The sequence below is a fragment of the Mustela lutreola genome, chromosome 12, assembly GCF_030435805.1.
Source record: "Mustela lutreola isolate mMusLut2 chromosome 12, mMusLut2.pri, whole genome shotgun sequence".
NCBI lineage: Eukaryota > Metazoa > Chordata > Mammalia > Carnivora > Mustelidae > Mustela > Mustela lutreola.
This window is the reverse complement of record NC_081301.1, coordinates 7364985-7426846: the sequence shown is the minus strand read 5'-3', so window position 1 is coordinate 7426846 and position 61862 is coordinate 7364985. Positions and strand designations below refer to the sequence as shown.

Here is a 61862-nt window from a genome sequence, read left to right as displayed (position 1 = left end):
AGATTTAGCCGGTAAAATACGGGACGCTCAGTTATACTGGAATTTCAGATAAACAATGCATAATTATATTAAAAATCTGACATTACAGGGCACCTGGGTGGCTCAGTGGGTTAAAGCCTCTGCCTTCGGCTCAGGTCATGATCCCAGGGTCGTGGGATCGAGCCCCCACGTCGGGCTATCTGCTCTGCAGGGAGCCTGCTTCCTCCTCTCTCTCTCTGCCTGCCTCTTTGCCTACTTGTGATATCTGTCTGTCAAATAAATAAATAAAATCTTTAAAAAAAAAACACTTATAAAAAATAAAAATCTGACATTCCAATGTAACTGGGCGTTCTCTATTTTCTCTGGCGACCCTAGCCACCTGAGCCTCAGTTTTTCTCTATGAAGTGAGGATTAAAACAGCTCCTGCCAGGGGCCCCTGGGTGGCTCAGTGGGTTAAAGCCTCTGCCTTCGGCTCAGGTCATGATCCCCCGGTTCTGGGATCGAGCCCCGCTGCTTCCTCCTCTCTCTCTGTCTGCTTCTCTGCCTAGGAAACAGCTCCTGCCAGTGAGATAGAGTTAAGATTCCAACCCTGAGGGCACCTGGGTGGCTCTGTTCCTTATACCGCTGCCTTTGGCTCAGGTCATGATCCCAGCCTCCTGGGATCAAATCCCACATCAGGCTCTCTGCTCAGCAGGAAGCCTGCTTCTGCCTCCCCACCCCCGCCTGCCTCTCTGCCTACTTGTAATCTCTGTCAAATAAATAAATAAAATCTTTTTTTTTAAATTTTTTTAAAAGATTCCAACTCTGAGCTATCTCACTGCCACGTATTTTCACCTCTTTGCCTCCCCCTTCCCAAAGTGTCCTCCAAAACCCAACCAATTCAGTCTTGCACCCCTGTAGATGCTGAAATATATCCCATTTGAAGGCTCAGATGGGGTCCCCTGGGAAGTTCAAACTCAAGTGCCTTTCAGGGGCTGGAAAGGGTTGAAAGAACAGATACAGGGCCATACGGAGGAGTGTGCCTGCAGAAAAGTGGAGGGCATGCTTCTCATCTAAAGTGTTTTTTAGGGGCGCCTGGGTGGCTCAATGGGTTAAAGCCTCTGCCTTCAGCTCAGGTCATGATCCCAGGGCCTGGGATTGAGTCCCGCATCAGGCTTTCTGCTCAGCAGGGAGCCTGCTCCACCCCCCCCCCCACCCCGCCTGCTTCTCTGCCCACTTGGGATCTCTATCAAATAAATAAATAAAATCTTTTTTAAAAAAAATAAAGTGTTTTATGTAAAATGCTCTATGGGCCAGAAAGCTCATTCTACTACCTCCATCACACCCTCCTCTGCAGGACCTTCCCCTGGGATCCAGGCTAGGTTTCTGCTCCGACCCCAGTTCAAATTCCATTTGCCTTTTTCTCAGAGCCTCTAGTGTGGGCGCAATGCCAAGGTACCCATGTTTGGGTATCTGTACCCAGATGAGCAACTTCCCAAGGCTACCTGTTCTGCTCCAGTGCAAAGCCAAGTCGGCCATGCCTCTCCCTGTCCTATGGGGGGAAGGTGACACTCTATGGCAGCCCTGTCCTTGAGCTTCCTTTGAGTACAGGCCCACCTTGTCCCTCCCCCGCAGCCTGGGAACAGCTAGAAGGTAGTGGTCCAAGTTCAATCTCTCTCTTTGTACTCTCCTATTCACTCAAGGCCAGGCACACAGTGGGTCCCCAAAGCCAGAGTTCTCCTGCATCCCCCCCCCAAGTCATCATCCCTCAAGGGTCTCTCTTTGTAGCCCCAACCCTAAGGGGACAAAGGTGAGAAATTCCCTAAGGATTCATTCATCACCCACAATGGCTGGTGAAGTGACCATTCTTTCCCCAAATAGGCAACTCTCTCCTTGTTAGGATCACATGGAGACAAGGACATGCCCAAATGCCCTGGACTTGCAGAGCAGACGAGGATCACACATCCACAGTAGAACTGTCAGTGGGAAGTTCCGCAGGCTCAGATAAAGGTCTTCAGTTTGGTTTTGGCAAAAGACCACTCTCTTTACCATGACATACAAGGCCCTGTACGGTGGGAACTTCCATCTTCTTAACCACCTTCTACCTACCCTGGGCATGCTTCTGATCCCCAATCACATTGAGCTCATCCCTACCTCAGGACCTTTGCACTTGCTGTTTGCTCTACTCACATAGCCAGCTCCTTCCTGTCATTCAGCTCAAATGTTACCTCTTCAGAAAGGCCCATGCTAAGCACTCTATGTAACACTACATGCCCATCCCTCTAAGTCCCCTTATTGGTCTTTTTCATAGTACCGGTCACAGTCTGAAATCATCCTGTGTACTAACTGGTCCACACACCCACTAGACTCTCAGCTACATGGAGCAGAGTCTGGCCAGTCATGGTCTCGGGCATTTCTAGCAGCTGCACAACACCCAGCACACACTAGAGGCTAGATAATGTCTTTTGAATGACCAAGTGAAGAGAACCAGGAATCCTGGGTCCCCATGAGACCTTGGATAACTCACATTCCCCTCCAGCCTCAAGCTCTGGCTCAGGCCCTTGCCAGAGACCCCAGGTAGGTGAGGGGCTGAACCATCCTTATCTGTGAGTGCAGGACTTAAAGGCTCTGACTCAGTCCTGCCGGGTCCAGAGCCTGGGCCCACGTATGGCCAAACCCCCCGTTTCCTGCTGTGCAGCCCTACCGCTACTGTGCTTCCTCAACGCACCCACCTCCTGACTGATGGCCTCTAATGTGTCAACTTCCTGCTGAGCCAAAACAAGAAATTCTCTGTGACTTGGGCCAGTACGGAGAGCTTGAATAATCATCCAAGGTCACCCAGACCACTAGGGGTGAGGTCAATTGTATACATATTCCAGGAGCCCCCACGCCAGTGCCTGCCCGCTCCCTCCCCGCCCTCCATTTTGCCTCATTTTCTCTGAAGGCTAATGGACTGGCAATGTTTGGTATTAGCTGAATGGCTCTCCCAAGATCCGGTTCCTGTCCTGGGGGTCAGCTATTGACGCACAACATCCCCCCTACCCACCACATTGTCCCTCCTACTCCGAACTCCGGCCACAGTGAAATGTTTCTTTCTCTCAAGTATCAGGCTCTCTGTCACCCCAGACCTTTGCCGTGGTCTGCCATGGCAGACCCTCCCAGGGCTGCATCTGACTCTTCTGGTCTCAGTCAAGAAGATAGAGCCCCACCTTCATCCAGTTATTAGGGGGAGGCCCCTTCCCTCAGCATAGTGCCCCCAGGCTCCTTCATGAGGCTGGGTCACATCAGGCTGCTTCTGTCGCTCTCTCTCCCCAGGCTCTGTGAAGGTGGAATCTGCGAATCTTGCCCCACCCCCGGTTCCCATCACCCAGGAGAGGGCCTGTCACATGATAGGAGCTCAATAAATATTTAATGAGTTAATGAAGTCATTTTCATCCTTCCTATTGTACAGATTAAACCACTGAGGCACAGAGAGGTTTAGCACCTTGCCCTGGTCACAAACACTCAGGCCCCAGAGCAGCTCTAGAGGAAAGGCCTACTTGGGTATGGTGGGATTGGACCAGGGTCAGAGGCCAGACTGGAGTTTCCTGGAGGAAGGAGAAGGAATGATCAGAGGCCATGCACGTACTGAGTTTCTTTGCTCCTGCTAATTTCCATGCTGCCATACCCTTGGTCTGACCCCTACTCCCACTTCACAGATGAGAAAAATGACTCCCGGTATAGGGAAGAGCTTACTCAAGTTCAATGGTCGGCCTCAACACAGTGTCTTCTAGAGATGCCGGCCCCTCAATCCTCCCCCCTTCTCCCACCTGCATCCCTTGTGCAGGACCGAGGGGGAACACCCCAAAGGGAAACCAGTGAGCAGTAGGTAAGGAGGAGGGCTGGGTGCTTGGGCAGGTCTTTCCACTTACCCAATAGCAAGCCCCTTAAAGTCTCTGGGCCTCAATTTCCCCATCTGGACGACAAAGGCGCTTGGCTGGAGCCTTCAGCCTTGCCCCCTACCCCAAAGCAGGAGGCCAGGGCTGAGGGAGCTGGTGGGTAAGAATACAGGCTCCTGAGTCCAAAAGGCAGAGTCGAGTCCTGGTTCCAGCATTTATTGCTGAATGATCTTGCTCAGTCCCTTCGCCCCCTGAGCCTCCATTTCATGGTCTGTAAAAAGAGAATAACAGCTTTTTTTTTTTTTTTTTGAGGGTTAAATGAGCTAACGTAGGAGAGTCCCTGGCACAAGACCAACACGGCATCGCCACCAAGTGAGGCTGTGTTGTCATGGTATTAGTTAGGGGGATACTGCCCTCTGGAGGCCAAAGGCGGAACGGCAGGCGAGGGGAGCCCAACGCTGGTTCCTGGCATGCGCCCATTGTCCAGATGCGGAGAGCCGCGAGCGCGGGTCACTCGGTATGTGCCTCCACCCACTGGCAGAGGCGACGGGCGTAGCGAGCGGGGCTGACGGTAGAGAAGGTCCGGCCCGGGTAGCGCAGCGTCTTCCATAGGTGCTCCAGCCTCTTGCGGAGCCCATAGACCGTGGCCAGATCCACGAGGCCCAGGAAATAGCGTTGCTCGGGCCCGTCCAGGATGTGTAAGGCGTTGGGGGAGTCAGGCAGCAGCCGGCGGTTCTGGGATCCCGGCTCCTCCGGGCTTTGTACCCCTCGCACAGACCTGGCGGCCGACAGGAGAGTGAGGCTACTGCCTCCTCCAGGGGGCCCCAGCAGCCACGGGGCGCCCAGGCAGCATTCTGTGCTGTCCCTGCTCTTCCTCTGTTCATTCCCACAACTCCTGGGTGCCAGGCCTGTGACGTCAGATAAACTGGGAGGCTGAGTAAGGTGTAGACGACGGACTAGAGCTGTTCATTCCGTAGCCACTATCCACATGCGGCCACGAAGCCTTTAAATGTGGCCAGTCCCAACTGAGGTGCGCTGTTAAGTGTTAAATACATGCTGAATTCCCAAGACAGGATGAGAAAAAGAGTGTAAAACACCTCATAATGGTTTATATTGATTTGACGACGAAATGATAAAAATTGAGGGTGTGTTGAATAACAAATATATATATATATATATTTTTTAATTATCTTTACCTGTTTCTGTTTACTTTTCTAAAGAGGCTAAATTTTTAAAGAAAATTTAAAACCACATGTGTGACTCACATTACATTCTTTCTTTTCAAAATTTATTTATTTGAGAGAGAGAGCACGCACAGAGGGGAAGGAGAAGCAGACTCCCCACAGAGCAGGGAGCCCGCCCCCGCCCCCCCCCCCCGCCTCCCCCGCAGGGCTCCATCTCGGGATGCCAAGATCAAGATCCGCAGCGAAAGGCAGCCATCTAACCGGCTAAACCCCTCACCCCGCCCCTCGCATTGCATTTCTGTTGGGTGGTGGCGCTCTAGGACTTTTGGGTCACACAGACACTGGCTCCTCATTTACCTACCATATGACTTTGGCTAAGTCTGGTATTGGAGTGTTTCCTAAACTTCTGTTTGGGGTCGTCCAACCCTGGAGGTTTCAGGGAGGCAGAGCTGAAACTGTGTGAACAAGGTTCAGCCCCAGTTTATAGATGGTGTGAGGGGGCGGTTTGCCTTCTAAATGTATCCCAAATTGGAAGCCGCTTTTGGCTGGGCCCCAGTCCCAGCCAGAAGCAGGTTCAATTCCCTAATTTTGTCCTCTGGGAGGTGGAGGGGAGTTGGGGAAGTGTCGCTGAGACAAATAAGCCAATGAGAGACAAGCCCTGCCCAGACATCGACCAATCAGAACCCAGTGGTCTGGGTGCCTGGGCAAAACACGGATGCTCTTTGCGGTGCGCCTTGGGGATGGGGGGTGGGAGGCGAAAGTTTATCCTGAAAGAGGGGCTGGGAACTGGTAGGCGTGGGCCTGGGGCAGTGGGCACTTACCAGCCAGCATATTTCAATATGACAACAGCCATTATAAGCGAACTGGGGCTTACTGGCTGAAAGATGACCGAAATCTAAGCATCAGCTGGGGATAGAGGGAGCAAAGGAGAAGCTGACCTAGCTTGGATAGTCAGACCTTGGGGGGCAGCGGGGAGGGGAGCGTGTCTGAGACCCAAGGCAGGATTCCACCCTCTGGTCAGGATGTGTCCAGCCAATATGTGGGGAGCCCATAACCTGGATTCAGCCCACACCTCACCCATCTCCAAAGGGTGGGTTGGGGGGCTGGGTGAGAGGATGTCACTTTTCACTTTTCCACCCACCAGATGATTGGACTTCTTTCCTTAATGTGCCTTCCTTAACCCCTACTTTATTCTGTTCAGCCTTGGAGGACAGAAATCCAAGTAACTAACCAAATACTAACATGAATCCTCAGGAGCCATTCTGCCTCCTCACTTACCCTCTCTGAGCCTCAGTTTTCACATCTCTAAAATGGGAATGAGCCCACCTTAATGAGGTTCGTGGTCAGCATGCAAAGAGCAACAGATATTACTATAAAGCAGGGGACAACATGATGGTGGAGCTAATGGTGATGCCCTTAGGGTTCTAGAAGTGGAAAGACTGGTTTAAAGGTCAAGGGCTTTGTTGGGTGCCTGGGTGACTCAGCTGGTTAAGCATCTGACTGCAGTATAGGTCATGATCTCAGGGTCCTGAGACAGAGCTCCACGCTCAGCAGGGGCTGAGCCCACAGCCCCTCCCCCTGCTTGTGCTCTTTCTCTCTCAAATAAATAAATAAAACCTCTCATTTTATTAATAAAGGGGAAGGGCTCTTTCTAAAGTAGGAATTAAATAGGTCTGAAAACTGCTGTGAAACCTTCAGTGGCTCCACATCCCCTTCAGGATGGGGAGAATTCTTTACACCAAGAAAAGAATCCTTTTCTTGGGCAGATTCTTTACACCAGCACTGAAGCCCTTGTCCAGCTGGATCTCCCTGGCTCAGTCCTGTGCAGTCCACACATGCCCACCAGCCTTGCCAACCAGGCTTCTCCAGCCCTCTACTCTTCCTTCTCCACACACACGCACGCACTTTCCAGTCTCTAAGCCTTTGTGCGGTCTCCCCTCCCCCCATCACCCATCTCTCTCCTGCTCTCATCACCTCATTCTTGCCCTCGCCCCTGTAGGGGGGCCCACCTGACCGTGCGGAAGAGGAGGCTGCTGCCCGGGCCCCTCTCATCCTCGTGGAGATGCTGGAAGGCCATCAGGAGGCTGTAATCGAGCACGTTGAGCTCCCGGAGGAAGGCGGTGTCCAGTTCCATCTGGTGGAGGAGCCAGCTCCGCTGGGGCCCTGCGGGAGCATCAGTGCCCCCACCTGAGTGCTCCTCATGTGTCAGGCAAGGTGCTGAGGGCTCCACACATCTCTGACCCAAGAGGGCAGGTGTCATTAACTGTCCCATTTCACAGATGAGGTAACCCCTCCACGATTTGCCCTGGTTGTCTAGCTCATACAGCGTGGAGGCAGGATTTGAACCCTGCTCTGTCTGACTCTAGAATCCCAGCTCTAAACGGTTCAGGCAGAGGGCAGGGCCGGGGACACCCTTCTCACTTGACCCTGAATGGAGGAAAAGAAGGCACAGACTGTCTCCATGGCTCACCCAGGTCGATGGTCTTGCCTTGAAAGTTGAGGTCCTTCAGCACCAGGACAAGGGGGCTACCCTCGGGGGCTGGCTCCACCCATCGGCTCACCTCACAGCCCTTTATGTCATACCTGTGAGTGTGTGGGGTGACAGAAAGGGGGCAACAATTCAGCATTAGACAGACTGACACAGAGGGGGAACCAAGAAACAAGAGCTTCTGCTGGGTGGATGTTTGAACCCTCAGCACAAGCCATTCCATTATTGTCCCCACGTCAGAGATGAAGAAAAAGGCTCAGAGAGCTTCTTTGACTTGCCCAAGACCACACAGTAAGTATAGGGCAGAGCTGAGATTTGAACTCAGGCTTTTGGAAGCCCAGTCCAGGCTTTATCCCCGCCTGCGCCTGTCTCTCTGCACCTTGTCATCCCTGGAAGTGTCCCCGACAGGAGGTCCAAGCCTAGACTGCAGCCCCAGAAGGGCTTGTAGGAAGTCCTCCGAGGAGGCAGAGGGTTTGAATCTTTGCTCCTCCCGTAGTAGTGGTGTGGGCCTCCCCCTCCTCAGCTTCTCATCTACAAAACAGGGATGATAACCACCCCTGCCCCTCAGAGTTGTTCTGGGAATAAAGTAGGCAATAAATGCAGACTCCCCAAGTGCTCAAGGGACGCTGGTGGTGCCTATCTCTGTCTCCGACCCCCTGGGAGATCTCGGAGATGTGCCTCCCATCTTCTCCCTGGGCCCCAGCTTCGCATCAGCTAGTGAGAATGGGTGCTTCAGGTGGCACACCCCGCCTGGGGCCGGGGCCCTGTGAGGGGACTCGCCTCTCGGAGATGCGACCGGCGGGGTAGAAGACGCTCAGCATGATGATGAAGAATTCCTGGGGATGGGGGTAGGGAGTGAGGGACGACAGGATCTCACCCTCCAGCCGCCCCCTCTAGCCCGGCCCCCTCGCCTCGGCCTCACCCACCTTCTTTCCCCGTGCCACCCGCAGACTGTGCACTCCTGGAAGGGGAGAGGGTGCCAGGTCAGGGGCCCCCAACTCGACAACCCCTGGTCCATCCCGCCCTAGGCCCAACTCCGGGCCACGCCTCCTCCTCGAGGTCCCGCGTCTCCCGAGCCCTCCCCTCCAGGCCGCGCCCCCGGACCTCTGCCCTAGCTAGGGTGGATGTCCCGACTGGCCCCAGGCTCTAGGCAGGCCCAGAGAGGCGCGGTCCTCAGGCGCCACCCCATCCATATGCCCTCCCGCCCGCGGGACTGGGCGATCCGACCCCGCCCCCTTCGGGAGGCCCCGCCCCAGGGCTCGGCGTGCGCCCACCGAGCCCGCCTTTCCTCTCCCCCCACGTCTAGGACACGCCCCCCCCATGGAACTCTGCTCGCCGCCCGACCCACGCGACCAGCCGCCGGACCCGCCCGCCCAGGCTCCGGCTCAGGTCCCCAACGCCCCCCATCCTGGGAGCCGCCCCACTCCTTGGCCCCCTCCCCAGCTCGCTCTCGGTCTTCTGCGCTCCCCACCCTCCCCTTCCTCCGTCCCGCAGTCCCCGGTCCCGGGCCAGTCGTACCCAGCAACCGGGCAAGGAGCGAGTGTGGGTGCCTCTGCAGATGCTGCACGTAGCGGGGCAGGTGGGCGAGCAGCGCCCGCACCTCCCGACGCCGCTGGGTCTTCAGGAAGAAGCGCTGGTCGTGGCTGTGGGGCGGAGAAAGAGGTCACTGGTCAGGCAGGGCTGGAGCGGCCCCGTTGGGCCCTCTGCCGGAGTGCGGATCTGTCTCCCCTTGTCTGGGCTTGAGGCCTTCCCGCCGGCCCTCACCTCGCCCCGGTCACCCCCCCCCCCCGCCCTCACTCTCCTCCACCTGACCTCTAGCTGGCCCTGACCGTCCCTGACCTGGCCATTCCATTTCCTTTCCACCCATTCCCGTTCCCTCCACCCAGGGACACCACTCCCACCCCTTCCCCACCCCTGCTGCCAGCTCACGACAGGAAGAAGCTGGCCTTGCTCTTGGAGGTGCTGAGGAACTGCAGGTAGGGGCCGCCGGGGCCTAGGGCTGCCTGATAGTCCTCCTCGGCCAGGCCTAGGGAGTGGCGCAGCCAGGCGAAGGCGGGGCCAGCCAGGGTGCCCAGCTCGAAGCCCTGTAGGAGAGGAAGAGCAGCCCCAGCAGTGTCCACAGGGGCCCAGGTGTGTGCTGTAGGCCCTGGCGTGGGAGGATCAGGGTAACCACACTCTTTCTGCAAAGACCTGAGGCAAGCCAGCCCACCCATTACACGGATGGGGAAACTGAGGACAACAGAGAAGGAAGACCAGGACACACCCCACCCCATGCAGCAGTCTTGGGCTTCCTACCTCGTGGACCTGGGTCAGGACCTCAGAGAAATCCTCCTCAGTAGGCGGTCCCTACAGGGAGGGGTGGAGGGGCTCAGGTCAAGTCTTAGCCCCACACTGCCAGCTCCAGGATCTCCAAGAGTCCTGCCCCTGGCCTCACCCCCTTCCCTCAATGTGATTGCTCCAGCAAACAGAGACCAGAACTCAGAGCTTTGTCCATTCACCGAGAAGTACCTGTTGGCCAAGTAAAGCCATCCCAGTGAAAGGGGATGGCCTTAAAGCCAAGGGACCTGCCTGATTCAGTGTGAGAAGGGCAGGATCAGAGAAGGCTTCCCGGGGGAGGTGACCTCTAAGCTGAAATCTGAAAGGGGGTGGAGAGGAAGAGCATGATGTTCACAGCAGGGGGAACAGCATTGGTGGTCACCAGAAGGGCAGGAGAGCTCAAGTGGTTGAAATAATTAAGGGAGGGAGGGCGTGTGAATGCAGCTGGACAGTTGGCTCTTGGACTCGAGCCAGCAGGATCCTGAGGCCGTGCTGAGTACTGGGGAGCCATGGAAGATTGTTAGGCAGGTGACGAAATTTAGAAGACTGTCCCCCTTCCTCCCCCCACCCAGGCTCCTACACTCTTCTTGGACCTCTAGTTCCCTGTGCCAGGACTTGGCCTGTGGGATGCGGTCATGCTGTACACTGTGCACATGTGTGCACACACACAAAAACACACATGCTCGCCCTGGCCTGTCCAGCTGCTGAGACTGCAGTCAGGTGACCCTTTCTGCTGAGCCAGCCTGGCCCCAGCCCTGAGCTCCGGGAGGATGGGCCAGGCTGGCGGGATGGGGGTGGGGTCCTTTCTCAGCCGTGCACCCTAGCAAAGCCAGGAGGGCATCAGAGACCATGGAGTACAATATCCACCCCACATCCATTATACAGATGGGGGCACTGAGGCCCAAAGAAGCAGAGGACCATCTAGAGTCACACAACAACCACCTGGGTGAAGGGGTTCCTCACATCCCTAGTACAGACTGCTCTCTGGTCTCAGCCCCCACCCCAGCATGTCCCTCTCCCCCTGAACTGAGCCCCTGATTTCCTCCTCGTATAGCCCTCTCTGATCCCCGACCCTGCAGTATGGGCAGGACCTGGCCCCCAAGTGGTCTTGCCCTCAGTACCGGGGAGGAAGGGACACAGATGGGCCACTCACGGTGGGCGGGTGGTCCATGGAGACCTGGGTGGCAGCCCACAGCCCTGCTTGCATCATGCATGTCAGCTGGTGCAGCTCATGCCCCGGGCCAATCTCAAACAGGCCTCGGCGAGCCTGCTTGTCTCGGAGGCGCCAGAGGAGGCCACGGCGGCCAGACGTCGAGGTGGCTGCTCTGCATCCAGCCTCTGGGGAGGGGGCCAGGACCTGGTGGCAGAGGCACAAGGAGAAATGAGCACATGGAAGCATCCCAGAGGGGAAAGACCCAGGTTTGAGTCCCACCCGCAGTACCTGTGAGCCCTCCTATTATCGCTCTCTGCCTCAGTTTCCTCTGTTGTCAAACAGGGATAACGCTGCTACCCCCACCTCACTGGGTGTTGTGATGGGCCATGCAGTGCCTGGTGTGCAATCAGCACCCAGGAGATAATTATTATCAGTAGGTAGAGAATGCTTTCCGCAGCCAAACCTGTCTCTCACCAGCTGTATGATCTTAGGTAAGTCACCTAACCTTTCTGCATCTCCTTTTCTCATCTGTAAAATGACAACTCTAGTAACTCCTTCGTGGTGGCAGTTTGATATTTGCTCCAGGCACAGGAACCCTTGATAGTAGGAGCTGTGACGCCAGGGACTCGGTTTCACTCATCTATGCGGAGTTCCTCCTGGCTGAGCGGAGGGTCAGCTCGAAGCTGAGCTCACAGCCGCTGACCCATTAGTAGTGAGCACCCACCATGTGCCCAGCACTGGCCGAGAGCTTGACTAGCTAACAGCCCTAGGAAGGAGGAGCTTTTTCCCCCGCGATGAGAAAACCGAGGAAGTTCTCTGGGGACACCCGCCAGACTTCCCCCTCCATACCTGCGGCCCCGTGTGGGGCGTGTCCTGGTCCCCGCCCAGTGCTGGACCCCTCCAGGGCTTGGATGGGGGTGTGTCCGCGCTGCACGGGGAACGGAGGCCTGGGTCCTGTCCCACAACCCTTCCCTTTTCTGTCCTCTCTTGGGTCCGCACCTACCTCGTGGGGCCCCGGGCTCGGTGCGGCCATCACCCCGCAGCAGCTTCCCGGGCTCCGGCCGCGTCCCGGTCGCCGCGCTGCAGGAGCCAGTCCCCGCCCCTGCTTCCGGACCGACCAATAGCGCGGTGCCGGTCACGGCTGCACCCAATCCGCGCGGGAGGCGCCGGCCATCGCCTGCGGGTCCCGCCCCCGGGGCTGCAGCATCCTTCAGACCGCGGTCCAGGACGGGGTGGGGCCGCCGCGCGTCGCTTAGGGTCCCCCAGAGGGATGACCCCCCCGCAGTCCGTCTCCTCTAGTGGAGGGCTCGGGTCTCGGGGCGGGCTCGGGTCTCGGGGCCGCCTGGGGAGGCGGGAAACCTAAATCCAAGTCCCGCCCACCCACTCTGGCGTGAAATTCCCACCGACTGTCCCTCGGGTGAGGAAACTAAGGTCCAGAGAGAGAAGTGAGTACCTCCAGGTCACACAGGAAGTCCGGGGCATGCATTCATTCAAGGCCTATTTTGATCACTCACTATGGGCAGGAGCAGCTCTAGGCCCCGGAGATTCAGCGGTGAGTGAGAGGGAGGAACACAGCTGCCAGCGTGATCTTTTAAAAGCATAAATCAGATGATGTCACTCTCATGCTTAAAGCCTCCAGTGGCTTCCCTAGGCCCTGGAACAAAATCCATACCACTCACTATGGCCCCAGGCCCATCTCAAACCACTCTGCCTACCCCCACCAGACAGCCACAAGGAGATGCCCTGCTGGTCCCTAGGCATAAAATTCTTTCACATTCACACCTGGGGCTTTTACAGGCCCCCTTCCCATTGCTTGAAAGCCTTTCCCCTAGGCTCTCCTTTGACCTATTCTTTCTTGTCACCTTGCCAGACTCAGTGTCCCCTCGTTCTTTTTTTTAATTTAAAGATTTTATTTGACATAGAGAGAGAGCGTGCACGTGCACACAAATGGAGGGGTGGGTAGTGGTGGAGGGAGAGAAACAGCCTTCCCGCTGAGCAGGGAGCTTGCTCAGGGCTCCGTCCCAGGGTCCTGGGATCATGACCTGAGCAGAAGGCAGATGCTTAACTGAGTCACCGACACATCCCAATGTACCTGCACTCCTGATTACATTACCTTGTTTTCTTTTCTTCATCACACTTAACGCTGTCAGAAATCCTCTTGTTCATTTATTTATTAATTTTCCCCCATCCTAGGGAGCACCAGGAGGGCAGGAACTGTGCTGGGCTCCTTTCTTGGCTCAGTGTCTGGCACAAACTGGTGTCTTGTATGTATATATACGCAGAACCCATTTGAGTAGGGTGTGCAAAGGGCCCCAGAGAATCCCAGGAAATGAAAGGTCGAGCTGGAGTGAGACGTAAACAAGCATTCAGGTTCTCTTATGTGTATGAGAAAGATGCTCCGATGTCCTTAAAAGGTCATGGTTGTCATGTATAGTCACATTGGAGGGGCGGGAGGGGGGGGGTCGAGGAATCTTTTAGTGACTTAGGGCAGAGGATGGTGCCTTTGCGTCAGGAAGGTGACTGGTGGGAGGAGGGGAGAAAAGGGGAGAATTGACAGGTCCTGGGGTCATGTGGGTGGGGGCTGGGAGGAGGAAGCCAAGGTCAGCGATGTGTGCCAGGCTTCTGGCTGGGATTAGGGCCACAGGATGGTGCCAGTCATGGAAGGGGGTAGGAGAGGAAGCTGGGGAGGGGGAGTCTGAGGATTCAGATCATGACAGGAGGAACTTGAAGTGCCATTATGACACCCGGTGGCGGTTAACTGGTGCACGGGCAATACGCTGGGGCTCAGGAGGCGAGCCTGGTTAAGGACAAGTGTGGGGAGAAAAGGCTTGTGATCAAGTTCCAAGGAGCCCCACCCCCCATATGAGAATGAGACCCCACGGACACCGAGAGCATCTGAGGTGCACCAGGGGGATGGGTGGTCCGGGTGGGCACAGCCCCTCAGGAGTGAGGCTGAACACAGCGATGGCAAGGAGCTGCGGGCAGTGGGTGTGGATATTCTGGGAATTTGGCCATTTTGGGGCAAGGGGGAGAGACCTAGAGGGAATTACTGGGTTGATGGAGGGTCCTTTATGTGGGGGTCTGGGGCATGCTCAGGAAACACGAGGAGGGGGCTGGTGAGACGCAGAGGCTGTCTCTGTGAGAGCGGGGGACGATCAGAGACAGGACACTCTTGCTATAGGAGGGGGAGAGGTCAGAACCCAAAGCCCAGGCGGCTCAGCCTGGCCTGCAGGACAGGAAAAGGATGGGACAGGTGAGGGCACGGCAGGTGTGAGGGAGATGTCTCTGCTAACTAGAGTGAACATCACGCAAGGCGTGACAGAGGCTTAAACTGGGTGCTGTGGACAAGAGACCTGGCTGCACGGGGCAGGGGGCATGGCGGGACTGCTGGGGAGACAGGGCTGGGCCTACCCCAGAACAGTCAGTCTGAGCAGAGAGCCAGCCCTGCTCTGCTTCCCCCAGCTCAATGCTCGGAGCCACGCCAGGTTGGGCTGCTGGGTGCAAGAGACAGACAACAGACTTGGGCTTTCTGGGGCTGGCCCAAGGGTCCCTAAAATATGCTGCATGCTAGCTGGGCTGGCGCAGGGCAGGCACAGTAGAGGCTGTTGTGGTGTGTGGCATGTTGTCATGCCTCTGCCGGAGCCGTATCCGTTTCAGTTCCCACTTTATCCTGGGTCCAGCACGGGAACAATCTGGGAGGCACCTGAGGCACCCTCACCGCGCGAACCAGTCTCCTGACCTGAGACCAGCCCCTCTTGGGCCCCGAGCAGCCCAGCTCCCCGGGCAGGGATGGCACAGAGACAAACACGTCACCAGCGTTTATTGCTCAGCTCTCCCCAGCTGGCTGGCGCTAGGGCTGGGGGGGCTAGGCAGTTGGTCTGGGGGCCCACTGTGGCCACCCTAATGGACCCTGAGGGCTGCTGGTAACCCCAGAGCCTGTCAGTCCTCCCCTTATGCATTCTAGGTCCAAAAGTCCTTGCAGGGCCTGGGGCTATGTCAGACCTGGGAAAGCCACCCCCGAGGAGGAGCAGGACCTGTGGGGAAAGGTCACGTGCTACCTGAGAACCTACCTAGTCCGACATCAGCAGGTAACAGGAGGGAAACGTTAACAAGAGGGTAGAACCCAGGGGAGACGGCAACCGGGAGCGTGAAGGTGAGGTGGGTGGGGATGACCAGCATCTTCCAGGCCCTGAGCCAGAAAGGGTAAGGGGAGGCTTCCAGGTAATCCTCCCTCCTGGCGTCTGGAATGCTGGGCTGGGAAGGAGCAGGCCTGTGTGGTAGGTCCGGAACAGCTCCACCCCACGGGGGCCAGGCTGGAGGGGGCTGCTGTGCCTGGATGGGTCCTCTGCACTCCCACCGCTGGAGGGGAGGCACAAGAAGGTCCGGCAGCCTCAGCCCTGCTGGGCCTTCACTGAGCCTTTTTGGTCACCTTCCGGTTCTTCAGCATCACGTAGGTGATGAACATTCCTGGAATACACAGACCAGAAAGGCCAAGTAAGATCCGGGCTTGGGGCTGCTGGGAGGCCAGACGGGGCAGGTGCCCACGGAGCCAAGCACCTGCCCAACCACCCTCCAAGGCCACGATCACCTCCCTGGTCAGTCAGCAAGTCACACACCCACCCCCATGCATTCAACAAACACCAAGGGGGGCCCACACAGGCAAACGGCTACACTTAGTGTTTTAGACTCTACAGGGCACAAGACCCACTCAATGACCCATCTACCTGTCCACCTGTCCACCCACCCACCTGCCTACTCGACATCTCCCACCCACCCCACCCCGCGGTCATCCAAGTGACTCATCCAAACCACTTTCTTGGGCACCAACTCAGTACCACAGCCTGGCCAGGAGCTGAAAACATACTAACAATGACAAAGACCCAGTCCCTGCCCCACAGAAGCCCACACATAAATGCTGGGAGAGAGAGAGAAGGGCAGAAATCACGAGCCAGTGATGACAAGGGGGTGAAAGGTGACAGTGATGATGGTGGTGGTGGAGGGAGCGGGGAAAAGGGAGACACCCCATGAGGGCCATCCCATTTGAAACTAATGAGCCTGAGGCGTGGGGAAGACCAGAAAGGCTACTGACTGGCAGCCTGGAAGGATGAACAGGAAAACCCTGGGGGGTAAGCTGGGGGCCAGGGGGCCTCAAGCAGGTGTACTGCAAGTGCTGTGGTGTGGAAGCATGTTCAGGGATGGGATTCCCAGACACCCTGCTGGGGTGGAGGGAGAGATGACTTACCCACAAACAGGAGCAGCAAGAGGCCGACGGCCAGGGGGATGGTGACAGCATAGGCTCGGGGCAGAAAGTACTTGTGGATGACATGCTGGCTATCGATGAATGGCTGGTGTGGAGGACAGAGCTCTGGTGAGTGTTCCCCGTGCCTGGCCCAGCGCCTCAAGGCCAAACACGGCCCTTCCTCCATCTCAGGCGCTAAACGCCCCCCCCCACCCCCGGTCAAAGCACTGGGACAGCGCCTGCTTTAAGATGATGGTATCTAGGGTGCCTGGGTGGCTCAGTTGGTTAAGATGATGGTATCTGGGGTGTTCTGGTTGGTTTCCTTCATTCACTCACTTGCTGGTGACTGCCCTAAGGTGGTGTGGGGGACCTGGCAATGAACAGAAGACGAGGGCCTTGCCCTAAGGCACTCACAGCCCTACGGGGGCAAAGGTGCAGGAGAAATCTTCAAGTAGGCTCCAAGGTCTTCTTTACTAACATTTCCTCCAAAGTTCTGCAAGTTTTTGCCCTCCAAACACACTGCACTTCTTAAGCAGTCATCAACAAAGATTCCCACAAGGAAAAAAAAATCCTAAAAGCCCTCACAAGATCTCTGGGCACTCATCACGCCCGGGGGGCCAGCAAGATAACCCAGAAGGCCCAGAACTCCAAGCACAGGCAAAAGCGAATCAGTAACAGGGCTTCACGGTGTACCGCCCCACCCTTCTTCCTGAGCTTTAGCTTCCTCATCTATAAGCTGGGACACCTCTGCCATCGTCCTCGTAGTGCTGTTCTGGGGATATCGGGAGATGAGGGCGGGGAAAGCACCTGACACAGTGTCTGGTACATAGTAGCTGCTTAAATGATGCTGGGGTCGAAAGTCAGACACGGGGGACTGGGGGGAACACACATACCAAGAGAATCACCCAGGCCGTGTAGTAGGTGAAGATGATCAGGCTAACGACGACGAGGCCGAGTCCCACCACCTGGTCTGTCCCCGTGGCCTGGAGGAAAGGAGGGCTCAACAGACGAAGGATCTCCCCATTCGGGTGCACTACTGGCGGGTGGCCTCGCAGCCTGATTCCGCTCTTAGCTTCCCATTCACTCAACAGATGGGAGACAGGCCTGACCCGGTATCACTTTCTAGGCTCGGTGAGTGCGGGCCACGGCGTTTTCATTCTTACGGTGCGCCCGCGAGACAGCAATCCGGGCTCCCAGTGCCTAAGCCCGGACTCCCGGGAAGACCCCCTCCCAGACTGCCCCCCTCTAGTCCCCCAAGCACTCGGCCCAGAGCTCACCATCTCTACCGCGTTCTCACTCCCGAGCCGCAAGCCACAGCCAGATCTGGATCCGGGCCCTTCAGGCCCTGGGCCGCAGGGCACGCCGGGAGTCGTAGTCTTTAGGCGGGCCGGGATTACGTGGCCCTAGACAGGCGGGTGCCGCCTCCCGCTTCGCATGCCGGGAAATGTAGTTTCCAAGGGTATCCTGGGTCGCGCTGGTCCCCGACTCTCCCTAGGGAATGGAATCGAATGGGGACCTAGATTGTCTGGCATTTGTGCATCAGTCCTGCCGGACTCGCCCCAGAAGCAAAAGTCCATCTCCAAATATCCCAGGAGGCAGAGCCAGATGGCGTGGGAGGTTAGAGGTCCCGGGTTTCAGATGGGGAAAATGAGGCTCCGAGAGAGGTGAAGACTTGATAGGAACCCGCGGACCATACTTTCTAGTACCGAGGCCCCAACTTGTCTGTCGATAGGGATGCAGAGTGTTTGTTGCCCCACCTGGGGTGGGGATGGAGACGCGGGCCCAGATCCTCAGGGTTTGGAAGACTCCCATTGGCTGTGAGGGGAGCGCCCCTCACCATCACCTGGCTTCCTAGGGAACCCTTCCAGTGTCTTCTCTTCACTGCAGGGATGAGGTCAGGGTAAACCCCCAGCCCCTTCCTTCACCATCTGCCTTTTGAACCCTGGGTGTCGCTGCAGCTCAGCGAGCAGCACAGACAGATCATCAGAAGGGCCCCCCATGCAGGTCACCTCTCCAGTCTGGAAGTCTTCCCACAGCTTGCGGGGCTGGCTACTCTTCACCCATCAGGTCTCACTGGCATGCCACACATCCTAAGGAAGCCCTCTCACAGCTGGGCAGAGGTTCCCTCCTCCATCCACAGCCCCCAGAGTGTCTCTGTGATAACGCTTGTCATCATCTTAGCTCATTTCCTTGTTGATCTGGCCTGTGAGCTCCATGGGTATAGGGTCTGCGGTCACAGCGGTATCCCTAGTTCCCACATGGGGAGTGCAGGAGGGGCAGACACACTTGCAGAGATGCGTTAGAACCAGGAATGGCTTGCTCCTGCTGGCAGCATGTCTCTTTGAGTCACCTGAACCCATCTCTACGGGGACTGCACTCCTCAAAGCTGAAAGTAACAATTCTTCTTGGCCTACAGCTTAATGCCATCCCTCTCATCTCACGACAGACTTTGGGCTCAGCCAGGAGCCAACTTTCCCCTCCCCAGGTGTGCTGTGCAGAACAGAGGAAGAGACTCAAACTCAGCCTCCAGAGTTTAAAGGGGCCAGGAGTGGGTGTCCGCCCCGAGGAGGGGTGCAGACAATGCCACGCTGCAGCAGGGAGGAGCCCTGGAGGTCTGGTCCCTTCTGGCCTGTCCACAGCCGCTGAGGCTTCCTGCCACTTCTGAGCTAATTAAAGGCCAGGCTGACTCTGCCTTTCTGAGCTTGGCAAAGTTGTTGGCTCCCCTCTAACTTGAGAGTGTTGGGGGCCAGAAGGGAGAGGCTTAGACCTGGGGACAGTAGTGGCCTGGGACTTGAAAGTTGGGAACAAACTCAGCACGTCCTGTGCCAGGCTGTACATCCACTTTCTTCTTTCAACCACAGGCCCATTTACAGCTGAGGAAACTGAGGCTGAGACAGTTACTCGTCTCAGGCTGACTGCTGGAAAGTTCCATGCTTAGAACTTGCACTCTGAGACCAGAGCAGCTACGTAAGTAGGTGCAAGGGTGGCAAGAAATTGCCCTTCTGGGTCTGTTTCCTCCCTGGGAACCTGCAGTAGTAAAGGTGGTAATGATTGTGACGGCAGCCAGGACACGGAGGACCCTGGCCACCTGTATTCTTCCCCATTCCCGGATGTCAACCCAAGCATTCGGCTTTCTTCTGATGCTGACCATGCAGTAAGAAAAACAAAACCCAACACGCCGTAACAAACAAAAACTGCAACATTTAATTTTTTCTCCCGAATCAAGACATTGACACTAGGCTGATTTCCCCCTTACAATGTGATTTTCTACAACAGAAGCCGGGACAGAGATACAAACACAGCCCTCTGAAAAAGGGGTAGTGGTGGCGGCAACATTCTGTTAGAAAGGAGGGGATTTTTTTTTTTTTTTTAAGACCAAAAACAAAAACAAAAAAACCCAAAAAACCAAAACCAAGACCCCACCTTACCCCCCACCCCCCCATTTCCCAGCTCAAGAGAGAGGAGATCCAGGCAGATCACACCCTGTGGTCCATTTGGGGGGACCAGAAAAAAAGTAACCTAAAAATATTGTAGACTTTAATTTTCTTTAAATCTCCTAGTAAAAACGTTAAACTGTCTTTCAAGAAGATTCCAAACTGGCATTGCATAGACTGATTCCTTTCCAAAAATACCTCTAATATAGTCTATCTTTCTCTACATATAGAATTTTAAGTCCAGGAGCTATGTGGGCCTGGCGGGAATTCACTGAGCTTGAAGGGACCCAGAGGTCAAAGAAAGGGCTCCCACATGGGGATGAGGCTGGGGCTCCAGGACTCTGGCTCCAGCTAGTGTTAATTTGGATGTGGTCAAATTCTCAGTCCAATCACCCTGGCCCACGGCCTGGCAGGGGAAGCTGTGGCAGGCTCTGTGTCCCTTCTGGGGTGAACTGTCAAGCCCAGACCATGCCTTGGGTGAGACTGGGGTTCCTGGTTTGGGGGACTCCCCAACAGCACCAGAGCTAACTGCTTTATGTCTGAAGTCCAGAACTTTGAGCCAGATCCTAAATACACCCTGAATGCTCTTCCCCACTGGGCTGAAGTCACGCAGACACAGAAGCGGAGGAGTGCTCTCCCATCTTCTGGGGGTCACTTCATCTGGAAACAGCAAGGCCAGCTCCCTTTTAAAGTGCCAGATGCCTGCCAGGCAGGAAGGGACCTGCAGGGCTAAGCAGAGCCTTCTCCAGCCACAGCAAATGCTCTGCCCTGTCTCAGCAGGCAGCTCCGCACATTCATTTTCTAAGAGTTAGGGGATTAAAAACAACAACAAAGAATCCTAGAAATGCTCTGCTCCCAAGGCCAGGAGGTTCCAAGACAGCAGCTCCAACTCTTGGCAGCTGGAGCACAAGGGCAAGGAGCCCTCCCAGCCTGGGGAGGACACCCCACTGGCACCCACACCCCTTCCAGGGAGAGAGCCAGGATTCTGGCCCCCCATCCAGGTCCCCAGCCCTGCTGGGACCCAGCCAGCAGGTATGGAAGGGAACAGAACCACCTCCCTCACCTGGGGGAGGAGAAAATACCAAACTGTGAAATTTAAAAATTAAAAAAAAAAAAGGAAAAGACGGGCAAACTTTAAAAAAAGAAAACCGATACAGGACTAGGTAAACACCAGCCCGCTGGGTTCACACAAAATGAGTGAAATTTCAGAGTGGCAGGGAAGTCTGTCCAGGGACTGGTGGGCAGTCAGAACCCACCTTCAAGCAAGTAAGGAAGACTGGGGGGGGGGGGGGTGTGACATGGCAGAAATTTAGCGAGGAGCGGGGGCAGGGCCAGACTGCTCCCCGCCTCTCCCCAGCCCAGAGAGAGGGATGCTTCCAGAGGAGGGCTGAGGCTTTTCCGGCCAGGAAGCCAGCTCCAGGCTGGTCCAGTCCCAGCCCACCTGCCTCTCCAGCATCAGCCCCAGCCTGGGCTAGCTGACCCTGCAGGGACAGAGAAGGGGCTTTGCTTGCCAAGCCCAGCCCAGCCCGACTGCCGACCTCCAAGGATTTGGGAGGCACCTTCCCTGGCTTCCTAGGAAACCAGCTGCTCAGGATCCAGCCCCAAGCAGAAAAGAGCCACTATCAATGCTCAGCATGGGTGTCACGCCTGAGCTGGAGCTAACCGGGGGAGAGGCAGTGCCACGTTCCAGCCGGGCTGCTAGAGGCAGGCGCTGACCGCACAGCAGGCAGTGCCCAGAAACCCTTATGAAGGGCTCAAGGGAAAGGCAGACAAGGGCCGGTGGGGCTGTGCTGGAGGCAAGCATGTGCAAAGTGCAGGCTGCCAGGGCAGCAGGACAACATTCTTTGGGGGCGGGGGTCTCAATCTGGAGTGTGGACGGGTCTGAGGTCTTGGTTCCCAAAAGAAGGCCGCCAGCGGGTCCTCAGGGACACGGGGAAGGAAGAGCTGAAGCACTAAGCAGTCAGAGGGCCATGGTGGCGGGATTCTGGGGATGGACTGGCCCTCCCAAGGGCGAGGGGGCAGTGGAGCAAGGCCCTGCTGGGGCATGGCTAAGCCAATGCTCCCGGAGTAAGCAGGGACACAGGACGAGAGGCCCCTCGACCACAAGCATCCCTGCATGTAGGTGCTGTTGCATGTCCTCGTCGAGGGGCCAGTCTGGTCTCCAGAGGGGCAGGCCTGGCCATCTTTGGTCCACCTGCTTCACGGACCTGCACCGTCCTGCCCCCTAGTGGTTCAGAGGAGAATATTCACAGTGGTGCCCGGGGCCTGGCAGGCCAGGAGGGTCCCGGGATGGATGGGAGGACAATGGAATGATGCGGGGCTGGAGTGCATGGAGGAGGCACAGATGAGATGCGGCGCGGATGACGATCCGAAGGGGAAGGTCCCTCGTGGAATGATGCGGGCTTGGATGCCCGCAGAGGCAGGGCCCTTCTCCAGCGTGGACACCCGCTCCTCAATGGCTTTCAATCACAACAGGCTCATAGACTCCAGAGGAGACCCTGTGGGGGAGGGGAGGAGAAAACCAGGTCAGCTTGTCCTCCCTGTTGCTCTTCTGGGACAGGCCCTGGGAACGACTTCACAAGTCGGACCCGTGAACCAACTGGCCCTGCTTCACAGAGGGGTAAACTGAGGCTCAGAGAAGTCGAGTCACTTGCCCAGGGCAACACAGATGCCAAGTACTAAAGCCTGTGGGATCTCAGAGCTGATGCAAGCTGTGCCTGAGCCCGTCCTGAGCACCAGTGTCTGCTCACACAGAGATGGTGCCGCACCCATTCTCATGGCAACCCTGGCAGGCAAAGTCTGAACCCTGCCCCGTTTGACAGATGAAGAAACTGAGGCAGCAGAGGGATGATGAAGCTCACCAAGAGGACAGAAGGCTGGGCAGCTCTTCTTTCTGCTGAAGCCAGACCCACCCACAGGGTCACGGACATTCAGGGATCAGTGTGCAGCTCTGCTAAGACCTTGCTCCTGATGAAACTGGTTTCTCCCATCCCCGGAACCCGTTTCCTCACTGTCTTAGAGGGCTAGGGAGGGGTGTGTAAAGCTCCAAGGAGGTGTCCTATGTTTTCCTCTTGCCCACCTCCCGGGGGACAGCCCAGGAAGTCACAGGGAGAGGGTGGTTGCAATTTTGAGCCTTGGCCAGCAGGTGTCAGCATAGCAGCACCAGAGGGGAGGTTGGGCCCCTGCGCCCCAGACCTGCCCAGCCAAGTCTCCACACCACCACCACCCCAGCCCCCCCACGCTCCCAGCATTATATGTTAAAGAGCACTTTCCTGGCCGCTTCAGGGGAACAGGGGGTTATGGCTTTGGCACAGCTCCTCTACTCACTCAGTGAGGCAGTGGACACGCTACAAACTCTAGCGGAAGCAGCAGCTTCAGCCGCCACACCCACATATGTAAATATCACGCAGGCACGAATCTGGGTTGCTCACTGCTGTATCCCCAGCACACCTAGCTCAGTGCTTGGTGTGTGGCTGGTGCTCAATAAATATTTACTCAGTAAATTAAATGAGTTGTTCTTGTCATCATGTTTAGGAGTTCCCAGATCCAGAAGGAAGGGAAAAGCAGGTCCCAAATAAAGACAGATAAAGCCCAGGTGGTGCACCGGGCCCTGTGCTAAGCCCTTTCCAAGCTACCCTTGGAACCCTGAGAACCAACCCCAGGCTGCTGTCCCAGGTTTCTAGAGGAGACGGTGTGGTCCGTGACATTTGACAAGCAGGGAAACTGAGGTCCAGAGAGGAGTGAGTGCTCCCAGGTGATGCTGTGTTGGAAGGAACAGCTATTCAAAGCCAGGTCAGCGTCTACCATGCCTGGGCTCTCAGCACCGAGCCCCATGGCCACACTAGGGACCCATCCCCAAACGGCGCCCCCTACCTGTTGGCCAGCTGGATGCCGCTCAGTGTGGTGGAGCCGTCGCGGCTCACAAACAGCCGGAGATTGCTGTCTGTGGGGACACAGGGGAAGACAGAGGCTGAGTGGGGCAGGGGCATCTGGGATGGCCCTGGAGCAGGCAGCACCATCCCCCAGGCCTCCCTGTGTGGGCAGCTTACCCTCAGTGTTGCTGCCGTCCGTGAAGTCCTGGCTTTGCATGATCTTCTCCACAATGTCATCTGCGTCAATCCGAGTGTCATCTACCCAGGTTGGGTGGCTCTCCACAGAGTCCTTCTTCCTCCTGGGGTGGGGCAGAGCAGAGTCACAGCAGTCCGGCTGGCGACAGGTACGAGGGCGACCATGGTAAGCCCGTACAGAGCTCAGGCTGCTCTGCGTGCACGTGAGAACCTATTCCCTGTCGTGCTCTTGGAACCCTCTCCTCACCCGAGGCCAGGTTTTGTGGATGAGGACTTGGAGGCCCTGACAGGTTAGCTGACCTGAGCCTCTGAGAGGCCGCGCCACAGGTAAACGGGGGACGTAGGTCACGAAGCCTCCCCCGACAGCGCGTGTCTGTCAGGCCCAGGCTGTGCCCTTCGCGTCCACCCATCGGCTGAATCATCGCCATCCGACCCTCTGAGGCGGGACCCTGTTGTCCCCGTGCTACAGGGAAGAAGCGGAGGTTCTGGGGGCGCCCAGGAGGGGCCTGTTCTCCAGGAGCACCAGGCAGCGCTGCTCACCGGAATGAGCGATCGGACAGATGTGGCCTTGGCGGCCGCGGGGGCTTCTCAGGGGGCCGGTGCTCGCGCTCGCTGCCCTCGGGGCCCTCCACGGTCATGCCAAGGCCGCCGGAGGTGCTACTGCTGGTGGACGTGTTGCGGCGGTGCGTCAGGTCCGAGAGGCTGGAGGAGCGCGAGTGTTCCGTGCTGTAGCCTGGCGGGCATGCGGGGAGGCCCGTTAGTGGGGAGCCGGCAAGGTGTGTGGAAGGCCGGGGGTGCGGGGCCAGGCGGGCACTCACCAGAGATTTTGGACTGCTGGCTGGCATAGCTGGAGTTGCGGGAGTGGCCGGAGTGGAACACCTCCTCCGGGCTGGACAGGTTCTGCTCGGGTTCCTCTGGCACCCCTGGAGAGCAGGGAGAAGGCGGGCTCAGCAGCGGGCCAGCCCTGGCCGTCCACACATGGCCTCTCACGCAGTTGGCGGCGGGCAGAGAGGGGCACACTAGGTGCTTCCCGCTTTACAGACAAACCCAGAGGCCCTGCTCCCACCACAGTCCACCCCTGGAGCCCAGGTCTGCTCATTCCACAAATATCTGTGAGGACGTCCTCTGCATAGTGCTGTAAATAGGAGATGGGGTGTCACAGGCCAGCGGGAAGGGAGAGTGTTGAATGAAAAATGACCCCCAATTAACCATGCCTGAAATGAGATGAGTGGTACACAGCAGGCAGCAGTGTGCACTTTGACCCAGTCTGGGATCAGGGAAGATTTCTAGGAGGTGGCCTTAATGGGAGGCCTCATGGGAGGGAACAAGCCACAGAAGGCATCAGGAAAGGGGCCTTTCAAACCAAGGAACAGCGGAAGCAAAGGCCCTGAGGCTTGAATGAGCTTAGGTCAGTGTGGAACGAATAAGGGGAATGGAGAACGGCCGACCATCCTGTCGCAAGTCACCCCGTAAGCCCAACTTCAAAACAAACTTCCCAGCACTCGCCAGCAGGAGGCGCAAGGGACCTGCTGTGTGTTGGGGTGGTCCACTCTGGGCCCCATGGGTGGCTGCCTGCCCACAACTTCTGGTCATAAGAAGGAAGAACTCATCTCATCCACCCCCCTCCTCAGAGAAGAACATACCAGGCCCCAGGCTGGCCCCTAGGCCTGCCTGGGTCCTCACCCAAAGCACAGGGTTTCTCAAGACAGGTGCTCCACGGGGTGGGGCGGGGGTTGCAGGAGGAGAGGGCTAGAAAACCAGTCACAGAGGCATATGGGGGCTCAAACCCCACAATGCCTAGGAAGGTAGCTCCTTGCCCGCGGCCCTGCGTCTCTCTAATTGCTCTCGTGGTGCAAATTAGGGTGGCGCGAGCCGCCCAGCTCGCTCAGCAGCTCGGGGGCACTGTGCCTCCGGGCTGAGTCCACCCCCAGGGATGGAGTACAGGGGCGGGGAGGGAGGGGGGGAGGCTGGAGCCTTCTCCTGGACCATCTCCTCCCCCTAATCGCCATGCTGTCTCCACTGCATTTTTTATAATGTTCATAATGATGACAGTTTAGTAGAAACCCAACGCTGGGAGATACCCAGAGAATACAGAATACAAACTGTGTGCCAGGCAAGGGCACACTCGTGCACTCGGCTCAGCTCCACAGCAGCCCAGGCTGCAGGGGCTGCTGCTGCCCCTCTAGTCGGCAGTGGGGGTGGATGCTGAGACCAGACAGGCAAGACAGCCAGGCATGGCGGCACACCATCCCCCTGCCGGGAACCCTGCCCCACAGCTCAGGCTCAGCTCAAGTGCCAGCTCTTCAGTGCCAGTCACCGCTCCTGTCCCACCTGCAGGTGACATGGGCTTATTTACTGTTTGACTGACTCCTGTCTCTCCTGCAAGATGGAGCCTCAAGGTAAGGGTGCTGCTGTGATCCTGGGGCCCAGCATGGTGCCCTGCCTGTGGGAAGGGCTCAGACGTGGGCCTCATGGAAGCACTGATGGACATAAACACCATCCCACCACCCGTGCTCAGTAAGCATCCCCACTGGGACCTGGGGAGACGGAGACGAGGGCCATGGGGAGGCGCAGGGAGGGCAGGTGCAAAATGATACCTGAGTTGAGGATGGTGGGCCTCGTCTTGGGGGGCCGGGTGCCACTGCTGGTCCCACCGCCCTTGCGCGTCAGCTGCAGGGAGGAGTCCTGACCCGGGATGGAGATGGACTTGGCGGTGGACGGTGGCCTTGGGAGGACAGATGGCTGTGATTGGGGTGCCCCATGTTCGGGGGTCAAAGACAGGAGGCCAAGAGCCCCAAGGAGGGAAGAGTCCCTGTGTGGCACCCTCCCAGCCTGCGCCCACACTCACGTCTTAAAGCAGGGGTCTCCGGAGAGCAGAAGCATCCCGATGGTGACCTGCACAGAGGGAGAAGTCAGCCACATGGCACCCACCTGCAGCCGGGGTGCCTCCCCATGGCCCCTCTGCTCTGGCTGCCAACAGGCTGGACTCTGATCCTATCCCTGCCCCTTGCTAGACCTGGCAAAGCCATGGAAACGCACTAAGCCCCATTTCCTTAGGTGGAGGCGAGGACCAGTCCTGGCGCCTGCCTCCTGGGATAGTGGAGAGGACAAGGGGAGATGACGCTCTGCGTGGCTTAGTGCCTGGCACACAACGCAGGCGGCAGAAAAACTTAGTTACTGTTCCTCCAGAACCACGGCCAGGACAGAGGCCACAGTCCCTCTCCAGTCTTAGGTTCTTCTCACAGCCTGAGAGTGGGCGTGGGCACACAAGCTCCACGCAGCAGGCAGGGAGGAGGGAGGTTCACAAAGCCCACCCGGGTGGGGAGGGGCTCCCCAGGTATAACACAGGGCACGGGAGTGGGAGATGGGGTGCACACAGACTCTGACAAGGGGGGAGGGGTGAAACTTTGTTGAGTCAAGTAAAGCAAGAAGCCACCAGAAATTCAACACCCACTTTGGGCAGAGATTTCGGCAGTGGTCCGAACGAGGCAGGGTTGGGTCCCCAAGTCTGGGCCGAGATGGAGTGCCAGGAAACGGGTGATAGGACAGGAAAGGGGGCTCATATCCCAGGGTCGCCACTGACAAAAATGGAGATCACTGGGCTGAGAGTTTTAAAGATTTTATTTATTTACTCGAGAGTGAAAGAGCGAGAGAGAGAATGTGCACAAGCAGGGGAGGGGCAGAGGGAAAGGGAGAGAAACTCAAGCAGACTCCACGCTCATGGCAGAGCCTGACATGGGGCTTCAATCCCTCGACTCTGAGATCATGACCTGAGCCGAAACCAAGAGTCTAATGCTTAACCAACTGAGTCACCGAGGCACCTCCCCGCCCTGTTTTTGGGGAACTAAACTCTACGTCCAATGTGAAGCTTGAATTCATGACATGAGGTCCAGAGTCGCATGTTCTACTGACTGAGCAGCCAGGTGCCTCCTGAGACTTTTTTTTTTTTTTTTTAACTGAATTATTTCATCTGGCGGTGATAGCAGCCTACAAGTGGGGGATGGCCCCAGGCTGCAGACAGGGAAGTGGCACTCAGACTCCAGGGGAGTGAGGGCCCACGGCGCTGCAGACAGGACGTGGGGGAGCTGCCCCGGCAGCTGAGGCCACTGAACCCCCTCACGCCGTGATTTGCCTACGGGTACACAGGGTCACTGGGGCGAGACTGAAAGGCCCTAGCCCCCACCAAAACTAGCCTCGACCTTTTTGGGTGCCTCTGGTTCCCTCTGCGAAGGGTCCGGGAGGCTGCCGAGCCCCCCGCCGCCGCCTGCTGCCGAGCTCTGCTTCAGGCACAAGTGGCTCCCTCTGGGTCAGCTCGCAGAGGTGTGGTTACGCCAAGGCTGTTTTCCCAGGTGGAAGGGTAGGGGACAGGAAGAGAGGCGTGCTGCTAGCGGCGGACGCCCAGATACCTCTGTCCTGAGAGACCCGAGAGCCAGCGGCCTGGACGGAGGGAACTGGAAGGGGGCACGCGGCTGGGCTCGAGGGGCAGACACACCGGTTTGCCCCGGCCGCCCCTCGGCCGGTTCTTCCACTCACTGATCCTCCCCTGCAAGCTCGGGCAGCCTCATGTCACATGGGGCAATGGCTGGGAGCTGGACTGTGAAGCTGAGCAGCTGGGGGTCAAGTGTCACCTCTGCCTGTGACCCCAGGCAAATGATCTATCTAACCTCTGTGCCTCAACCCCCTCCTATGCAAAACTGGGTCCAAGAGCAGACACTACACCCCATGGGGCTGCTGTCCGGCATCATGAGATGAGAGGTGGTGAGCGCTCAGGGATGCGCATTTCAGCCAACCCTTAGCGAGACTGCTGGGATGCACCCCATCCTGGATTAAAGATGGGGACATGAGGCCAGTGCAGCGCCAGGCTTCTAAGGGTGGTTTCCTGGCCCTGGGACCACATCTTCCCTGTGTCTAGGAGGGACATCTGTATTTTTTTTTTTTTAAGATTTTATTTATTTATTTGACAGGGTGAGATCACAAGTAGGAAGAGAGGCAAGTAGAGAGATAGAGGAGGAAGCAGACTCCCCGCCAAGCAGACAGCCCGATGCAGGACTTGATTCCAGGACCCCGAGTTCATGACCTGAGGCTCAACCCACTGAGCAATTCAGGCGCCCAGGCATCTGTATTTTTAACAACCCTCCAGGGGACTCTGATGAGGAGCAAGTTGGCCCCCGCCCCTTGGCGGGAGGGGACAAAAGAGGGGGCGGGGCCCTGGTACCTTGAGGATGGAGTTGTCCTGACGAGTGTTCTTCGTGTCATATCCCTCCAGCAGGCAGCAACGCACTGTGGAGCCTGAGCCTGCGAATTCGGCCAGGTTCAAGTCGGCAAAGCCCAGCTAGGAGGGACAGGAGAGAGTGTGGGAGACTGCAGGAGATGTGGGTGCCCAGCAAGTGGCACAAGAGTTAACTTGGCAGCGGGGGAGGCAGATCCCCCGGGCCCACCCCACAGCCCAGACTGAGTATTGCATAATGGCACCCAAGGACAGAGGCTGGTCTGGAGCTCTCACATCCCTGAGCCACACAAAGCGCCCTTTGTGCAACATCCCAGAGTGCACTGGGGCAGCGCCTGAGATGAAAGGACATTGTTGTCTGTGACACAGAGGCATTGTTCCCTGGGAAACAAGGCTGTGCTGTGGGAGCCGCCAGGCCAGCGGGCGGCGGGGGAGGGAAAGCCCGTGGGAACTCGGTGTGGGGGTGGGGGTGGGCAGGAGGGCCTCCCGGAGGTTGGAGTGAGGGGCTTGTAGGAACACCTGGCTGCTCCTGGGATGCAGGCAGAGGCACCAGGGATGCACAGGAAAGTGGTAGCACATTCGAGAACAGGGTATAGGAGCTGGGAAAGCCTTCGAAAGAAGCCAGGTCTCCAGACCTTGGGGAGGAAACTGAGTTGAGGTGGGAGGGTGCTGGGATTATGACAACCAAACCAACAGGTGGCATTTATTGAACACCTACTACATGCAAGTCTCTACTGCAGAGTTTAGGCACACACAAGCCAGAATCAGAGACATGGCAGGTTCAAATCCCAGCCCTGCCATCGAGTCAGAGGGACCCCCATTTGGCAGGGAAGGAAACTAAGGTTCCAGTGGGGAAGTGATTTGCCCAGGGCCCCACACAGCCCAAGACCAGGCCCAACCAGTGTCCAGACCAGCCGCCCTCTGGGCCCCAGCTTTCTTCCCTGGAAACTGGGGGCAGGGCCTGTCATGGGTGTTTGCTCACAGGACAGAAGGGAAGGGCCTGCAGGTCTGACCTCTGCCGGGCGCCTGGTAAGTACCCGCTGTGTGGAGGTGGGAGGCCACAGCTGTCTGCGCCTATGTGACCACGGGAGGAGAAATTTCCACTCTGGCGGCACCTTCCACAGCCAGTTGTAGCCACCCTGCCCTGTTTCTGGAGAGGGCCACCAGCACCCGGGCCAGGGCAGAGCAGATGACCCAGAACACAGAGCTTCCTGAGCTCCGGTCAATGGGAAAGAACACACCTTCCACGCAGGGCAAGGTGAGGCAAAGGCATTTCCCCTCCGGGTAGTCTGAGTTCACCGCCTGCTGCCAGGCCGCGTCCCAGGGGCCAGAGGATGGGCAGTATGTCCCTACCAAGAAGGGGGTCTAGGGCAGAGCGGGCTCATTCAGAACCAGAGGCAACCCCTGCAGAGCCGCCTTCTCCCACTGGTCCCCATGGGTGCCGAGCAGACGGCAACAACACAGATGGGCCACAGCAGGGGACCAGCTGGGTGCCCGCCACCCAGCCGCACAGGGGGGCATGGCTACAGTTAGAAAGCAAAAGGGATCTACGAAAACGTGCCCACGGCTTACTGGCAAGTGAAAACCACGCTGCAGAATCTGTTTAGAATAAGTCCCTTTTGTGTATGTAAGAAGCCTACTGTCTGCGCGCACACAAGTCCACACACGGGGGCTCATTTTCCGTTCTTCCAAACCGCAAGCACGTGGGTTTGACTCGCTGCTCTGTGCATACATCATAATCTTCTTTTCCTTAACAGGTCTGGGAAGACCTTAACGAATCCAAGGATGGGGTCTGGGGAGGAAGGCTGCAGAGGAGGGTGTGGAAACTGCCCCTTCCACTCTGAACTTCTGTACCGTTTGTGCTACAAGAAGCCCAGGGTAGTTTTGTACTAAATGCAAAGACTATCAATAAAGATATTTCTAAGAAAGATGACATCTGCAGAGCTGAGTGCCTCCTGTTTGGTGCAGAGAGGGGCCGAAGCTCTTCTCACACCTCTGATCTATCTCACTATCCCTTCCCAGCCCCACTCACCTTGGAATAAGCCTTCCCGCCTTTCAGCTCCTGCAGAGAGAGACAGAAGCAGCAGCATGAATACAGAACCCAAGGGACCTCATGTGTCTCCCCAGCACCTCCGCCCCGAATCTCACTGCTGGGGATAAGTCAAGCCAAGGAGCAGAGAGGCTCACTCCTTGCCCTCTGGAGGGGACAGGTCAGGGGACGGGGCTAAAGCCATTGGATTGGTGGCCTCAAACCCCCAAGCCCTAGCCCCCAAGCCTTACCTTGCGCACCGACACGCGGAAGATGCAGGGGTCCAGCAGGCCGGTGGCTGGGTTCGCGCTCATCTTACACACGAAGGTGAACCTCTTCCGCCACCGCACACAGTTCTCCTGCACCTCCTCCCTGCGGGGCAGACAGAGAGGGGAACACAAGCGGGCAGGTGAACACAGGTATCAGCGACAGGACCGGCCTTTAGGGATGAGGCAGAGGAGCGCAGCAGAGCTCTCACTTTTTACTTTGTATCACGAAGTGACTGTATTTTCATAAAAAGGACATGCTTGTATAGTGTTGTAAAAACAACAACAAAAAAGTAATAAAAAAAATGAAAAAAAAAAAACCACAAGGTAGGGGTGAGGTCAGGCAGAGGGGAGGCTACTCCTTGCCCCTGCTTCCAGCACTGCCCTCCCAGTGCTGCCCTTGTTCTGTGGCTTTGGGGGGCTCCTTCCTCTGCCAATACCTCCCTGGCCCCTGGCCATTCAATCGACCCTCACAACAGTCTTTCCAAACTGGCCCCAGAGCCCATTTTACAGATGAAAAGTGAGGTAAGCTACTTAGTGCCACTCAGTCAGGAAACAGCTGGCCTTCTGCTCAGGGCTGCCTGGCTACGGAGACCCCTTCTATACCACGAACAACAACAACAAGGTTAATAGTAACAGTAACACCGTCTAAGGCTCATATCCCGCTTCCCCTGTGTTAGACAGCACTCATGGCACTTTGGCGGCACTGCTCCAAGGGCCAGAGACCCATAATCACACCAATCCTTCCAACAACTGTCTGAACAGCTACTGCCATTAGGCCAATCCCACATTCACAGACACCGGGAGCTGGAGCCAAGACGCTGGCCCGAGGCCCACTGCATGCACAGCAGAACAGGGACTTGAACCCGAGCTGTGGGCTCCCAGTGCCGCATGTTTCACTCTCACCATACCAGCCTGAGATACCAACTTGGGGTCCTCAGCTTCCCGGATGGTAAGTGGGGAGTTGGTCTTCAGCCCAAGTTCCTTCTGCACCTGGGGGGGAGGGTATTACCACACTGAAAAATTCAGCACCCCCGTAACAGGGCCATGCTTTGTGCCCTGGGAGTGAGTGGAGCCTGCCCCAGCTGCTCAGCAGGATCTGGGGTGGCAGCGACAAGTTCCACAGCTCCGAGCAGCCCCCAGACCCCCACGGCCCACCTGGCAGAGCCTGTGCTCAGGAAGGGGTGGCCGCAGAAGGGACGGGACGGCGCAGAGATGTTATCTCCTGCCCCATCATCCCATCTAACAGGACTGGCCGCGTTGGACAGCTGAGGAAGTGACCGCTCCACATCCCGGGGACCCCGGGGTCACAGGTTAACTGCCAGACTGCGGCCTGAGGGGAGGGGCTCAGCACAAATGCGGCAGCGTCTGACACGGGCATGTTCACTTCGCACACAACCCTGATGGCAGGCTCTGTGCACCCTCTTCCACAGCTGAGGGCACTGAGGCTCCAAGAGATGGCCCCAGACCACACCCCCAGAGACTGACAACACAGGATCTGAAACCAGGACTGTCCCATTACAGTCGGAGCGTTCAGTCATCCCCCTGGTTCTCGGGCTCCGGAGCCTGGAGAAGCCTGGCAGGCAGGATGCACTGGGGATTCCGGGCCCGAGACTCGCACCCGAGTCTCCAAGGGCCAAGTACAAGTCAGGCTCCGAGCTTGCAGGGGACTTGATTCACAGATTAACACTGACAGTTACCCCCGTGATGACTCAGTGTAACCAGGAGAGCGTGGAGGGAAAGGGTGAGTCAGATTAGGTGACTGGCCACAGGGAGGTGACATTCAAGCTCAAAGGGGAACGAAGAGAGGGGTGTAGCCGGGCGGGGGGGGGGGAGGACAGTTCCAGGCAGAGGAAACCGCGTGAGGGAGGAACAAATATGCTTTTGGTTTCCATGGCCTTGCCCCCGCTGCGCCGAGCCTCGACGAGGAGCCCCCTCCTGACTGCACACGAGGCTCCTCTCATATCCTGCCAGGGCTGTAACAAGGGGCAGCAGGATGCAAGTCAGGCAGACTTGGGCTCCCAGCCCTCACATCCCTGAATGACTCAACCAGGGCCTGACTCTCCACCCTCATGGGTAAAACAGATGCACCACCCACTCATTTGTGGGCACCTGGGAGCACCCGCAAGCCCCACAAAAGGCCCGGCCTGGGGAGTCTGTGAGACGTGTCTCATCTGGTGAAGACACGGGGGACCCCAGCAACTCCCTGCAGCCCCAAGACTGAGAACTAGCACAAAATGTGAGGGCCAGAGATGAGAGGGAGAGAGAGAGAGGGCCAGGCCTCCAGCAGACAGGGACTGGGACGCGGTCCAGAGCAGTTGTCACAGGAGGAGCCACAGCCCTGGGCCGGGAGCATCACCTGACCCAACCTTGCTGGTTCCACCCATTCATTCAAACATGTGCCCGGTGCTGTTCTATGCACGGGACCCCGGCAGTGACCAACTTACACTGTGGTGGGAGGAAAAATAATGAGGTCAAGCAAACAAGAAAAAGTAGTGCAAGGAGAGAACTAGAAATCTCTCTCCTGGTGGACACTCTGATCATGTACGTAGAAAATCACAACGAATCCACTAAAAACTATCGGAACACAAGAGCTTGGCAAGGTTTCAGGATACAAGATCAATATACAAAAATCAATGTTCACTACATCCTAGTGAACATCCACAATGAAGAAAATAATTCCATTCACAACAGCATCAAGAAGAATAGACAGGATTACATTTAACAAAAGAAGTACAAAATATATATATTCTGGAAAACTAGGAAAATTACTGAAAGAAATTTAAGAAGATCTAAATATATAGAAAGACATCACAGAGTCATGTTTCCAAAGATCAAATGCTGGTAGGACAATGCTCCCAAATTGATCTAAAAATTCAACACAATCTCAGCGGGCTTCTTTGCAGAAATTTGACACATTTATCTTAAACCCTGGAAATTTAAGAGACCAGAATAGTCAAAGCATCTAGAAAAAGTAGAAAAGAACATAATTAAAGGATTCACATGTCTTTGACTACAAAACTTCTACAAAGCTACCATAATCAAGGAAGTATGGTTCTGGCATAAGGACAGACACATAAGCCACTGGAATGGCATTGAGTTCAGAAAAAACCTTCGCATTAAGGGTTGATTGATTTTCAGAAGGGTGGGGGGGGTCTTAAACAAAAGTTGCTAGGACAATGAGATATTCACATGCAAAAGAATGAAGTAGGACCCATTTCTAATACCATATATAGTAACTAACTCAACAGGGATCTAAGAGCTAAAACTACAAAATTCTGAGGAAAGAAATACAGGATAACTCTTTGTGCTTGGGATTAGGCAACAGTTTCTCAGATATGATGCCAAAAGAACAGGTGACAAAAGAAAAAAACAGAAATACTAGACTTGATCAAAATTAACCTTTTTTGTGGCTCACAGAGCACCCATCAAGGAAGGGAGAAGACAGCCCACGGATGAAGGAAAATATTTGCAGACCCCACATATAACAAGGGACTTGTTCCTAACAATATATAAAGGGCACTTAGAACTGACCAGTAAAAGACAACCCAATTTAAAAATGGGCAAATGATCAAACGCGAACACACACTTCTCTAGAGAAGATACACAAGTGGCCAGTAAGCACAGGAGATGCCCAGTGTCACTGGCCATCAGGGAAACACATCAAAACTATGATGAGTGACCCTTTCACATGCACTAGGAAGGCTATAATCAAGACTGATCATAACAAGAGCTGGCAAGGAGAAACTGGGGCCCTCACACACTGCTGGTCAGAGTGTAAGGGGGTGTGGCCCCTTTGGAAAATCGCCCGGGCACTTCCTAGAAAAGTTAAACACAGTCCCCTTAGGACTCAGCAATTCTACTCCTAGCTGTACATCCAAGAGAAATGAAAGGTAAGTCCACAGTCTTCGTAACAGCAATTTGTATGGCCATCTACCGGTGAATGCCTCCACACACGACAGGATATGCAGGATTCAGCAGTCAAAAGAAACAAAGCACAGCCCCGCATCAGGCTCTCTGCTCAGCAGGGAGCCTGCTTCCCTCTCTCTCTCTCTCTCTCTCTCTCTACCTGCCTCTCCATCTACTTGTGATCTCTGTCAAATTTAAAAAAAAAAAAAAAATCGTTAAAAAGAAACAAAGCACAGATACCCCATACTCAACCTTGAAAAACGCTATGTGAGAGAAGCCAGTCACAAAGAACCATGTATTGTGTGATCCCACTTACATGAAACGTCCAGAATGAGCAAATCTCTTGAGTCAGAAAGACTGGTGACTGCCAGGGGCTGGGGGAGTCAGAAGGAAATGCGGAGTGGCTGCTGATGGGTATGGGGTCTCTTTGGGGTGATGAAAATATGCTACAAGGGACTGTGCCCATGGTTGCACAACTCTGTGCATAGACTAAAAACCAGTGAACTGTATGCTTTAAATAGGTGAAAAACCAAACATGGTAGGTGGGATAAAGAGAGAAACATGGAGAAAACAGAGGGGAAGGTGGGTCAGGATTGCTGAGAAGAGATAAGAAGGTGAGCGTTGCTACTTCTGGCAAATGGCTGGGTAAAGCCGGAAGGCAGTGACATCTGAGCAGGGCCAGCATGAGGAGTGAAGACATAAAAGACTAGGGAGAGCTGTCCAGATGCATTAACGGCAAATGCAAAGGCCCTGAGGTAGAAACATGTTTGGCAAAAGTGGCCTGGAGGCAAGGAGCTAAATGGGACTGGGGAGGAAAGCAGAGGGGATGTGGTTGGGGAGGGGGCAGGCGTCATGCAGGACCTCAGGGGCCATGGTGAGGTCTTCGAATTGAATTCTGATGGTGGCTCTGTCTTGCCTCAATGGCTTGAGGCAGAGATAGAGAGCAACCCCAGAGTCGGTGGGTGGAAGGGAAAAAAGAGTAGAAACATTTCCCGAGCAGCCTAAATGGGGGACCAATAAGCCCAAGCCTAAATGGGGGACCTGGGGGGCAGCCATGGCTTCCACAGGGACCCTCGGATCTCCACCCAGCCCCTCCACTCAACTCAGCCCAGGAGCTGGAAGCAGCTGCTGGAGACCTGAGGAGGAAGCTCACAGTGTTGGGCGTGTGGAAACACCCAGAGGAATCAGGATTAGTGTCTGGGAACAAAAGCTGATACATGGGATTGTAGGCTCTCTCCCTTCCCCTTCGTGAGTCTGCCCTGGGAACAAGGGCCAGGAAGCCTGAGGCCCTCTCTGGGTTCCTGTGGGCCTGCCAGGCCCGGCCACACGGTACCCTCCCAGGCTCAGGTAATAGGCGCCTTCCTCTCCCTCCATAGGAAGATGGGCCGGGACAGGACTCCGGGGATCAGCGCTGGGCCTCCCCGTTGTTTCCACAGGGCTCTAAACACACACTATTAAGCGCCACCACTCCCACGGGAAGAGGCTCACAGCCCCACCCCGGCCCAGCCCCAGAGGTCACGGCAAGGGCAAAACAAACACCTCGGCAGAGGCCCCCCTCCCAAAGGCCTACTGTGTGCCACCCAGCACTCCTCAACCCTGCCAGGTGGCTGTTACCGGGCCTGCCTGGCCGGTGACAGGGTGAGGCTCCAAAAGGCTGAGTGACTCTCCCACATGCTGCGAGGACCAGAGGCCAGCCTGCGCCCTGAGCCCCCGTCCCGGAACCTGAGATGATGGCCCAGCCCAGCCCCGGCCCCACAGCTGCCTCTGCAGAGAGGGAGGCAGGCCCAGGCTCAGGACAGGGGCAAAGGAGGGAGAGCAACACGAGCATGGGGCAGGGGAGGGGTGTTCATAAGAACTGCAGGAGTGGGGCACCAGTGGTGTTCAGTGGGTTAAGCCTCTGCCTTCGGCTCAGGTCATGATCTCAGGGTCCTGGGATCGAGCCCCGCATCAGGCTCTCTGCTCGGCAGGGAGCTTGCTTTGCCCTCTCCCTCTGCCTGCCTCTCTGCCTGCTTGTGATCTCTCTTCAAATAAATAAGTAAAATCCTTAAAAAAAAAGTGGGGGGGGGGCAGGAGGCCATGAGCGCCAGAGAGGGAGCTGGCCAGGCCAGGTCTACGGGAACCTTAGGAGCTAGACTCCCTCGTGAACCTTTTACTGAGCCCTTAGTGGGTGCCGGTACTGCTGAGGCCCTGGGGATATGACCCGTGAACCAAACAGAAATCTCCGCCTTCCAGGAGCTTAGTCTGGCAAACCGAGGCACAAAGGCCGCGAGTGCCCTGGAGGGCCGGGTGGGGGGTGCGTGAGGGAAGGAGACCAGGGAAGGCGACCCCTGAGCAAGGAGCTGAAGCAGGTGAGGCAGGGACCCACGCCCTGGGGGAGCAGCAGCCCGGTAGGCCAGCGTGGAAGGAGCAGGGCAAGCAGGGGGTGCTGGGAGGGAAGCAGGAGAGAAGATCTTGGCCGCAAGCTTCCAAACCGTGGTGAGGTGCTAGCGGTCACGGGCGCCCACGTGTGCTCAGGTAGGTAGGGAAGCACAGCAGAGATCAGTGGAGGAGGAGTTTTCTCTTCCTTTTGAACTGAATGATCAGTATGGCTTCTTTTAAAAGCATGACTCGGGGCACGCGTGGAGATAGGTGCCGGGTTGTTATACACAACTAATAAATTGTTGAACACGACATCAAAAACTAATGATGTACTGTATGTGGGCTAATTGAACAGATAAAAATAAAAAATAAAAATAAATGTACAAAAGCATGACTGGGGGGAGAAACGAACTCCTCTGGGAGGGCTCAGCGTTGCCATGAGGTCCGAGGCCACAAAGCCACCATAGGGAATGACCCCCAGGAGTAGCAGTGGCCTCGTGCAAGACCCCTTAAGGGTGACTAGGACTGCGAAAGCCAAGTGCTACCTCACACCACTGTGACCTTGGGGCACTGTGGGTGCAGGGGACAGGGACCTGGCTTGGGCGCTCATGTCCATCTGCAATGACAGGAAGCACAGTAGCGCCTGTCTCAGAAAGACAGGGAGTGTGGAAGAATTAAAACCAATGAGTATTTATGAAGAAAAATCATAAATAAGACATTTGTTAAGAAAACACAGGACTGGGTGTCCCCACTGTTTGCCCTGCCGATGTGGCTCAGGATGGGCTGGAAAACAGAACCGTCCAGATGGCGCAGCCAAGTCCAGAGAGGAGGCCATCCAGAGCGCTGGAGCCCGGGCTCCCAGGCAAGGGGCTTGTTCCTTGGCACTCTGGCATGAGGGGACAGTGGTCAAAGGAAGGAGGGAGCTCACAGCGGGTCTGGCTAGGGACACCAGGGCCCATCTTCTTCATTTCTGTCCAAGAATCATTTCTACAATCAAAATTTAAATTGAGGGGACCTGGGTGGCTCAGTGGGTTAAATAGAGCCTCTGCCTTCAGCTCAGGGCATGATCTCAGGGTCCTGGGATTGAGCCTCACATCGGGTTCTCTGCTCAGTGGGGAGACTGCTTCCCCTCCACCTTTTTCTGCCTGCCTTCTCTCTGTCAAATAAATAAATAAAATCTTTTTAAAAAATTTTAAATTGAGAAATGAATAAAGGGAGTGAGGTTAGAAGGGCTGGTCAAAAGCCAGAGGGGGTGTGACCCCTCATCTCTCTGATTCAAGGCCTGGGCCCAGACCTTCCCACAGGACCAGGTGCTCCTGCCTGGGGTTTCAAGCATGAGTCCCCAGCTCCATACTGCCAGGGACAGGTAATTACAGAGACTGCATTTTCAGGGGAGTTTTGTTTTTAGCTTTAAGATATACAATTAGACATCCGAATCCCAGGGAGGCGTGGGGAGCCCTCCACCCACCGCAGCCCACGGTGGCCAGCCCCGTGGCAGAATTCAGTTATTTCTGGGTTGTCCTAAAATAGGGCAGAGCACCGCAGGAGGCTGCTGTCCTCAGCCCAGCAGAACTCCCTCGGAGCACCCCTGGCCCCAAATCCCGACCAAGGCCTCTATTACGCATCCACAGAGACTTACTGTGGGTGCCGGCTTGGCGTGGCGCCTGGGTGGGTGTGGGGACGCAGCAGGGGCAGACCTTGCAGAGAAGGCCCCAGTTGAGTGGGGGAGACAGACACTTCCCACGTGACTAGTAACTGCCACCAGCCTCTGAGAGGGCAGAAAGGGTTCTGAGCTGATCTGGAGGGGATGGGCAGTGACACTGGAGCTGGGACCCCAAGGTTGAGGTTGGCCAGGTAAAGATTAGAGGAGATGTCCCAGGCAATGGGAACAGCCCAAGAAGACCCCAAGGGAAGGAGGGGCTCCTGGGAAGAGGGGAGAGGCCAGTGTATTAATTAATTGGTAGTAAAAGCAGGTTCTGTTCATTTAGCTTGTGCTATAGGATACGTGCTTCATATACGTGACCAACCGAACTCTATCACAATCCTATGAGGTATGTGCCATCATCATTCCCATTTTACAGAGGAAGAAACTGAGATCTAGAGAAGACAGGATAGGCCCCAAGTCACAGAACGGGGTTGGAAGCTGATCTGAGGTGGCCTGACACCAAGGCCACACCTTCAGTTCTTCCCCATGTCGGTTCCCCTTACAAGCAGGAAGGGTAAGTGGGCACACCTGGGAGGAGGGAAATGCTTCTTCCCAGACCCCAGCCTCAAAGGCTGTGATGGGTGGCAGGTCAGGTTGACATGAGCCACCATCCTCAGCCTCTCACAATGAGAGGCTGGTCAGAAATTCAGGATTCCCAGCAGGAGCGACCCCAGAGTCCAGAACCTCCCCCCAGTTCCCCAAGGCCGGCCCACAGCCACATCCCCAGTCCCTGGCCCAGGCCAGCCTTACCACCCAGGAAGTGCAAAAAGATCCCAGAGCCTTAGCACCCCCAGGGTCTCCATCACTCATGTGACAAGGGGTTCCCAAGTGGGAGCCACCTCCTGGCCACAGGCTGCCAAGCCCACAGGGTCCTTGCAGGCAGAAACAAAAGAGGCCACTTGGTGCCTCTCTCTGGAGCTGGAGCGAAGATGCGGCACGGCCTGCAGTCAGCAGAGGAACAGAAAGTTTTAGGAGAAGGAGGCCGGGGTATCAGTGGGGCAGCCCCTGGAATGGGCTCCAGCGGGACCCTGCGCCCACCATTAGCCTTCACCCTCCCAGCCGGATGGCCTTGTCTGCACGCCTGCCTCGCTACCACCTCTGCTCAGCACGGAGCCCTGGTCTGGCAGGGAGCAGCTCAGCCGTGGCCACAAGCAAGGCCCAGAACAGGGCTTCTCAGACTCAAGGGAACACTGAAAACCCTCAGCTCAACACACAGATTCCCAGGTGCTGCCACAACTAGACTACAGGGCAGGGGGGTCTCTTTCAATCTTAGCACTACTGACGTTCGGAGTCGGAGATTCTTGAGGTCCTGGGGGGAACCCTGTGCACTGCAGGATATCCAGCAGCATCCTGCCAGTAGCGTAACATCAGCTGTAACGACCAAAAATGCCTTCAGACACTGCCGACTGTCCCCCCAGGGGACGAAGTCACCACCATTAAGAATCACTGCTGCAGGCCTTGGGCCAAATCCAAAACGGGGCTGGATCTCATGACCCTGAAATCACAACCCTAGCCGAAATCAAGAGTGGGATGTTTAACTGACTGAGCCACCAGGCACCCCATGGGCCAAACTTCTTAAACAAGCTAATGTGGGGTTCTGATGCAGGAGGTGGGCCTCCAGCTAAAAGAGGGGCATAACCAGGAGCACTGAGGGGGACCCCAGGGACCTCCCAGCCCCAGCTGGGGTCCTGGATGCCTGAGTGGGCTGGTCCCTGGATTCTTCCCATCCGGCCCCTACAGTGACAGGGAACCAGAGCAAGGCTGCATCACTAAGTCCCTCCCAGCGGATCCAGCAGCCCCAGGGGGCAGGAGGGCTGTCTTGGAGCCCAGGAGCCCAGCCAGCGCCTCCCCAGCCACGCCCACTCCACGATCTCGAGTCCTTGGCTGGGATCCTGGGGGAGTGAGCAGTCGGTCGCAGTGATGCAGCCAAGGTTCCGGGCTGATGAAACACAGCCCAGGCCGGGAGAGGCAAGAGTCTAATAAGGAAACAATTTAAATCGACAACATCTGCCTGTGCTTCCCCGAAGAGAAGAGTGTACAGCCGCCTGGGGAGGGGCCCGCTCCAGGGACCAGCCAAGGCGTCCATCCAGGAGCCGTGGGGCGGTGGAGCTTCCATCCCAGCGGCCAACGTGGCAGCCCAGCGGCATCTGGCTCCTGCCAGGAATCCAGGGCTGCGCGCAAGGGAAGCAGCTTGCAGCAGTTCTGACACAGGCAGCGACTCTTCCTGCAACAGGATGAGGCAGCAGTCAGCTCCGAGAGGCCAGCCAGCCTGCTGACACTGGAGTGCTCGGGGAGGTGGTGGGAGGGATGTCACCAGACACCTCAAGACCCCTCTTCTGCTCCCCTGCTCCTGGCCAGCGAGTGACCCATGGAAGTCCAGACTGGACAGCCCACTGGGGGCTGCAGCAACTCTAGATTGAAAAAGGAGTAGGGGGCCAGCCAATCACTCAGGCTTGCTGGGGAAGCATCAGGGTCAGGGGTAAGGACTCGAGCCAGGCACAGCTGAGTTGTAATCCTGCTGCTCACCAGCCCCAAAGCTCGAGCTGGATCAAAGAGCCACAGCAGCCAGGGACCAGCTTCCCCGTTTACAGAAACAGGCTCATAGCCTCCCTGCTTGGCCTTCTGTATCCAGTCAGGCTACAGGGGCGGCTTCCCCACCACCTGGGGAGACCTGTGGATGCTTTTCCCATCTGACAATAATGGGCCACTCCCTCTTGCTCTTATAGCCCAAGAGGAGTTCAAGCCATTGAAAGGATCCAAAGTAAACCTCTAGCTTTGACCAAGTACCAGTCCAATCCCTCGCACTGGGACAAAGATGCCCTCTGTATCCAGTGTTGCCCAGCAGGGCTCCTGTTTCCTAGGCATCCTGACCCATATGTCAGGAATTAACTCTCTGTGAGCATGACCACCGCCTACTTCTCAGATGAGCAAACTCTCAAGAAGTCCACTGGTCACACAGGACATGCTGACCTGCCCTCCCAAGCCCTACCTCAGGAGCCCACCCTGAGAGGGCACGCACGTTGAATGGGGGATGTGGCTGCAACCATCAGAAGCAACTCAGAGGGTCCAGCAGGAAGCCAGGCACGCCAGGCCTCTAACGGAGCCTCCCCTTTCCCACCCCAGACCATATATCTGAATGTTTCCCCCAGCCTTGAACCTTGCTGGGGTATCCCAGGAGGTAGACTGGCAGGTGGCCCAGGCAGGCATGTCCAGGCCGCTCCTGGCTGACTCACATCTGAGTGGCATTCGAATCCTCCAAGAAAGGAAAGAGACAGGCAGGCGGGAGGGAATCCCAACCTCAGGGCCTGTGAATGGCTGGTCGTAAGCAAGTCAGGGAGATGTCCCTATCCTCTGAGTCCCTACCCAACCCCATCAGGCCTTTCCAGAAAGTACCCTTCCCCCAACTACTGCAGCCAGACAAATCACTTCCTCTTCTGGGCCTGGGTCCTACGTATGGTGAAAACAGAACAAGGCTCCTGTGTCTCAGAGCACAGAGCTCCGAGAGGCGGGGCCCTTGTCTCACTCACTGCTGCTTCTGAGTCTTGAGGAGGGCACCTGGCACGCAGTAAGTACTCAGGAAGTGTCTAATGACTAAATCAGTGAGCTTCACAGCCCTGTTCCCAACAAGGGCTACCACAGGCCTTCTTACAGTGCTGCTTCCCAGGGCACCTGGGTGACTCAGTGGATTAAAGCCTCTGCCTTCGACTCAGGTCGTGCGTGGTCTCAGGGTCCTGGGATCAAACCCCGTACTAGGCTCTCTGTGCAGCGGGGAGCCTGCTCCCTCCTCTCTCTCTACCTCTCTGCCTACTTGTGATCTCTGTCAAATCAATATAAAATCTTTAAAAAAAAAAAAAATGTTCCTTCCCTCTTTAGGAAAAGGGCCTTCGGCTGTGGTTGGGCCATGTCCTCTGCAGTGTCCAAGGGGTCAAGGGTGATTGTCACCTCTGGATCTGTCCTTAGGTGTTCTCACTGCCCCACACATGGCTCCCTGGTCTTCTCTGAGGTGACTCGGGGATGCTCAGCGAACAGTCATTCAGAGTCACGTCTCCTCACAGACTCAGATGTCTTTTTCCAGCCATCTTCAGCATCTCCCCAAGATTCCAACCACAGGGCAAAGGGCTCAGGGTCAGGTGGGACCATGAGGCCCTGACTCACCAATCTCTACCTTCTCCTCAACACCTGATTCTCCTGCAGACTCATGCAGACCCTAGCCAATCACTGCCTCTGTCATTCACTCATGCCCCACACATTTACCAAGCATTTACTGTACTGAGTCCAACCCTGAGGAGGACCCTAGAGAGACATCCAGAATAAGCCTGGGCCTCAGTCTTGTCTGCAGCCAAAATGCATGTGGCCATTCTCATTCAGGTCCATGTGATTCCTCTTTAGTCAATTCAAAACCTTTAGGAGGTGCTGGAGCCTTCTCTCCGCATTCAGGGAGAGTACCCAGTCAGTCATTCCCAAAGAGAGGGGTCAGGGCCAGAGCAGGCGGGAGAAGCCAATGCCAACCCCCCCCACCACCGTGGTGCTCACAACTCCTCTGAGAGCAGATGCAGCTAATGGTCTTCCCCTGCTCATGGGCCCCAGGTCAGGGATCACGGCTGTCTTGGTCATTGCTGGGTCCAGTGCCCAGTGCAAGGCCAGGGCAGCAGCCTGGCTCTAATCACAAATGTTTGCTGACTGGGTGAGTCACAGGAAGAGAGAAGAGAAACAATTAAAAGGAGAGACAGAGGAAAATGGACCTTTCCCTTCTGCTCCTGCCCTTGGGTTCCCTCCAATAACTGTCCTGGATTAATATCGATCACAGCCAGTCTTGGCTGAGCATTTACTCTGTGCCACAGGCTATGCTGGATATACAACCGGCATTAGTCCACTTAATCCAAACACCAAGCAGCTTACCACCCCATTTCACAGATGAGGAAAAGCAAGGCTCAGAGAGATCCCGTGGTCTGGCAGCCTCAGGAGCCCATCCTCCCTCTGAACTGCCAAGCCCCCACAGGCCAGCAGTCCCTGCTGGGGTTTTGCAAGCAGCAGAAGGAAAATCTGCAGCCAGAGAAGACCGTTGGCAGCTGCCAAGATGAGTTACAGTCTCGTAAACAGGAGCGATGCTTATCAGGTCAGGACAGCTCAAGACTGCTCCACCGGCAAGACCCTGGAAAGACAGAACCGCCTCCAGACTTCCAGGCAGCCAAGAAAGCACCTCATTTTTGTCTAGAGGTGCCCCGCACTCCCAGAGGCGTAGATGTCTCACGGCTGTTGCTGACACACATGTGTGCACATGCTGTCAGCGTTCAGCTCACAGATTCTCAGAACAGCCCCCTAGAACCAGCCCCCAAGAAGCAGGACAGGCCCCAGAAGCCCCTTGCAGGCATGACTGCCACCCCAACAAAGAGATCATCACCCTGACTCATATTAGGGTGGGTTTTTTGGTTTTGTTTTGTTTTGTTTTTTTTAAGATTTTACTTATTTGACAGAGAGAAACACAGCAAGAGAGGGAACACAAGCAGGGGGAGTGGGAGAAGAAGCAGCAGACTTCCCACAGAGCAGGGAGCCTGACGCAGGGCCTGAACCCAGGATCCTAGGATCCTGACCTGAGCCGAAGGCAGATGCTTAACAACTGAGTCCCCCAGGCACCCCAAGGGTGGGTTTTTTTAATCACATTGCTTTTGAACTTTCTATCAACAACAACACACAGCTCGCTCTTGTCTGCTTCCTTCCCTCCACGTTGTTCGTGACGCCCATCCTGGTTGTGAGTCGCAGTGGCTTGTTCATTCTCACTGCAGAGGAGGCTCAAGCACTGTCTGGAACCATTCCATGAGGACAGCTGACAGCCACCTCCCCTTCTGCAAACCATAGCCCCAAGTGGATAACCCCATGGCTGCCCTTGGTGGTACTAAAATACAAATCTGACTCTTCTGGTGGCTCAGTGGGTTAAAGCCTCTGCCTTCGGCTCAGGTCATGGTCTCAGGGTCCTGGGATAGAGAACGCATCGGGCTCTCTGCTCAGCAGGGAGCCTGCTTCCCCCTCCCTCACCCCCCCCAACCTCTCTGCCTACTTGTGATCTTTCTCTGTCAAATAAATAAATTAAAATCTTTTAAAAAAAAAATCTGACTGTTCTGGGGCCCCCCCTTCGGAAAGGTCCAAACCCCTCCCCGTGGCCTGCTGCCACTTCAGGAACTCCCCCACCTCCACCCCAGGAGGCTGGCTCCTCCCCACTCAGCACACCTGCCCTTGCCCTCCTTCTGCCCTAAGGCTGCTCTTCTCTCAACCACCTGCCCCCTCCTCACTGGGACCAAACCCAGCACCGTTTCCCAGGGAGGGGCTCTGTGATGACAGGGCTTTGCCCCCAGGAGCCCCCACACCTCCCCCACCCCAACGGAAGGTGTTCAGGAAATCGTGCCCTGCAGGACTGGGAGCCGCAGGTGTGCTCTGCCCCCACATGTCTGCTCTCAGATAGGAAGCAGCGGCAGGAGAGGATGCCCAGGCTGCCTCCCCCCCCCCCCAGCCCTCCCCAGCATGGCACCATGCACTTTCTCCCTACTCAGCAAGTTTGCTCTGCTTTCAGCTGCCAGGTGCGTGGCCCTGTGCCGAACAGGTAGCCCTCTCACCGTCACAAGAGCACCCCCACACCATCTGATGGAGGAAGAAACCAAGGCTGAGAAGACAAGGCCTCTGGCCACTGTCAGAGAGCCAGCAAGCAGCTGCCAAGGTCCGACAGCAGAGTCCGGGCTGGGCCCCAGCCCCCTCCTCCTCCCCATCCCACCAGGAGCATCCCCAGCTCCCACAGAGGCTCCACCCCACACAGCCCATCGGTGTCCCCAGCTGCCTCTCAGTCACGGCCTCTGAGCCCACGGCGGTGCCCAGCTGCCTGGTGTGCGGGCGAAGGCGGCTCCTGACACGGACTGACAGCTCCGGCCCCGGGGCAGGGAGGGGCCGGACCCGAGCAGCTGGCGGTGGCCGGCACACGATCCAGCACCACCAGTGCCCACGCTGGTTCAGTGCCAAGGAAGAAAACTCCCAGCCCCGTGCCAGCACCAACTGGCAGCAGGAAGCTCCAGAACTAAGAGGCAACAGAGGCCGCTCCTGCCCACGGTCTGGGGACGGAGCTAAGGGGCAGGGAGAGACCGTCGTATCCTGAGATGAGGACCCACAGTGGATAGAGAAGGCAAAAGAGTCCAGAGAAGGCTTCCTAGAGGAGGTGGCTCTTGGGCTGAGCAGGAGTTTAGCCAAGTGCAGCAGTGGGGGAAGGGAGCTTGCGGTCGAGGGAACAGCAGAAGCGAACAACTAGGAGAGTAAGGTGTGGTGGAAGCAGGGGGGCACCGGGAGAGGCAGGGGCCTCCCACCCACTGAGGGGCCCCTGGCCTCCCCACCCACTCCCCTGTCCCCGCTCCCCTAACTGGGCGCTTCCACCTCGACTTAGGAGCTGTTGGCCTGTCAGAATGGGTCCCCAAGCCAGCTGTGGAGAAGGTCCTTTCCCACAGGCAGACTTCACCCCACCTCCCAGCCCAGGCCCTCCTGGGGAGAGGGCCCCAGATCTCACGGGCTCAGAGCCACGTGAGGTGGGGCAGGTTCAAAGCAGTGGGGGCAAGAAAAGCACCGAGACCCACAGGAGACCCTGTGCTCCAGCGCGCTAACAGTCCCCTTAGTCAGGAAGTGTCCTGGCCCATTCCCACCCCTCTGAAGGGCAGAGAGCCCCATGGAGGAAATGCCATCTCCCACAGCACCCCAGAGAATTATGAGAGAGACACAGCACCCCAGAGTCAGTCCTGGCCCACCAAGAAGCGCCAGCTGCCATGGGACAGGTCAGGGGTAGGGGGGTGGGGGAGCTGAGGTGCACCACCCAGCCCACCGCTGTGACTCAGCCCAGGGACCGGACGATGGACTGCAGTGTGTCCTGTGCTTCTAGCATGTCCCAGAAGCCAAGCTGGATGTTCTCACTGTGTTGTCCCAAGAACACTTCAAGGTGGGCACCACCAGCCCTGCTTGGTAGGATCTAAGGGACTAAGCTCCTTGCCCGAGGTCACACAGGCAGCAAGAGGCAGGACAGAACGTCCTTCCCAGCCCTGTGTCTGGGGCAGGGCACCAGACTGACCAACTAGGCAGCAAGTCCTCAATTAGAGCCACCTCTGGCTGGTGGCTGCTGGCTGGTGGCTGGTGGCTCTCAGTTGACATCTGGGCAGGGTCAGGGGTCAGCGGCTCCAAGCCTGCATCTGAGAGCTATTCCCTGACCAAGGTGCCAAAAGAGGCTCAAAGTAGAAACCGAAGTTTTGCAAGCACAGTCCTAAACAGACACCACTACCAGGAGCAGACGGCCGCAGTTTCAGTCCTCATCAAGGCCACGACTGGCTCAGTGGGACCTACAGAGGGCAAGGGGCCCAGGAGATGACAGACTTCGGGTCACAGAGCCCATCTGAAACCACGGGAGCGGGTCTGGTGTGCCCATGACCAGAAGCACTTGCCAGACAAGGTGGAAATGAAGAGAGACACCCCCCACTGCCCCCACCCGGTCTCTTTCTGAGCAAATCTGATGTTTCTCGCCTGCTCAAACCACGCCGTGGCTGTCTGGCAGGATGAAGATAAACCCCCTCTGGCTGCCAGGGTGTTGGACCGCCCACCCCCAGCAACACCAGTGACCACAGGGTCGCCCCATGGCAGCCACCAGACCGCACACACTGAGTCCTCAGGCTCCCGAGACACGCGAGCAGACATTAGCGGCCGTCACAAGGCTCAGCACAGCTTCCCGAATGTGAGTCGGGACTTTTAGGTACTAAGCAAGCAGAGTTCAAGGGCACTCAGGGCGCTCAGACACCCGATATCATTGCTGCTGAGAAACCACGACCAAGCTCAACAGGAGGAACAGGCCTCGGGGAACAGCCTTGGCTCCACAGAGCCAGATCACCTCAGGTCAGGGCTCGGCCACTGCCAAGCTGGCAGACGGGTGGCCGGGGGTGCCAGGATGGCACCTGCCAAAGGTGTGGCTGGTGGGCGGCAAAGGCCAGGTCCAAGGAGCAGACATCAAGGCCAGGCCTGGGCTCGGCGGCTTTGGGCTTCACCACAGGCACCAGCAGCACAGTCTGACCCCACAGGGGCACAGCAGCTGGCCTGCTGCCCCCCTGGCTACCCAGGGAGGTTCCTGTGGTTTGCCAGCAGGACTCTCTCCACAGTCGCCTGCCTCCTCACACCCCCCAGGGGCCAGGCAGGACCTGGTAAAACGAAGGCGGCAGACTACGGTGAAGATCCAAAGGTGTGTGGTGGGGTCAGGAGCCCAGAGCAGGTACCTTGTGGAGAAGGCAGCCACAAAGCCTGGGGCCAAGCACTGCCATGTGGCACTCTTGCCAGATACCTAATTTAAAAGAAACCGAAAGTCTAGATTTTTATTCTGCCAAAAACTATTAGGACACCGTATGGGGAACCAAAATCCAGGCTACATTTCTGGGCGCCCTGTGAACTTCCATCTTCCAGCAGCCACTAAGCACTGGCTGTGGTGTCAGGCACGTCAGCACCAGGAAACCCACCTACCCTCTCTGCCAACCTTCCCTCCAGGCTGCCCGCTCTTCTCCCACTGCCTGTCACCTCGAAGCCGGGCTGGCAAAACCCACCCAGCCAACTCCAATGATCCCTGACAGGGTGCTGGTCAGGCCCCCCTGCCTCTTCCCCACTGAGCAGCCAAAACCCATCAGCTGATGGGCAAACCAGGCCACGCTGCTCCCCTGCCCCTCAGCTGGGCCCCCAAGGCCAGGAGTCAGGCCTAGCCGCCCCCACCTTCATCTGCACCAGTCTCTTCCTACCGTGCAGGCCAAGAAGGTGCTCTCTGCCTGTCTCCTCCTGAAAGGGCTGGCTAGAAGGTAAATCAACACCTCCTTCTCGCTCCCTCCCCTGGCACCACCAGCACGTGCATGGGCCAGGCCACAGGACCCGGGCCAGCTGGGCACAGAGACCTCTCAGGATGTTTAGGATTCTTCTTGCCTGAAGGATAGATTGGCTCAAGGCTGGAAGCCCGCACCCAGCCTGCCCTGGAGAGACTAATGCTGCCTCCCAACTCACCAGACTTGGCTGGGACCTCTGCATCCCTCCCAGGACCCCTGGGAAAGCCTCCCAGATGCCACTTGGATGCATCTGCCTGGAGGGCATCCAAGCAGGGACCTTGGCAAATGCCCACTTGCCCCAGGCACAGCCCAGACCTGGCCCCAAATCCACAGGAATGATTTTAGCTTCATCCCCATCTATGGCCCTAGGGCCCCTTTCCCTCGGGATCTAGCTTGATGCCTCAAAAGTATCCAGATTTGGACTTTTCCTATACCACCCCACCCAATAAAAGGAACCTTCTTCAAAGGTCTGGGGACATCACATGGGGCTGTAGCTGCCTCCAGCCCTTTGCCACAGAGACAAAGCAGGACTTTGGAGCTGGGCCTGCCCAAATTAAATCACAGCCCTGCCACTCCCCAGCTGAGTGAAATGGGCCCATCACTTCAGCTCTCCTGAGCCCAATGTCCTCATCAGCTCAAGAGGTGGTTCCAGGGCTCAACCCATCACACCTCCGAGGTGCTCAGCAGGTCCTGAGCATCCAGGACGTGCACATAAAGGCAGTTTAAACCCTAATGATAAAAAGGCTATCTTCCCAATTACATTACGAACTGGGTGACTTCTGGCAGATGGCCTCACCCCTCTGGCTTTGGCACCTCCCCGATCCCCAAGGCCAAGAGGATTAATGGGCACACCGCTTGCAAAACACCGGCACAGAACACGGACCCTCAGAACACGGTAGCTGTGAGGATTATGGTTTGTAAGGAGGCCTCAGAAAGACGAGGCTGGGGAACAGCATGACATACCACCTGTTCTACCTGCTCAAATTGGGTCAGGCTGGAACTGTGTACCCGGCTGTTGCCATGGCACCCAACACAAGGAAACACACCAGCTAGGAAGGCGGGCACTGCAGGGGTGGGGCCTCAGGCCTGCTCTACTCAGACAACACCCGTGCAGCCACCAGCAGTCCCTGGGCCATCCCAGAGATCCGTGGGGTTGAGAAGAGGACACTACTGGATCTGGGCCCAAGATCTAAGCAAGTGTCATCACCCCTGACTCTACCCCAACTCCAAAACAACAGGGCCTTGGCCATCTCGGGGGGTGGGCTGGGAGGCGAGGCTCCCTTCCAGGCCGCAGAACAGGACGGGCGGGATGGGTGTGGAGGAGGTAAGAGCCCAGGAACCCCTATCTCCTGGGCAAAAGCCAAAGCAGCTCTAAAGCAGCCTCAGGTCCCAAAGTCCCTGTCTGCTCCCTCCAGCCACACCTGCCCAGCAACGGAAAGGTACCCAGAGCCCACTAAGTGCCCAGCCTGGGGGGCTCAGTGTCAGCTCCCCCCTCCACAGCCCTGTCAAGTTTCAACCAGGATGAGGGCTGCGAAAGGCTGTTTGGGCTCAGCTGGGATCAGGGAATCCATGGCCCCTTGCCAGGAAGGAAGAAAGGGAGGCAAAGAGATCCAGACTGTGGGCCAAAACCTGGAACTTTCCAGACTTTCCCAGATGAGGGGGTAGGTTTAGGGCAATGGAAAGGCTGACAGGTAGGATGACAGCGGCCCTATTGCCTGGGAGGACACCTCAGTCTGGAGCTAAATATGTATTCCTCAGGGGGATCTAAGACCCTGTCCACCCCCAGCTCACGTGTGGGCCCTCTGTTGACTCTCACTTGTACCTGCCAAGAAGTAGGAGGCCTGGGGCCTGCGGGCCTGGACCTCTCTGCCATAGTAACCACGACTGCTGTGACAATTTGCCTGAACCAGACGTGGCACAGCCGTTATCAATTACCCTCACAACTCTAGGGGCGGGTATGATTTCTCCCATTTCACAGACAAGGAAATGAAGGCTTAGAGGTAGAACAGGGTAATGGTTAAAAGCACACCCTGAAGGAACTTGGGCTCTGCTGTATTAGCTCAGGCAAATCCCTCCCTCCCTGAGCCTCAGTTTTCACCTATGTAAAATGGGGATAATAATCCTACAGTTTCCCCCACACCCCCACCTCCACCCCACTCCGTGGCATAGTCCAGCAATTAAGGAAAAAGTGCTAGTAAAATGGGAGCCCCACACCAACAATTGCTGGTTCTTGGAATCCGAGAGGTTAGGTAACTAGCCCAAGGCCACCAGTTAGTGAGTGGCCGACCCCAGACCCTAACTCTGAGCACACCCTTTCCCCAAACCCTTGGGCTGCTCTGTGGGTGGCCACGGGATCAGGATCACAGCCTTCCCAGGCAGCGGAGGACTGCCACCAGCCCCCACAGCAAAGGGCAGCCCTTCTCTGAATTCCTCAGATAAGCAGTTCCCGGCGGTCTGGGGAGCCTCTAGGCCTAAGTGGGCCCAAGCACAGAGAAAAGGCACCCCACCCGGTCTGCACCGGAGATTTCTAAATCTGGGTTACGCTCTATGCCTACCTCACCCCCCAACCAGCCCCCCTTGCCCGCGTCCTCCCAGACCACCAGATTCATCCAACAGGTCTCCAAATAGGCCAAGTTCAGTTGACAACTGCCTCCTGTGAGGTCCCTGGAAAGCCACTTACTTCCTCTTTCTGGGCCTCAGTTTCCCCAGCTCAGAACTGCAAGGCAGCTCCAGCTAACTGGGCCCACAAGGAGGCCTGGGGAGCAAAGGGACAGACCAGGGAAAGGAACCAGCATGTCCTAGGCACTGGGCCAGGCCTGTAGTGCACTCTATCTACAGAAACTTCTCCACAGCTCTGACGGAGACCTGTACTGGGCCCAGAAAGTGACAGCGCTAAGAATCGAACCCCCATCTGTCAAACTCCCAGGCACTCTCCCCCAGCAAGCCTCAACTATATGACCCTAGATGGGCCCAGTCAGCGGGTGCAGCTCGGGAGCTCAGACACCCTCAACAATGAGCCGGACGGCTGGACCTGCAGAACAGGGAAGAACCCATAAACCAAACTGGACGGAGCCTCTTTCAGAGAGGCTGGCAGCCTCCTCCACAAGGGCGTTTGCCATGCAAAGCAGCCCAGCCACAGCCAGGAGAGGACAGACACTCAGAGAGGGCAGGCCAAAATCCAGCCACCTCCCTCCAGCCAGACCAGCAGTGCCTGGGAACCTGTGGCTGGCCCAGGCTCTAAATCATATGACAGCCCAAGCGCCAGCTGGGAGCAAGGTGGCCTGGAGTACTCCTCCTGTCCCAGGCCCTCCAGGCACAAACCCTGGTGGGCTCTTTGTGCAAATCTGAGGAATGGGCCAGTGTGCAGGACCCCCAAAAGGGCTGAAAGAATGAACCTCCAGCTATCCAGCTGGTCACCTGCAGACGGGGGTGACCGGCACCCTGCCAGTTTCCTCAGGCCCAGACCTCCCAGCTCACTCAGTCCTGCCTTGTGCAGACCTGCCCCAGACACACATAATCCCCAGGACGATCTGGGCCAACAGGGGCGCTTCCAAGTGCCAAGGGGCTAGACCTGGCTCATTCCCACCCCCCGCAGGCGCGACTGCCCCAGCTCCTACCGTGACGACAAGCTGACAAAATCCCCGCCATCCAGCAGCCGGACCTTGCAGAAGAGGACTCCGTTCACGAAGGGGACGGCAGTCAGCTCCTCCAGGGTGAAAGTGGTTTGGAATTTGAATTTCTTCTTCTTCATCAAGAAAGCCATGAGCAAGTTCCCTGAGTCTGAAGCCCCGAAGGCCAAAAAAGGGGGGGAAGCCAGAAATCCCCAGGATTCCTTTCCCTACACCACACCCCCTCCTCAAAACATCAGAGCCGGATCCCGCCCAGATGGTGGCGAAGGCGGCCGAGCAGGCGGGGATCTAAGTCCGGAGGGCCCAGGTCTGAGCGACCAGTCCAGTTCGCGGGCCGGCTGGCTTCACCGTCGAGGCGCCGGGGCTCGGAGCGGTTCGGAGCGGCCGGGGGCTTCACCGGCATGTAAACAGCGGGGCATGGCCCAGGAGTCAGGGGCAGGGGCGGCGGGCGGCGCGCGAGAGGCCGCGCTGGCGGGCAGCATCCCGCACCACGGTCTCCGGGGAGCTCTCGCCGCGCTACCGGGCGCGGCTGGCGGACCGGTGAGGCCGAGGGCGGCGGGCGGCCCCGCCCCCGCCCCGCTGGCGGCCGGGGGAGGCGCCCTCGCCGCGCACACGCCCCCGCACCTGGGCGCCCGGCGGCCCGCGCAGGTGACTCCGGGGCGGCTGAGGGCCCCCGGGGGGTGACCGGGAGCTCTGGCGGCCTCTTCGGGAGGCGCGGCGAGGACACTCCGGGCCGGGAACGGCCGGCCACGGCCCCCTGCGGCCGAGCACCGGGCCCGGGCAGCCGGGGCGCCGCCTCCTCTTCAGTCCTGGGTCCCGCGCCGCGGGCCCCGACAGAGCTGAGGCGCCTTTCCGGCCGGCCGGTGGCACCCGCCTCGCTCGCCGCCTCTGTCCAGCACCCCGCGAGGAGCAGCGCCGCCCCCTGTGCTCCGGACACGGCCGCCCGAGCCCGACGCTGTGCGGCGCCACTGGGAGAATGCTGAGGCCCAGCGCGGCCGCCCGCGGAGCCGCCGCCGCGCGCGGGAGGGGCGGGGCGCCGGCGGCCCATCCTGCCGGCAATTGGGTGATCTGGCGGGGCGGGAACGGAGCGCGATTGGCGGACGGGGCGTGGGGCGGGACTCGCGGGAAGCTAAGGCGGCTCAGGGCGCTTGGATTGGTGCGCCGCGCGGCTGGACCCGCCTCCTCGGTCCGGACAGAGCAGAGGGAAAGGGAGAGGGGCCCCGAGAAGGCAGTGGGAGGTCGCGGGGCGGGAAGCCGGGGCTGGTCCGGCAAGGAGGAGGGCGCGAGCAGAAGAAAGGAAGAAACAATGAAGAGAAGAAACGATATGAACACCGGCTATAACGGCCCTCCAGCGCACCCCCAGACGTGAGCTCGTTAGCCACTAAATCAAGGCCAGAGGCAGTGAGTCCCATTTTCCCAAAAACACCCAAAGAGGTGGCCAGGACCAGACCAAGCAGGTCTTTCGCTTGGGAATCTGTGGTTCTGCGCACGGAGAAGGAAGTGTCTGCAAAGGCTTCGCCCAGGGAGTGACTTGGAGAGCAGTTCATCACGCAATCTGTGCGAGACCCAGCTTCTCCCCCAAGCTGCTTTCCAAGCCTTTTGTTGTCGGTTAGCTTCTTAGCTAGTTATTACTGTTCTCTCTGACTACATTAACTGCCCTGGATAGAGACCGCTTCCAGAGCCTCGTACCTCCTAGGCCCTGGACACATTGTAGTTCATTCATTCAGTCTCCAAATGTTAGGGCGCAAACTGCTTGGAACCAGGCTCAGACCCAGTAGTGAGCTCCTGGTGGCCCTCCGGTCTCCAGCCTAAGCCCAAGATCAGGTCCAGGACGGCGCGGCCAGGAGCACACGCAGCAACAAATTTGGTAGCTGAGAACTGTGACAGGCACTGGAGGAGCTCGGTTGAGGGAGGATGTATGCCCTGAGTTAGGCAGAGGCCATGCAGAGGGAGCCTCTAGAGGCCTGGAGGACAGAGATCGAGGTCCCCACAGAAGTTGTGAGGACTTCATCTGGCTGCATTACGATTTGAGAGAGGCAGGGGCAGGGGATGCGGCTAGAAGGCCTCCTGTAGTGGCTGCATCTCACTGGGTCTTGTCAACCAGAGTAAGGAGGGGGGCCACTGACACATTTTGAGCAGGAGAATGAGCCAAGCCTGTTTTTTGTTGCAAGAAGCTGGCTCTGGCAGCCTGCAGTGTGGAGGAGAAAATATGGGAAAGAGGGCTGAGGGGCCTCGTGTTGATCCAGGCAAGAAATGATGAAGGCAGAACCTCAGAGCTGAGAGAAGACGAGAGGATGGATTTGAGAGGCATTTGGGAGACAGAAATGGATTGGACTTGGGGCTGAGTTTGATCCAGATGTGTAACCGAGGGCTCAAGTTTCTGATTTCCTTAAAATGAGGCGGTGACCTCTACTTCCCTCCAGTTGATCCCGTAATTTAGAAAACACCATTGAGCCAGACAGGTGAAAAATGGCAAGAGCAGCTCCCACTGCTATTCTGTATCCCCATATACAGCCTGGGTAGTTGAGGCCTAGAAAGTTTAGATCACTGGAATGGGGTCTTAACCCTGGAGCACTAGAGGGCTAAACTATGCTACCCACTCTGTGGGGTGTGTTCTCCTTGCTGATCCTGGCTGGGCCCACTCCACGGGAAGAGCCTGTGCCCACCTGACCCCAGGAGGAGATTTCAGAGGAGAAGACCAGCCAAGGAGGTCTCAAGGCCTGCCTGGCTCTTCAGCTGTGACCACGAGTAACCCCAAACTGCTCTAACAGGAAGCAGGGTGGGCCCGGCCGCCAGACTTAGCTCGGGTCTGGTATTTATCTTTCTGAGGCCTCAGGGCTGGGAGCCCAGGAAGTTTCCCTTTCCTCATTTCCCAGATGGTGCCTGGGGAAGGGAGAGAACCTGGTGCTGGTTCAGGATGCTTCATTTGGGGTGAGACAAAGCCATATTGGAATCCTGGCTCTGCTGCACATGGGCAGTGTGGCCTTGGTTGGGGACACTGAGGCTTGGGGACTCCTCATGAGAGGGGGTTCAGTGTGATGTGGCTAGGACCACTTGCCCTGAAGCCATCAGAGCAGGATTTAAAATCTGGCTGACTTAACACTACCAGCTGTGTCACACAAGCTTTGGGTGTACTTTTGCATGCATAGAAAGGAATCTTGAAGGATACACCCCCAAAACTTTTTTTTTTTTTAAATCTCTGAGTCATAGTTTTTCACCTGTAAAAGGGGACTAAGAATACCAACCTGGGGCGCCGGGCTGGCTCAGTCAGTAGAACATGCGACTCTTGATCTCAGGGCCATGAGTCCAAGCCCCACACTGGGTGTAGAGCTTACTTAAAAATTAAAAAATAGAAAACCAACCTTTTCAGAATGTTGGGAAGACTTCAAGAGGCCACACCTGTAAATGGCTTAGGCCTGAAGGGACATGGAGATCTGAGCAAGCAGTCAGACAGAGGCCCAGGCCAGCACCCCCAAATCCCCAAGCGTAGCCTGTCCTCCCTACCTGAGGCCCTGAGCAGACGTAAGGAAAGTAGAACCTCACAAGATAATTCAGACAAGTGGCCTGGAGAGGAAGACCCAGGAAAATGTGAGAGAGGATGTGAGGTTGGGGTCCCTGGCTTGTGTGAGGGATTATCTCAGCCTAGGCCTACATAATAAGGAGGACCCTTGGAATGCCTGGGTGGCTCAGTTGGTTAGGTATCTGCCTTCAGGTCAAGTCATGATCCCAGGGTCCTGGGATTGAGTCCCAGGCTCCTTGCTCAGCAGGGAGCCTGCTTCTCCCTCTGCCTGCTGCTCCCCTGCTTGTGCACTCTCTCTCTCTCTGACAAATAAATACGTTTTTAAAAAATCTTTAAATAAAGTAATAATAAGAAGGAGGAGGAGGAGCACCCAAGCACAGGAAACTCTGCGGGCAGAAGCAGGGACTGGCGTGTTTGGGGAGCTGCGTGTGAGGGGACGGAAGTGGGTAGAAGGAAGGGAGAGAGGCATGGGGTCAGGCAGGAACCTGCTGACATGGGCTGCGTGAGCCTGGGAGGAGTTTAGATTTTATTCTCAGCCCAAAGGGACACCCCTGGAGGATGTAAGCAGGTTAGTGACAAGATCCAAAATGCCTCTTTCAAAGTCCTTTCTGGCTCTGTGGAGAATGGATTGGTTACCAGCGGGCAAGACCAAGCCAGGCACACAGGCGAGGAGTCTAGGACAGCCATGCCAGCAGGAGATGGGCAGCTTAGACTAGCAGGGTGCCAGGGCTCTCGGAAGGGAAAGGGGACACGTGGCAGAGGAAGAGCTCAGCACTTCCTGAGCAACACTGGCCGTTTCTCAGGTAGAGCTTTTGGAGTATCCCCAGGGTTTCGAACTTGACTCTGTGCCACCTGGTTTGCGAAGTCAGGATGTAAGTGAGCATAAACACTGGGGTGGGAATGGGGAAGGAGGAGGGAACAGAGGGATCTAGTGGGACTGCAACCTGGAGACTAGAATCACAGCTGCAGAAAACGGGAGGCCTGAGAGACTCCTCGCCCTTGTCTGACCTTGGACAAACTCTTGGGACGCTGTGGACCTCTCTCTCCCCTCGACTGCAGCACGCACTTCACAGGGTCAGACAGCTCATCCAGGTGGCTGGATGTCCATTTCAGGGCCTGCTACATGCAGACACTCCACAAATGACTGCCTAAGGGACAGATGCCCAGACACACACGTGACGTATGTGTGTATATGTGCACGGGCGCTTGGGTGGATGGGTAGACGGCTAGATGGGTGGGCGGATAACTGTAGATATAACCACACCACCTCCTACTCTAAAACTCAGTACTGCCAGTAACTAGCAAAATTCAGTGTGCATAATTCCTTTTTTTTTTTTTTAAGATTTATTTGTTTATTTGAGAGAGAGAGCATGTGCTCACACAGGTGCGTGAGCAGGGGAGGGACAGAGGAATTCTGCAGGCAGAATTCCCGCTGAGCGTGGAGCCCAAGGCAGGGCTCAACCCCAGGACCTGGAGATCATGACCTGAGCTGAAATCCAGTGTCGGCTGCTTAACTGACTGAGCCACCCAGGTGCTCAGAGCATATTTCCTTTTAAAGTAAGTTATCCAATAACAGCAGTCACACATGCAGGCGAAGATACACCTGCAAGATGGTCCCTGCACCCTTGTATATTACACAAAATTACTGAAGCAGCCTGATGTCTCCCAGTAGGAAGAGGGAAGCCTTGAGGGCAAAACTGCATTTTGTTCTTTGCCCCATACTCGGCACCCAGAACAGTGTCTGGTACACAATGGAGTTCAATCAGTGTTTGTCAAATGAAGGCAATTGTGGTCGATGAGATGCCGCATGGCCACCAAGAAGACTGTAGGAGATGTGTGTGTGCCGAGGGGGAAATGTCCAGCCTGCCATGGCAAAGCAGGTCACAGACCAGGATGTAAAGAGTGAGATTATTTTCGTCTAGAAGAACAGATGCATTTATGTATGCATAGGAAAGACTCTTGAAGAATACGCCCTACACTGTTACCAGAGGCTTCCATCTGGGAAGAGAGTTTAGAGGGAAATTTTTCCTTTATTTATTTATTTATTTATTTATTTATAAGATTTATTTATTTATTTGACACAGAGAGAGAGAGACAGTGAGAGAGGGAACACAAGCAGGGGGAATGGGAGAGGGAGAAGCAGGCTTTCTGCCAAGCAGGGAGCCCGAGGCGGAGCTTGATTCCAGGACCCTGGGATCATGACTTGAGCCAAAGGCAGATGCTTAACGACTGAGCCACCCAAGCACCCCCTTTATTTTAATGGATATTTGGGGTATGTATGTTTTGGAGTGTGATGAGTTCGTTTTGTAATTTAGTAATATGTCCTTATAAGGATTATGTCCTTATAAAAATCTTGCTATGTTTCTCCGTCACACCCTGGATAAACTCAAAGGTCCTTAGCCTGCCATTCAAGATGCTCTTGGAGCAACTGCTCGGCCTCTCACTGCCAACCTCCCTACAGCCCTGCCCCAAGACTCTGGCCTTGTCCCCTGCCCACCTGGTAACATCGACCTCGTGTTAAGCTTCAGCTCAGGCATCTTACCCCCCCCCCCCCCGTGTCAGGCACAACACTCGCTCCCCGCTCTGCGCCCCCAAGTTACCGGCCATCTGTGTCCAGGGAAAACAAGGGTTCTGCCTTCTGTTTGCTGTCACATTAAGTGGTGCGCACTTGGCACTCAATGGAAAGGGAGGGAGAGAGGGAGGAGAGAAGAGAGGAGAAAAAAAAAAAAGGAAAAGAGACAGGGAAAGAAAGGGGAAACTGAGGTGGGGTGGAGAATGACTCTTGACCAAATCACCCTCAGGGCAGCTACCCAGCTGGCCTGCTCTCTGTCACCTGACACGCAGTCCAGAGTGCCACGCCAAGCCGCCTTCCCGGCCCTGCTTGCCAAGGGCGGTCAGTGCTGATTCACCGGTGACTGGGCTCCAATTATTTGCAGAACTGGAAGGGCAGCTGAGCCACCACAGCAGCTGGCCAAGTGCGTATTGATCGGAGCTGGGCCCCTTGCTAATATCGGAGCCAGTCACACAAGCAGATAAAGGCTCCAAAGAACTCGCCCACGGGGATCCATCCTGCTTAAACCTCCCACAGCCAAGTCCACAAGTCTCCCCATTGACCAGTGATTCTGCCCTTTCCAACCTAAGCCTGACTATCACTCATGGAGAATAGTCATGGCTCAGAGCACGAGACCCGGAGTCAGGCGGCCTTATGTTCCCGCTCAGGGATTACTGATTCAAAGAGAATTTACATATTTACCATTGAAAAATGTGGCCAAACAGCCTTCCAAAAAGGTTGGACCCATTTATACTTGGGTATATTCCCACCAAGGGTATAAGATAGCACCCATTCCCACATTTTCTCCATCTTTACCAATCTGTTTGACCAAAAGAAAAAAAGCTATACTGTAGACATTTCTTTCACTAGAATCTTTTTGGCAATTTTCATTTCTTCTGTAAATTGCCTGGCCTATCCTTGTCCTTTTTTCCAGTCAGTCGTCATCTTTTTGTTATTTATTTGTGGCAGCTTATTACATATTATGGATATTAACTTTGGTTATAATTCAACATTAAAGTATTACTTCTACTTAATCAATTGTCTTTAGACTTTTTTATGGTGGGTTTTGTTTGTTTGTTTTTTGTTTTTTGCCTCACAGAAGCCCCTTATGAAGCCCCAGCTAAGAGATAGGAGTCAACCTCCTTTGGTAGAGAGAGCCCAGGTTGGGAGTTGGGAGCCCAGGTTTTGAGTTCCACCCCTATCACTGACTCACTGTGTGACTTTGAACCAGTCTCTGATCTCTCTTTATGTGTTAAATAAGAGCATTGAATTAAATGGTCTCTGAGGACCTAGCCACCTTCGCAGTCTAGACTGGCATTATTAGTAGAACTTTCTGCAGTGGTGGAAATGTCCAACACCTGCACTATCCAATATGATAACCACTAGCCACCAGGGGCTATTCAGCACTTAACATGTAGCTAGTGTGACCGAGGAACTGAATTTTAAACTCCATTTAATTGAAATTTAAAATTGAAATCACCAAGGTGGCTAGTGATGACCGTATGGGACAGGGCGTAGAAGATCTAGATGGTCTAGAAAGCGCTGACCTCTGAGTGAGACGCAGTGCAGAGCCACAACAAAGGCAGGGATAGAGAGTTCCTGTGTGACCTGGGGCAGTTCACTCCACCTCTCTGAACCTCAGTTTCCCCGTCTGTCCAGTGGGGCCCACAGCCATCGCTGTCTCCTGGGGTCACTGAGGAGATGCAATCAGCGAGTGTGGGAAGGCCGAGGCCTAGTGCCTGACCCGACAGGGTGTGAAATCAGGCCAGATGGCCAGGCTGAAACAAGGCCATGTGTCTACCCCATTTCCATCGTGTCCATTGTGTCCAGAGACCCGTAGGTGGCCTCCCCCAGACCCACCCATCTTCCCCTATGGCTTTAAGGACAGCCCTAACTGCTTAAACCATGGTTTCGGCTCCAACATGCCTTAAACCCAGAACTCCAAATCACTAACCAGACAAAAAAGTACAGACTGCAGCCTATGTTCTGGATTCCGAGCACTGGCTGAACTCTGAGAGTCCTGCCTTAGTCAGGGCAGCCCAGCAGCCTCACCCCCTTGCTCTTCCTGTCTCTGAGGTCTCCAGCGTGCCAAGCAAGGTCTGCCAAGCATTTCATTCCCTCATGTTTCATTCACAGGTGTTTATCACACCATCTGCTCTGGGTCCAGGGCTGCAGGGGTGGGGGGCGGCGGGCGGGGGTGGAGAGCAGACAGGTGTTTTGGGCCCAAGTGATGAGAGCTGGAGTACGTCTGGGGGCCAAGGAAAGTTTGGGGAGTGGTGGGAATGCAGGGTAGACCTGACCTGGTGTGTGTGACCTGGGCAGGCCTTCCTGACTGGGAAAGGCATGTAAGGCCAAGCCTGATGAATGTGCAGAAGTCAGCCAGGAGAGAAGGGAGTTGGTGGAAAGTCTAAGCCAAGAAGATGTAGGAGCCCAAAATCTGTGAGAGGCAAGGGCAGGGCTAGGAAAGTAGGCAGGCCCCACCCCACAGGAGGGCCTGGCAGGTGACGATAATGATGTCATGCTTTATCCTAAAGGCAATGGGGAGCCATGGAAGGTGTTAGAGAGAGGGTGATGTGATGATCCCAGGTCAGCTCTTTACATGGTCTTTGTCTCCCTGTGAGAGTCAGGAACTTAACTCCTTTCACTTTCCTTTTTCTGCCTGTCACTTGGATCTGAAGGTATTTCTTGAGCACACAGTTCCCGGAGCCTTCCTTCTGCCTAAAGGGACCTGGGTTCAAATGCCAGCCCTGCCACTCCCTGGCCCTGTCGCTTCAAGCAAGTTATTAACCTCTTTCACCTTCATTGTCCTCACCCATAAAATGGAGATAATGACTCCTTTGCACAGTTACATAAAGTATGAGGGGAAAGTGCGTGGCATAGAGCCACTAACGAAAAAGGGTCCCGTTGAACTCTTGTGCAAAGTCAAACAAAAGCCAGGGAGGGGGCTCAAGGGGGATCCCAAAGAACAGGCAGCAGTCCCATTTCTGGAAAGTGGCCCTGTAGTTTGGCTGGGTCGGCTGAGGCTTTGTCCGGGCAGCTGACCATATGGGAGGTGAGCTCAAAGAAGAACTCCCCACCACCACCC

At 56.4% G+C, this 61862-nt stretch overlaps 3 protein-coding genes across 9 annotated transcripts; all 3 read right to left on the bottom strand.

Annotated features, from left to right (window-relative positions):
* Positions 1-3350: 3350 nt before the first annotated feature.
* PIP5KL1 (phosphatidylinositol-4-phosphate 5-kinase like 1) lies at positions 3351-12076 on the bottom strand. Of its 7 annotated transcripts, XM_059142594.1 has the most exons (11): positions 11981-12076; positions 10978-11181; positions 9804-9854; positions 9438-9592; positions 9027-9151; positions 8435-8469; positions 8289-8344; positions 7491-7603; positions 7030-7183; positions 3870-4614; positions 3351-3545 (listed from the first exon to the last, which is right to left on the bottom strand). In XM_059142594.1, the coding sequence occupies exons 1-10, from the start codon at positions 12008-12010 to the stop codon at positions 4347-4349; spliced, it is 1191 nt and encodes a 396-aa protein (XP_058998577.1). In that variant the 5' UTR covers positions 12011-12076; the 3' UTR covers positions 3351-3545; positions 3870-4346. The 7 variants fall into 7 exon arrangements, with proteins under 7 accessions (XP_058998577.1, XP_058998576.1, XP_058998582.1 ...); XM_059142593.1 differs by lacking the exon at positions 11981-12076 and having other exon boundaries at positions 10978-11389; XM_059142596.1 differs by lacking the exons at positions 3351-3545; positions 11981-12076 and having other exon boundaries at positions 4413-4614; positions 7035-7183; positions 10978-11934.
* Positions 12077-14780: 2704 nt separating this feature from the next.
* On the bottom strand, positions 14781-17628 carry DPM2 (dolichyl-phosphate mannosyltransferase subunit 2, regulatory). Its single transcript, XM_059142600.1, has 4 exons — positions 17494-17628; positions 17110-17199; positions 16220-16322; positions 14781-15444 (listed from the first exon to the last, which is right to left on the bottom strand). The coding sequence occupies exons 1-4, from the start codon at positions 17494-17496 to the stop codon at positions 15386-15388; spliced, it is 255 nt and encodes an 84-aa protein (XP_058998583.1). The 5' UTR covers positions 17497-17628; the 3' UTR covers positions 14781-15385.
* A 2059-nt stretch (positions 17629-19687) lies between these two features.
* EEIG1 (estrogen-induced osteoclastogenesis regulator 1) lies at positions 19688-52850 on the bottom strand. Its single transcript, XM_059141735.1, has 11 exons — positions 52695-52850; positions 31225-31345; positions 30977-31006; positions 28933-29049; positions 26566-26612; positions 26315-26442; positions 24536-24640; positions 24258-24450; positions 23700-23821; positions 23524-23593; positions 19688-22148 (listed from the first exon to the last, which is right to left on the bottom strand). The coding sequence occupies exons 1-11, from the start codon at positions 52838-52840 to the stop codon at positions 22103-22105; spliced, it is 1125 nt and encodes a 374-aa protein (XP_058997718.1). The 5' UTR covers positions 52841-52850; the 3' UTR covers positions 19688-22102.
* Positions 52851-61862: the final 9012 nt, after the last annotated feature.

Coding starts and splice junctions, on each gene's coding strand:
- DPM2 (XM_059142600.1), bottom strand. Junction 16,323..17,109: donor CGGCCTGGGTGATTCTCTTG/GTATGTGTGTTC, acceptor CCTCCACACCAG/CCATTCATCGATAGCCAGCA. Junction 15,445..16,219: donor CTTGCTGCTCCTGTTTGTGG/GTAAGTCATCTC, acceptor TGTGTATTCCAG/GAATGTTCATCACCTACGTG.
- EEIG1 (XM_059141735.1), bottom strand. CDS start 52,840: ATGGCTTTCTTGATGAAGAAGAAGAAATTCAAATTCCAAACCACTTTC. Junction 24,451..24,535: donor CCAGCAGTCCAAAATCTCTG/GTGAGTGCCCGC, acceptor CATGCCCGCCAG/GCTACAGCACGGAACACTCG. Junction 23,594..23,699: donor GGACGGCAGCAACACTGAGG/GTAAGCTGCCCA, acceptor GTGTCCCCACAG/ACAGCAATCTCCGGCTGTTT.
- PIP5KL1 (XM_059142593.1), bottom strand. CDS start 11,223: ATGCTTCCATGTGCTCATTTCTCCTTGTGCCTCTGCCACCAGGTCCTG. Junction 9,593..9,803: donor TCCTGACCCAGGTCCACGAG/GTAGGAAGCCCA, acceptor CCTCTCCTACAG/GGCTTCGAGCTGGGCACCCT. Junction 7,184..7,490: donor AGGCAAGACCATCGACCTGG/GTGAGCCATGGA, acceptor ATGCTCCCGCAG/GGCCCCAGCGGAGCTGGCTC.